The sequence below is a fragment of the Lycium barbarum genome, chromosome 8, assembly GCF_019175385.1.
Source record: "Lycium barbarum isolate Lr01 chromosome 8, ASM1917538v2, whole genome shotgun sequence".
NCBI classification, from domain to species: domain Eukaryota; kingdom Viridiplantae; phylum Streptophyta; class Magnoliopsida; order Solanales; family Solanaceae; genus Lycium; species Lycium barbarum.
This window is the reverse complement of record NC_083344.1, coordinates 93,977,879-94,031,087: the sequence shown is the minus strand read 5'-3', so window position 1 is coordinate 94,031,087 and position 53,209 is coordinate 93,977,879. Positions and strand designations below refer to the sequence as shown.

At 36.9% G+C, this 53,209-nt stretch overlaps 1 protein-coding gene and 1 long non-coding RNA gene across 5 annotated transcripts; one reads left to right on the top strand and one right to left on the bottom strand.

Annotated features, from left to right (window-relative positions):
* Positions 1-27,691: 27,691 nt before the first annotated feature.
* On the bottom strand, positions 27,692-30,330 carry LOC132605147 (uncharacterized). The gene is made up of 3 exons (XR_009569058.1): positions 30,127-30,330; positions 29,293-29,364; positions 27,692-28,070 (listed from the first exon to the last, which is right to left on the bottom strand). It is a non-coding gene; the product is annotated as an uncharacterized LOC132605147 (long non-coding RNA).
* A 5,263-nt stretch (positions 30,331-35,593) lies between these two features.
* Positions 35,594-42,087, top strand: LOC132606321 (glycosyltransferase BC10-like). 4 transcript variants are annotated; one of them, XM_060319760.1, is made up of 9 exons: positions 35,594-35,906; positions 36,784-36,900; positions 37,746-37,846; positions 38,722-38,793; positions 39,045-39,126; positions 40,482-40,562; positions 40,700-40,750; positions 40,919-41,065; positions 41,503-42,087. In XM_060319760.1, exons 1-9 carry the CDS (start codon positions 35,601-35,603, stop codon positions 41,680-41,682), a joined length of 1,137 nt encoding a protein of 378 aa, XP_060175743.1. In that variant the 5' UTR covers positions 35,594-35,600; the 3' UTR covers positions 41,683-42,087. The 4 variants fall into 4 exon arrangements, with proteins under 4 accessions (XP_060175743.1, XP_060175745.1, XP_060175744.1 ...); XM_060319764.1 differs by lacking the exon at positions 35,594-35,906 and adding an exon at positions 36,288-36,679; XM_060319762.1 differs by lacking the exon at positions 36,784-36,900.
* Positions 42,088-53,209: the final 11,122 nt, after the last annotated feature.

The window sequence follows — 53,209 nt, the reverse complement described above, 5'->3', positions numbered from 1 at the left end:
CCCACCTTCTAATGCGGGTATTTTAAATTCCAGTTCAGGCACCCACCTTCTAATGCGGGTATTTTAATTTCAGTTCAGGCGCCCACCTTCTAATGCGGGTATTTTATATTTCAGTTCAGGCACCCACCTCATAATGCGGGTATTTTATATTTCAGTTCAGGTACCCACCTCATAATGCGGGTATTTTAAATTTCAGTGGAAGTGGACGTGGATTTATATTATTTATTTTACACCGTGGAAGTGGATGTGGATTTATATTTTTGGTACAGTTGAAGTGGATGTGAATTTATATTTTATGCTGTGGAAGTGGACGTGGATCTATATTTTACCGTGGTAACGGATGTGGATTTATTTATTTTACACCGTGGAAGTGGGTGTGGATTTATATTTTTGTACAGTGGAAGTGGATGTGGATTTATATCTATATTTCCTCAAAATAAACGTAGATGTGGATTTAGCTCTCGTTAAAGTGGATATCAATGTCGACTTAATTGGAAGCCATAAATTTAATTCATCGTCAAAGTATGTTGTGGATTCAACTTTCGAAACAGGGGTTACAAGTGTAAGCTTCCCCAACCCTGTCTTATTTACACATATTTCTTTATTGCTAACAATTGTTTTTAGCTGGTGGATTTTGACAATATTGAAGTTGGCATCACACATCAATTTGTGGAACTATTTCTTCGGCAGCAAACTGGGGCAATTTGTCGGGAAGGATAATCAGACTTCCCGACACGGGTCAAGGATCTACCTCGAACACTCGTATCTAATCACAAGTATTCTACTTGCGCTCTAGCAATTCAATTTTAAGAATTCTCAAGTTCTATCATAATACCCAGTGTCATCATAATTCAACACTGGGACAATATTTTGCAAGGATTCGTGCCAATCGGGATTCATTGGTCATAAGGTGTCGTAGTTGTCCCAGAACTACAGTCGACCTGATTCTCGTGCAGCCCGAGATATGTAGGCAACTCAGAGACCGGAGTTCGGTCATAATCCTCTCAAGTTTCCTTTAGCCGGGACAAAATAGGCTACTGAGTCAACGTCTTTGCCCGACAACTCTTTTCATCATTACCGGGCAAAGAGGGACAAGTTGTTGACACCCAATTTTGTCCCGCCTCTCCTCCGAAATACCTATTTACGCTTCTAATATTTTTGGAAAATTAAAAAATATATATATTATATCTTACTATAATTACTAGCCTCTTATCAATACCGGCGTTTCACTATTCTATTACCGCACTGATTATTATTATTATTATTATTATTATTATTATTATTATTATTATTATTATTATTATCATTTTCGGCATTTTACCAGCTTACGCACACGCATCGCATTTATCTTTGCATAATTAAATAATAGTGTTTATTTACTGTGGATTTTTGAAATATTATTACACGGCTATTACAACGCCATTTTTTATCTGAGCACTAATAATTGCATATTTTATATTAAGTAATATTTTAACACAAGTTATTTAAATAGGTCTTTTATTTAAATGTAGTAGCCCAATCAACTCATATTATTTTCGGACCAATTCACAAAATCAGTCCACATTTTAATTTACCAGCCCATTTTAATTCAGCCTAACCCATTTTAATGCCCAAACCACACTCAAGTACCAGCCCAATATTTCAAACGGACCAGTCCAACCCAAATTATTACCCGACCCGGACGGCCCATTTCCCATTTAACAAGGGAAACCCTAGGGGTTTCCCTCATTTTTTCCCATCCCTCCGCCGCTTCCCCTCCCCGCCTCATTCTCTCTCTTCTCTCCCCTTTCCCCTTTTGTTTTTGCCCATCACTCACCACCGTGCCCTCTGACACCCCCACTCCCTCTGCCGCCTCCACTCCTCACGCCACTGCCACCCCACTTCGCCTTGTCCCCCACGCGTCTGTTCCCCCCACGTTTCCTCTGTCACCACCACTCCTCGTTGTCCCCGCTCCCTTTCCTCTTTCTTCAACACAAAAGAAAAGCCTAAGAAAACCTATAAATATGTTGTGGAGTGGAATCGGTTAGAGGAGGATTTTTCTGGTTCAGGAAATTACCCCAAGAAATATAAGATTTTTGAAAGTAAAACCCCCTCAAGAAACGGAGGTCTTTTGATTCAGAAAATTCCCCCAAGAACCGAGAGGTTTTCGATTCAAAAATTCCCCAAGGAAACTGAGGTGTTTTCGATTCAGAAACCCCCTAAGAAATACCTTAATACTTCTTGATAGTCATTTCGAAACACAAGTCTTTAATTGTTCCAGTTCCCCTTCAAAATATCGACTTTTAATTTTTCGATATCGTCACAAAATTAAATATTTTTTTTGCTGTGGATGTTCGTTTGAATCCGAGCATACGCAAGTTCGAATTTCTGTAGTGTTCGAGTGGATATCGTAGCCCGTACCCACTTCGCTGCACTCGGAGAAGGTATTTTCTTTCCTTTGAGTTGTTTTAGTATTTGATTGGATGTTTGAAACTGTTTGTGCGATTTGTTTGTTTAGTCATATTTCAGTTTCGTTTGCAGTTATTCTGGTCGTGTTATACAGGTTTAGTCCGGTTCAATTTAGTTTTGTGACTATTTTAGCTCTATATGCTGGTTTAAATTGACCCTTATGCTGCAAGTTTGCCTTTGTTTGCTGGTATGTGATTAGACTAATCACGTGTCGGTGTGGACTAGCTAGTCTGCCCATCCTGTTCGTATGCATTAGCCTTATGATCAGTTAGCTTAAACAAGTTTACTTTGGTTACGCTTTGATTTGGCCTGTTGTCAGTATAACCCATTGTTTCTTGTTTGATATTGGAGTAGTTTGAGAATGCCATGTTGGTTCGGGTGGCTCAGTTGTCAGTATGTTACTTAGTTTGATTTAGTTCAACTGCTATTGGATTAAGTATGGGTTATATTAGCCTAGTCGTTAACTTGCTGGTAGAGTTTTATTGTAGTCATTAGCGTGTCTATAGCATTTCATACTGCTCAAATTGTATAATTGGTCTAGTATCAACATGCTTTTGTGGCTTGAATAGATTATGCTAATAGCTAATTATTGTGCCTATTAAGATTATTATAAGCATGTTCAAGTTATGTTCATGTCCTGTTCAAACATGTTTATCCAGATAGTTTTAGGTTATTAGTATTGTTCATATGTGTTTCTTTGCCTTATTGGGTTTGATTCCTGTTTGTTAGGGCATCAGCATTTGTGTAGTTTGACTGCTGTTTAATGAAGCAGCTTAACTTAATAATCATTTCTGGAACTTCTAACAGACTATAGAGTTTAGTTTGGCTATGTTCCATGTGTAAAAGGTGTTCTTTCCAGCTCAGTACTTAAGATGAGGCGAAATATGTTTTAAAACTAGTTCCTTCTTTTCCTTAAACTAGAACTCTCCTTTTCTCCCTCATGTCCTGGGTGATTTCTTTTCGAGACTTTACCCGAATGTTATAAACCTGCATAAATGCTTTGTGATAACATCATGTTAAAACAAATCATGGAAATAGATAAGCCCCGAGGACTGCTCTATTGATGTATGATCTATTATGATGATTTTACTCTCTTTTAAGTCGATCTGTTATGCATATTTCAGTTTAATCGGTTAATCTTGTCGGAGTGCTTGAATAATGATTAAAGAATAATGTTGAACTTGGTATATATGTTGGTTTGATTTATGGTATATGGTAAAGTGTTTTATTAAAATGACTCATGATTAGGAATTGTTTTGTCTGATGAAAGCGGCTATATCTTAATGAATTAGAAGTCTAGGAGTTTGTGTACAGGGAACTGCTTGTGTATGAATAAGTGTTTGAGTTAGAGTATCCCTGTCTCTAAAGACTCCTAATTTTCTTTAAGTGATCTGTTTGTCTAGTGTATATCGCTAGTTATGTGGGATCTGTGGTGGTTTTTGGTGAACAAATGATATGGCCATTATACCTCTTTACATTTAATAGGCGTTTGTATATTGCAAGTATACTCCACTGATCCATTTTATTTACATTGTGTATGTTTAGCCTTATTTGTCAATTGGGTACTAATCCTTTTCCTTTCATTTTATGCATGATCATCGCATACGAGTCCGAGAGACTCGGTCTTCTCCTGCATTCGTTGTTGGGCTAAAGCCCAACGAAATCTTCTCGAGTCATCTCCAAATCAGCCCCTGTCCGCAGTCAAAATAAGAAGCTAAAAAAATTCTGGGCTCAAGCCCAATAGCAGCTATGGATCGCAGCAATCGAAACTGGGCCTAAGCCCAATCATGTGCACAGTTCCAGCAGTTGGGCCTTAAAATGGGCCAGATCCATTTCATCTTTTTCCTTCTCTCTCTTCTTTATTTTATTGTTGTGTATTTTGTTATTTGCCTTGTACGACTAACCTTATCTTATTTTATTAACTTAGGTGAATCCTAATGAATTGGTAGATTCAGTTTTAGTAATGGGTAGTTAGTTTAAGAGAGACTAACAATCAATTCCATAAATTCCATTTTCTTCTTTTTATATTAAAGTTATTTATAGTATCCATAATATTTACTTCTAGAATAGTTGATAGTATAAAATTCATATTTTTGAATTAAAGGAGTTATATTTTTATTATCTTAATTTCAAAACATCATTAATATGCAAACATAAATTCAAACATATTATAAATAACTCTTCAAGTTTGAATCAATCACATTTATGTTTAGCCGAGTATAATTAAATAGATCAGTAAAAAGAGAGAAATTCATCATCTCTGCATTCTATTTTTTAAAAACAAGTCTAGATTTCTTACGCTATTATACTGATATAATGTCATATTGGCTAGGTTTTCTCTTAAAAGCTGTTATTTATATACAAATCATTATATTTTGTCAGTCTCACTTTTATAATAAAAATTATTATTAACAACATTTATAAATTTTTATTTTTAAGTGGATTACTATGCATTTCTTCAAGTCAGTTTAAATAGCATAATTATGTTTTTCCTTTAAAAGCTCAATAATATTTATAACCTATTTTTCTTAAGAGTTAAGCATTATATTTAATCCGAATTAATTAACCTAAGTTTGGCTGGATAACCGTAAGTTAACGGATTCTAAAGGATGCCTAACCCCTTCCCTTTAGGATAATATAGAGCCCTTACCTAGAATCATACTGGTTAAGCAGACTATTAATTGAGGTTTAGTTTTAACTTTGCCTTAGTTAACCTCTAGGTGTCCTAATTCACCGTTAAATTAATTAGGTGGCGACTCCTTAAAACATAATAAATAGGAATCACCAATATGTTGTACTCCTGATTTAACCCGGTTAAAATGGGGTATGACACGGGTCCCAATGCACTCGGGTGCATTTTGGGACTTGGGTCGGAAAGTTAATTTTGAGGTATCAGGGGTTGACTTGGTCAACGAGACCTGATGGGAATTTCGAGGCCACGAGTGCGTTCGTAGCGCGTTTTTATGTAAAGTTGCATATTTGATATGTGAACAGATAGTCTCGGGTGATAGTTGGGATTTCGGGTTGAGTTTATGAAAGTTGGGAGTATTGCTGGTTCTGGTGTTTCGGCATGGCGACACCAGTACCGCGCGGCAGCGGTACCACTATAGCGGTGGCCCTGCCGCTATAGCGGTGTGTTATGTTTCTTGAGGGATCACAGAAGCGGTCCCAATAGCGCTAAAGTGGGACCGCTATAGAGGTCGAGTGAGCGCGGAAGCGGGTGACGGGTAGTTTCTACATATAATTTCCTATAAAAACCCTTAAGTCCTCCATTCATTTCCCTATTCGACCTAAGAGCATTTTGGGAGCTTTTCTACAGATTCTTGGGAAAAATTCTTTGAGGTAAGTCCATCACCATTCCTTAATCATGATTCACTATTCTACCTAGTTTAACATTAATAACATGCACCATTCCTTAATCATGATTCACTATTCTACCTAGTTTAACATTAATTCATACTAGAATCTCCCTAAAATCATGAGAACTAAGTGGGTTTTAGGGTTTCCTTCTCTGATGGACTTGTGATTATAAAACCTTGATTTATTAGTGGATTTAGCTTGATTAAGCATGGAATTGATAGGTAATGACTATTTTAACTTGAAACCTCTATTTCTAGTGCCTAATTTGTGAAATCAAATTTAGGGTTTATACCCAAAATTGGGGGTTTCTTCTAAAATCCGAACTTCTCTAATCTATGAGTTAAATTGGCTAATTTTTTATGGGAATTGATCACCTAGAGTACGAATTTCATGATTGACCTTCGAATTGCCTTATTTTCCCCATTCCATGAGTTAGGGTTTGGGACTTGATTAGGAATATGGGTATTTGGTTATTTGCTTCTTGATTCTAATCTCATATTCGGATATGGCTAGACTTTCATTACTTTGAGATGCTACGAAAGGGAAAGGCTCATGATTGACACTTTGAGGTTGTTGTTCGGCCTTTCAGGTCGGTTACGCTTTACCTTATGGTGAGACTTCGATTAGCGAAGCATATGTTTAGATGATATTGTTTAAGAATGCATGTAAACCTTCAGGTTTGAAGTTTGGGATGGATATTGCCTTAGGTTGGGCCTTGTTGTATGATTTGGGGGCTAGCCACCCCATTGCGTTTTTGACTTATTTGTTTACTTTGTTGATATTGAGATAACAACTGTGAATCTGTTGTGGCTTATTGTGTAGCCTTATTGATAATATAACTTGTGTGCCTATGTGTAGTACTGTTTGGGATTGATTTGATTTATTGATATTACGCTTGCATTGTATACATACTCATTTTCACGATATATTGATATTGCCTTGATATGGTACTGATGATAGGAAATGAGAAGGAAATACAGATGCATTGAGACATATTGATACGAGTCACCTCTGGGCTGTGTGCAAAGTGACTGATACGGAAACACTTATCTATCTGACCCATATTGAATATTGAGTCATCTCTGGGTTGTGGGCGGAGTGATTGGTATTGGGTGTTGAGTCATCTCTGGGTTGTGTGCGTAGTGACTGATATTGCACATTGAGTCATCTCTTGGCTGTTTGCGGAGTGACCGATACATGGACTTCGCGGGTCCCCCATGGGTTGTGCTGTCAAGACGTGATGTTCCGTCGTCGGAGTATATATGTACGAGTATATGCATTGCATACATATCATATACATCTTGAATTGCATCTTATCATCTCTCTTGGGTGATTAGGATATGGACTTGTGATTGAAATCTCTGAGACTTAGCACAATTGGGTTTGGATGCGTGATATGGTTCTGATTGATGGATTTAGAGTTGATATACTAATACTTGGCATGTATTTCTATTGCATTTTGTTATCTCTCTCTTATGTGCTGAGCGTGATTTGGATTTTTGTTGGATTGGATATGGATTGTGTTGGGATCCTTGTATGTGTTAAAATGGGGACGGGATACTGTAGTCATAGTTTGGTGTTGGTGATTATTCTAAACCCTGGAGCATTTGGGCTTCGGTGCTATAACAGAGGTTGTGATTGGCATTGTGGATACTTGTCTAGTAATGACTTGTACTTACTGTTTACGTGTTATTCTTACTTTATTGTCTTCATATACGTTAGCTAGTCCTAGCCGACCTATGATACCTACCAGTACTTTTTGTTTGTACTGACCTACACTTGCTGCATTCTTTTATGGATGCAGAGTACTTGCCAGGTTTCACTTTATCTCCTCGTGGTTGATTTTCAAGTTTGTTGTTGAGTCCATTCAGGGTGAGCATGATGATGTTCGCTACCCGAAGACTCCTCTTTATTGCTTTGTCTCACTTCCTATTCCGGGACATGAATTGAGACTTTTATGTATTATTCAGACTTATGGTTTAGTAGAGCTCTTGTATGACCAGACCATGATATTGGGGTTGTATTTCACTACTTTCCGCACTTTATATCATTATTCTAAAACTTACATTATTTCTATTTTCTTCCGCTTTACTTATGTTTATGGTTGTTGGGATAAGGGTTCGACTACCGAGGTGGAAAAAGTAGGTGCCCGCACGACTTAGTGAAATTAGGTCGTGACACTCTATCTGAGATGATGGAAATGGGCACTCCATGCAATCGGATGATCTCTCTAATGTAAATCCATGCTAACTTCTCTACATTGTACGTTATCTGAATCGGAATGAAGTACGCAGACTTAGTCAACCTATCCATAATAACCCAAATCGAATCAAACTTGCCCAAGGTCTTTGGAAGACCAACCACAAAATTCATAGCGATCCTCTCCCACTTCCACTTGGGAATGGGCATCCTCTGAAGCACACCACCTGATCTCTAATGCTCATACTTAACCTGCTGGCAATTCAAACACTGAGAAATGAAATCCGCGATGTCCCTCTTCATCCTACCCCATCAATAGTGTTGCCTCAAATCACGATACATCTTTGTTACACCCAGATGAATAGAATATCTGGAACTATGAGCTTCCTCCAATATCAACTGAATCAATCCACCCACACGAGGAACGCAAATGCGCCCTTTAATCCTCAAGACTCCCTCCCTATCAATCATGGCCTCTTTGGCCTTACCACTCAACACCTTATCCCGAATCTTACACAACTTCGCATCATCGAACTGTTGTGCCTTGATCTGCTCCAAAAAATATAACCTCGCCTCAACACAAGCCAGAACCCTGCTAGGTTTGAAAATATCCAATCTCAAAAAGTTATTAGCCATAGTCTGAACCTCCATAGCTAAAGGATGCTCCTCAACAACCAAACGAGCTAAGCTACCCATACTCACCGCCTTTCGACTCAATGCATCAGCTACTATATTTGTCTTGCCCAGATGGTAAAGAATGGTGATATCATAATCCTTAAGCAACTCCATCCCTTTACGCTTCCTCGAATCGAGATCTGTTTTATTGAACACATGTTGAAGGCTGTGGTGATCAATGAACACCTCACAATGAAAACCCCATACAAATAATGCCTCCAAATCTTCAATGCGAAGACTAGCGCCGCCAACTCCAAATCATGAGTGAAGTAGTTCTTCTCATGAACCTTCAATTTCCTCGAAGCATACGTGATTACCTTGCCCTCTTGCATGAACACACAACCCAAACTGATGCGGGACGCATCACAATATATGGTGAAGTCCTTACCCTTCACGGGTAATGCCAAAATCGGGGCCAAAGTCAACAAAGCCTTGAGCTTTTGGAAGCTCTCTTCACACTCGTCGGACCACTAGAAAGAAATATTTTTCTGAGTCAATCGAGTTAAATGCGAAACAATAGATGAAAACCCTTTCACAAACCGACAATAATAACTCGCAAAGCCCACAAAACTACAAATCTCAGTAACTGAAGTATGCCTTTCCCAATCTCTAACAGCCTTGATCTTCTTGGGATCAACCATAATCCTGTCCTTAGACACAACATGGCCCAGAAATGCCACAGAACTAAGCCAAAACTCGCACTTAGAAAACTTGGCATACAAATTCTTTTACTTCAATAGACCAAGCACGATCCTCAAGTGCTTCTCATGCTCTTCCTTACTTCGAGAATAAACCAAGATGTCATCGATGAACACAATCACGAATGAATCCAAGTATGGCTTGAAGATCCCATTCATCAAATCCATAAACACTGGGAGGGCATTGGTAAGCACGAACAACATAACCAGAAATGTCTTAGTGAAATAGCCTTTGGACTGAAATACTTATTCAAAAATATCGTAAGTCTGGACAGTTCCTTGATTGCCAGTATAGTAAAACTCCCCGTCGAAACTTAGCGAATAGCCTAACGAGTTGGGAGGTATGTCGCAAAGGTTTAGTGTGGTCCATAGGAAATGGGAGCACAACCTCCCTTTGGCTAGATAACTTGTTAAATAATGGTAAAATCCTTAGAGAAATGCTTATAGGTCCTCTATCAAAGGAGGATACAAATATGAGAGTTCAAAGTGTTATGGCCAATAATGGAATTGGGACATTGAAAAAATCTCCTTCTACTTACCCGATGATATCAAATATATGATCATCAGGGCATACACATCCCCGGATCACAATACTAATGATAAACCATGTTGGAAGCTCAGCTCTACAGGTTTATTCACAACTAAATCTGCTTACCAATTCCTTACAAAACCAGCTATATCCGATCTTGGTTGGCCTTTCACCCCTAGCCACAAGTCCAATTCTTAGCCTGCAGCCTTCGCTAGCAGAAGTGCCACAGTCATTTGCTGCATAAGGGCAGCAGGAAAAATGAATTCAACTCGATATGGAAACTTAACTGCCCCAATGAACTAAAAAATTCATACGGTTAGTAGGATAGATAGACTACCAACATGTGGATATCTCAGTAAGACATGTATTTAAATGGACGAAAGTCTTACTTCTGCAACCATCCTGGATCAATCACCTATATCTTTCTAGAATGTGGTATATATTGTGCTCAAATTGCGGCAAAATATGGGTGTCATAGATTAAATAAACTTGCTCCATAATTCTAATTTCCATTAGCTAGACTGTGTTAGGAGCTTGAAGTTGACTAAGATACAAAATATAATTAACTGGAAGGATGCGTTCCCTTCTTCCATTTGGAATATTTGGTTAACAAGAAACGACAATTACATAATAAGAGGACCAGTAATATACCTACTAATACTCCTTTCACTCGTTCTATGGAATTCACTGCTTTGATTGGCAAAGGTCAAACTGAGCAATGTCCAATCAAAATATATTTTCATGGAAACCACCAGGCGCAGCAATGGCAAAAATAGGTTGCCGAGGTAAAAGTGGAGTAACCTGAGATCCTAACGGAGGTAGAATTATTGGCTTCATGGAAAGCTTATACTCAACCACCAACACAGATGTGAAACTTATAGCTTTACTAAAAGGATTGTAACTGGCTGTTAAACTAAAATTAATTCCTCTACAAGTTTACACTAATTCAAAGGAGATAATAGAACTCCTACATAAAGATCATCCATATTATTCTAAGACTTTGGATGAATGAAGGGAGTTGATCCGGAGGCTAGGGAACCCTCCAATCAAGCATAGCTTTCATGAAGGAAATCGGATGGCGAAAAGAGATCAATTTTTAAACTTGCGATATCAAATGTGTTGTTAGAGACATTATCAAAAGACATACATAAAACTTTGTTTGTAAGATCATAAAATTTGCAATTTGTAAAATAAAAGCAGATATAAATGCAGCATTATGCCTATAGGCTTCATCTTATTTAAAGGCTAAAATACGTTTTGCATGTTAAATTTATCATTTATTCATTGATAAGTAAATGTTAAATAATCATTTTTCTTAACAACAAGACCAATATCAAAACTCCATAGGGAAGGTATGTCTATAACCAATGTAGATAATACTGATATTGTCCATGAAGAGTGTGTTCGGTTGATCAAAATTTTTGAAAAATATTTTCTCTAGGAAAACAAGTTTCTTAAAAATGAGGAAAATGACTTCCCTAGTGGAAATAGGGAAAACAAGTCCCACAAGTGACATCCACATTGATTATGTCCTCCCCACCCTCCAACACACCTCATCTTCACCCCCACCCCTGTAGTCCTCATCCGCACCACCAAACACCCCTACCCCACCTCCACATCTCATAGTATTTGTCTAGATTTTATACAAATACTTTTAGGATAAGATTTTTTGCTTATGTGCAGAACACAAGAAAGTAAGTAAAAGGCCAACTTGGTTTCAAAGAAAATATTTTCTAAGAAAACATATTCCTTCATACCGAGCACACCCGAAGTCTAAAAATATCAGATCTTCGAGTAATTCTAGGAATACCTTTCCTAAAACTTCACAATCCTTCATTTTATTATGTGATTCTCTTGATTTTCTGGTCTGGGGGTTAAATCTTTGTTGGATGCCAACAGAACCCTAACCTTCTGCTTGATCACCTCTCCAATGTGGGTGTTTTTTTAAATCCAGATGTCAATTTCATTGACCTGTCCTCCCTTTTTTATCTCATGTCTCATGCTTATTATATGTATCATAAGAAAGTTTACATTGAACCCTATCTTTATTTTCTATTGGGTTGAATGTTAAAGTGCAAGAGGGGGAGGGGGGGGGGGGGGGGGGGGTGAATTGTAATTTTTCACTTAGTTGACTGACTTGGATCAGTAGTCGACTATTAACTAAATAAGTGCAAAAAATAAATTTTGAATCCTAATCCAGTCTCCTTGGGTTGCAAGGGTGTTCTTTGCAGCTCTTGTTGAAAGTAGTTTTGGTACAATATTTTGTTTGAATGGAGCTCTTACGTCTACACTCAAATACTCTTAGTTTTGATATAGTGCCTCACCGACTATACTACATATCTCCTTTCTTTTTTTATTACACTATAAGTCACTCAGAATTACAATGCTAATGAAAAGTATAGCAGAGAGCTTGAGAAGTTGAGACGAAAGTATATCTTTCTTCGTCTTGGTGTGAGCCTTTAAATAGAAACGGCTTGAAGTGTTTGGCTTAAAGCAGAGATGGCAACCCAATAGTGTTGATCCTTGGAAAAAGGAATAAGTAATCCTATTTTCCAATAATAAGGTTAGAGATTTTAATGAGATATATCTCCCTTCCTTGATTTCCACACAGTCAATCCCTAACATCTTTGGAGCGGTTGGGATTTAGTACTTGTTTCCTAGTTGGGGCAGATTTGATTGATCCTGAATGTTTTTTAATTGATTGTTGAGTAGTGACTTCCTCCCTTGGACTATTTACTTTCCTTTGATATAAGGAAAGATCTCTTAATGGTACTTGATCGAAATCTTGAATGATTTGACGCTGCTTCCATAAATAAGCATAGCTTATTTTCCTTGTAGCAATCTTTCTTGTTGATTTCTATCACGACCCATTTTATTAGGCCGTACGGGCACGTATCATTCCTGCCGCGATAGGAGAACCCTTAGCCCAACATAATGTTACACCTCGTAGATCCGTATGTTAAAGAATTGTCGTAGGTTAGTCATTCTAGTCTCGGACGGGGATTAACTTTGAGGTTATATGAGACTAAGCATGTTCATGTTATGTATGTGAAGGGTTAAGTTTATGCTTAGTAAGTATTGGAAGGATTAGAGGTTAAAACGAGTCAACGAGAACAAGTTGCCGGAAGGGCACTTTAACGATCCATTTGACCGACCGTAGGATGTTTGATGGCCCATCAAATGGTGGAGCCTCCAACGTGAAATGGTCATAGAGAGGTTTTTTTGGTTGGGCATATTTGACAGTGCATTTGACGGACTGCAGGATGTTTGACGGTTCGTCAAAATGTCCGTCAAGGTTGCCGGCGGGATTTTAAGTGAAGCTTTATATATTTCGTTTTTCCCCATTTGGATTCATTATTTCCCTATTGCAGACCCTAAAGCTCTCCAAAACCCTCTTCCCAAGTTTATGTACTAATCCCTACCAAATCCAAGAGGATCAAGAGATTCAAGTGCTAGAAAGCTTACTAGGGTTTGTGGAGCTCAATAATTCCTTTGGTGTTGAAGTTGGAGGTTTCACTCTAGTGGTGCAATATGATCCAAGGCTTATGATTGTGTGATTAAGGTAAGTTTTTACATCTATTGCATGTATTTAAGGTTGTTTGATTGTCATACAACTTGGTTGAAGGAGGAAAATGAAGAGAGAGTTCAAATATGAATTTGAGGATATCTTGAGCTATAAATTAACTTGAGTTATAATGTTTGGCATGTTATGAGTATAATCTTGTTGTGGGTGGTACTTATGATGATGGGGAAGTGTTGTATACAATTGTATATGGAGTTGTGTTGAAATTATTGTTATGGGTGATTATGAAAGGGAGTTTTGGGGATTGAATGGAGCATAACTTGAATGAAGTCTTTTAATTATGGTATTGTTGATAATGTCATTGTTGATTGAGAATTGTTTTGGAATTTGGTAGAAGTGGATGAAATAGGGGAAATGCTGCCCAATTTTCCCTAGCTCATAAATTATACTAGTTTTAACTTAAGAATGTCTTTGAGACCTAACCTTAGTATGAATCCTCTTGAATGTAGACTTTTTCGGACTTTGGAGGAGAACGTTAAATAGTTAAGAAGACGTAAAGGTATGTAAGGCTAACCCTTCTTTCTTAAGGCATGATTCCATTGTTATGAACCTATACATGAAACTCATAACGTCTTCCATGATAACTCCTGTTGACACCTCATTTCCACCTCATAAAACGCGTATTTTAATTTTCAAATTTCCCGAGTAAAAAACGGAGCAAGGATGCACCTTTAAATTTTAAAATTTAAAATCCCTGAGAAAATTGCAAAAATTGACGTTTAATTATTGTTTTTTTAAAAATTGACAATTACAAGAAATTACGAGTTATTTACTTTCACAAACGTGATTTAAAAAGAAGATACATATCTCGCTTCGTCTAACTCGGAAATATTTTCAATTAAAAATGACATATGAATTACAGCTCATTTTGACTGCATTTTTTCACATTTTTAAATATCGCTCGGAAGTATATCAATATTGGGCTCGTTTCGAAGCTCGTATTATAATTTTATTTCGTCAAAATGCCATTTTTATGCAAGTGATTTAAGTTAATTAACCTAAACTATGTGTTTTATTTTTTTGAAAAAATATTTTGTTATATTTTATTAAAGGGAGGGGGTAATTAATATATTCACACCCCCCCCCCCCAAATCATTTTTTGATGCGTCACTTTTTACCCCTCTTCTACCCTAATTTCGTTTCTTTGGTTTGAGAGGATCTGATGGCGGTGCTAGGGTTTCCACCACCAGCCACCGCCCATCCGTCGTGTTACCACCATTTTTTTTAGCCTCCAACGGGTATTTCCCCATCCCCTTTGTGGTGTGGGATGCCATGGGCGAGCCTTTAAGGCTCTAGCCATCTTGTGCCACCACACCACCACAAAAAGGGGGTGTGTGGTGATTTGCTCGATGGTGGAGATGATTATTGGGGGACGTGTATGCCTGGATGGGGTTTTTAACGACATTATTTTGTTTGTTTGTTGGTCTGTTTTGTTGTTTTGTGTGTGTTGGTGTCTGGTTGTTTAATCCAATTTTCATTATGGTTATTACTCGTACAGTTTGCGAAAAATTAGGAATTCCTAGTAGTACAATGTGTTGTGTTATTTTGTCATTACTCTTTTTTTTTTATTTAAGTCTTTGACGGTTGGGATTTTTATTTTTATTTTAATCCTTGGGTGTACTATTTCGTATGAATTTAGGATTTATTTTGCCATTTTAGTAAGATTAGGATAAGATCCATTTTGTTTTATTTGATTTTGGGGGAAATTCTAATTGGGGCATGTGGGAAATTCATTGAAATATGTCTAGAATCTTCTATTTTGAGGGATGAAATTTTTCCCCCGATATAAATAGATATGAGGGGACAGTGTAAAAAAGTCTTCTTTTCTTCCTTCCCTCTTCCCTGAAAAAAAAAAAAGGGGCTCGAAGGGTTTGAATCATTTTTTGAAATATACATCACATACATAGAAATTACTAATATATATATATATATATATATATATATATATATATATATATATATATATACTACTCTCCTAGAGAAGGGATTACTTTTACAAAAAAAAAAAAATTGGCAAAGGTTTTAAAGTGCTTTGTTGTTGAAGTTGAGATTCAATCCCTCCATTTTGATCTTTAGGTTGCCCTACAAAAAGGTAATATCCTATTCTAGTTTATTCTATCCTATTTTAGCTTGTTTATGTGCTATGATAATTTCATATGGATGCTTAAGGGGAATTTGGAATATTTTGTTATTGCTTGATGTGTATATAACCTGAAACTGTGGAATCTAATCTTTGTGTAATGAACTTGATATGATGTAGTTTAGTTTAAGATCAAGTGCTATTAGATGAATTTATGTTTAAACTTGATAAACAATAAGGATATGAGGTTTGTTTTGATGTTAGTTTACTGTTACATTGGCTATCTGGAGTTTTGTTGATTGAAATGTTGATTATGTTTAAGTTTGAATACTGTTTTAGAGGCTTAGGGGATTGTGTGTGCTGCTTGTGTGATTGTCCTTTCCTCTCCCCACTATTTGGATATTTTGAGACTTGTCTATGTTTTCTTGTCTTCCATGCCTACTGTTAAACCTTGCTTTGCATTACCATGACATATTAGCCTAGGATCTAGTATCATGCACCTTACATCTTGTACCATACCTTCATTTAGAGACCTTGACCAATTCTGTGCATTACCATTTGTTAAGCCTTCCTACATTGTGACCCCTGTCTATTTGTGTTACACTTACACCCTTAGCTTATGTGTATACGTTATGATTTGAACCAGACTTATGACTCAATCACCATCTCTCGAGGTTGTGACTGCCACTTTGATAAAATCTTAACATTATTGAGTCATTTGGAGTTTTTTTTTAGTCGGTAATTGAATGAAATGAATTTTGAACTTGAAACCATATTTATTTCACTTACTGTGACCTGCATTTGCTCCTTGTATCTGCAATCTACTTGTGCCATTGGATTATTTGTATGTCCTGGAAATAACTTAGGATTAGACCATCATTTTGAGGCCATCATTAGGATCTTTTGAGTTTATTCAAGGTGTTTGGAACCTGAGACCATGTTGTATTTATAAAACTCGCACACTGCTTGTCTTTTTTATCTTGTCTAAAGCTAAAAAATACTGAATTTAAAAAAACTTTTCATGTGGGATCATGCCTGTGTTACCTTGCTTTCTCATAGTTGTACAACTTAAAAATGGACTTGAACCTAGCCTAAACCTGCAAAATGACTTAAAGATATACCTAGTTGCACTTGTTTGATCTCTTACCCTGTGTTGCTGGTTAGTAAATTATCCTAAAACTGATACTAATGTGATTCTGGAACTTGGAAAACTAGTTGTGAGGGGTTTTTGCTTTGTTTGCTCCTAATCCTTAGCTTAATACTCTACATTTGGCTATCTCCAAAAATCAATGTGTTGTATTATTTTATCACCTCTTGGTTGTTTAGAGTCTGTGTTATTGTTTGTGTTCTGGTAATTGGAAAGGCTCTATGAGCTTATTTAGTTTCTTGTAAGTTGTTTAGCACTTGGAATAGGTTTAAGACTGGTCTATTGTGGATTGTTTTGTGTCATTCACCTTCTTTATTGCATGTTAAACCTTACTTTGATTCCGTGAGTTTGAGTTGAGAAATTTAAAACTAATTAGATGCCTTAAGTTAGATTAAAAGGAGGGGAAATTGGTTTGATTGGTCTCATTCTAATTTCTGTGTTTCTGGGTTGGAATTTGGCTAAGTATGAGGGGGTATACTTCGATATTCAGAGGATATGCAGTGAGGTTTGGCCTTTTAGAGGGTGTATACTCAGGGTATATCATGTATATTATGGCTTTGGGACTTAGAGTATTTCTGGGGAATTTCTCATTTGGGTTACTGATACTCCGTTTGGGTCTAGCGTTATAATCCTGCACTTGGGTTCCTATATTTGTTTCATCCCAATACTATTCAGCTTCTATTATATATGGGCTTGGCCCAAACCATGTTATAATTCATTTTTGGTTTTGTAATAATTAAATAGCTTTAATTTGTTGTATTTAGTTTAATTATGGTTGTATCCTAATATTGTGTATACCAGTTTGTATCCTTGTCCACCCAAACCCGTTGGTGGGCCCCAACGGGGTTCACTAACGTATCAAGATCGATTCAACCCAACTTGGAGTAAAAAATGGAGCATACATTTTGGACCTAAGGATTTCCCCGAATGCATAACATATTCTTATTGGGCTTGGTCAGCCCAATATCCCTGTCTCTTTATTTACTTATGCATTTAAATTCTATATTTGTGTGTTTACCTATAAATTGGAACCCTTAAGGTTGCCCCCATATTTAAAGTTGCCTAAACCCGATTTCTAAAACTATGTAAAACCAATTTTTTTCGTAAACTTTAATAAGATTTATGACTCCAAACGGATTGATTTAATTTGGACTGAAAATGACCGATTTCATAGATTATGGGACTGATTTGGACATTACGAAACATGTGGACTTGAACGTATGGGCTGATTTGGACTAAAACTTGTGGGACTAATTGTAACTATCTAGACTTAGGTTAAAGAATAAAATTTGGCTAAAGCTTGATCAAAACATGGAATAAAATAGACTATATACATTGTATACCATTAATATGGGTTATAATAGTATGCCTAAAAAATTATTTTTGTTAAAAACTATTTTTCGTACTAAAATATATATTTTCAAAACTATTTTTGGTGGACTTACGTAGGGTCCTACTTACACTAAGAGTCTTCCGGTATTAGCCTAAGTGTTCTAGTCCGACACCCCGAACGCCCGATTTTGGGGAAATTTTACCACTTTTGATTCTTGAAATGCGCTATTTCTTTTGCATAAATGACTAATATTATTTGCGGAAATATTAAACAGAAACTATTTTTATCACAAACCAGTTTATATCTATATGAACATACTATTAGAATCCGTAGGTAAACCGCAATATAACGGATCCTTAATAGTGGGGTGCCTAACACCTTCCTCGAGGGATCACCAGAACTCTTACCTAGACTCTGTGTAGATTAGGTTTCTTTTAAAATAGTCATAAAACAATTGTTTTAAATGACTCTTTTCAAACTGGTTTTCCTAATTTCCTAAAAATTAGGTGGCGACTCTAAAATAAAATCCATTTAAAGTATCATCCATGTAGAAGTATATTTTTTCCTTTTTCCCGGTACGATTGACAACCGTACTTCCCTAGGACACTTTTCTTTTTAAATGAGGCAAGTGCAAATAGGAATCGAAAAAAATAGAACCACTACAACTCCATTCCTAGAAGTGCTAAAGCTCATAGTTCTTTATACTCTTATGATATCATTGATCTCATCCTACAATAGTTGATCCTCTAAGGAAAGATACAAAGATGATGATGATGACGACGTTGCTTTTACTTATGTATTCCTATGTGTAAATATATATATATAAATCTATGTTGTGACACCGAGCCTATATGGCCGGGTATGAACAACACCAAGCCTTGTTATGGCCAGGTATGGAAAACACCGAACCTACATGGTCGGGTATGATATCGTTACATGTATCTGAATATGTATGGAAAGTTTTCTTTAGAAAAAGGTTAAGTAAGCATGATGAACGTCTCAAGAGGTATAAATGGCCCTCATATCTTATGTTATTCTTCATGCTTTTATCATGTTGTTGTTCATGCTTTACATACTCAGTACATTATCCGCACTGACATCCTTTTGTTTGTGGATGTTGTGTTCATGCCCGCAGGTAGACTGGGAGACAGACTCGACCCCTAGGCTGCTTCATTAGAGATTGCATAGCAGTGCTCCATTTGATCCGGAGCTACAGTAGTTGGTATTATTCTTTTGTGTACATACATGGGCATAGCGGGGTCCTGTCTGGTCCTTATGATATTACATACTCTCCGTAGAGGCTCGTAGACAGATGTGTATAGCTAGATATTCCCCAGCCTTGTCGGCTCATGTTTTGTATATCATTTTGTTAGCCTTGTCGGGTTGTGTATATATGGGCACTGTTAGTGATGTTTATAAAAAGGCGCCTACTCCTGATGAAGATTCATGTTATTTGGCGCATGGTAATTATGAGTTAGCTACGTGGCTCACCTAGATGTTATTGTGAAAATATGTTAAGAGGTGCTCGGTGGGTTAGCTCCTGGTGCCCGTCGTGGCCTTCCGGTTGGGTCATGACACATAACCGATTGAAGTAAAGGCGGAAGAAATAAATATAGAATAAGTCTCAAATCATCCACATAAGATAAAGTGCGGAAATACTAACTACAACCCCATAGATCTAGTCTGGTCATACAAGAGCACTAACTACATACTACAAATCTGAAAGATGATAAAGTCTCATAATACAACTGTTTCAAAATAAGAGTAAGACAAGTAAGTAAAGGACAGAACATCCGGGCAGCGGCCGTCATCGTGCTCACCCTAGAATGACTCTACAGCAGCCTCGCCAATCATCCACGAGGGGAAAGAGTGGAGCATGTCTAATACTCTACATCCATAAAAGAATGCAGCAAGTGTAGGTCAGTACAAAACAGCGATAACTAACATAATTCGGACAATAAAGCAGGATAGGCAGATAAATCAACAAGTATAAGTCAAACACAAGCCAGAACCAAGTACACGTCATCACCTAAGTTGAAGCATCTAAACCCCAAATGTGCCAAGACTCAAATTTCAGTCCGAATCCATACGTCACAAGTATATCACAAGAATATCACAACACAAGCCAAGTGCAGTGCAACGCAATAATGTATAATATGTATATGCAATGCAATGTTGTGTACACATGTACTCCAGACAGAAATATCGATGTCTCGGTAGCACAACCTATAGGGGACCCGCGAAATCCATGTACTATGTCCCTCCGTATCACACAACATAGAGACAACCTTTCCGCCATTCACACCTGCCGACAATCTCATATCACACAGCATAGAATGGTCGTGGAATCAGTATAAAAACCTCCCAAGTATTTCAAAAAAATAGGGCACATTGTCACCGCCCTGTCAAATGTGCCTTATATATATGTATATGCAAGATGAGTGCTCAATGTATGATTCAAGTATGCAGATGACAACAACAAGATCTCTTATCAACACTCATTCCGCTCTGGTACATGGCCTTGGATCACGGACTCTTATCTCACTTTCACACAATTCACGATTCCGAGACAACCATCGGACATCGGACTACTCACATCATTCGCACACAATCCACAATGCCGGGACAACCATCGGACATCGGACTACTCACATCACTCTCATGCAAACTGAGCTCAGCTCATCACAATGTTTCATCAAGTATCAACAATGTATCAACAATATATCAAGAGAGATGTGAATGCGTGTGATGTATGAATCAACATGAATAATCAGGTCAATATCACAAGTACCAAGCATGGGTACGTCAACTATATCATGAAAGACTACGCAAGTCATATAGAACACTATCCTCGTAATCAATGCCAACAAGTGAGGCACCACAATATAATGAACAAGATATCTCCATAGTCTTCAATATTTATTATCACTACGCGGCATCAAGCCCACAACAATAGAACAAATCAATCACAACACAACGGGGTGGCTATCCTCAATCACACAACAAGGCCCAACCTAACACAATATCCAACCCAACTTCATACCCGAAGGTTTCCATGCTTTCTTCGACAATATAATCTAAATATATGTTTCGCTATGCGAAGTCTCACCAAGGGTAAGCCATAACCTACCTGGATAGCCGAACAGCAAACATCAACAATCACTTTTTCGCTTTCCCCTTCCGTTGAGCCTCAAGATCAAAGAAGTCTAGGCATATTCGAAATATAGATTAGAAATCATGAAGAACGATACTAATATCGCTATCATTCAATTTAGGTCAAAACCCAACCCTATAATTTGAGAAAACGAGGCCCACAAGGTCAAAACGGGAAACTCGGGGGTAAAATATCAAATTAAGCACTAGGTGATCAAAACCCGACAACTAATTGCTAAAATAACTCAAGTATTCACCTAATTTCGAATTTCAAGTAAAACCCCCAATTTTGAGTATAAACCCTAACTCTTTGATTCAAGAATTCAACATTAATAATGGAAGATATATGATTAACATCTCTAGATACATCATAATCTAGCATAACCCAATCAATTTCATCATTTAAAAGCCTAAGTGGAGTATTCACTAAATCCATTTTTACCTTCCATTACTAAGGAATTAATAAGGAAAGAGGAATCCATGATAATTAGGAACAAGGAATTAGTAAAGAGGTTAGCATACTTACCTCCAAGAGTCTCCTACTAAGAATCCTCTAGAAATGCTCCCAATATGAACCATTTTCGGAATAACAATGAAAGAAAGGCTTGGGGTTTTATATCATTTAAATACCCTAGTCACTGCCCGATCACCGCTTCCGCGGTCACTCAGACCTCTTTAGCGGCGCCGCCCCAACGGTCCCTTGACCGCTATAGTGGTCAAGCCCAAATGGCCAAGACCGCTCCAGCGGCAGGGTGACCGCTTCAGCGGTACCACTGTTGCGGTGTTGGTGCTTGTACCGCCAAAGCGGGCACCAGAAAATTACCAAGTTTCACACTTCAATCTGATTTTCCGACTAATTCCAGAGGCCATTTGCTCACATACCACATACATAGACACGCATAAAAACACGCTACGAACGCGCTCGTGGCCTCGGAATTCCCAACGGAGGTCTCGTTGACCGAGTCAACCCCCGATACCTTAATTCCAATTTCTCAACCCAAGACCCAAAATGCATCCAAGTGCATTGGGAACCGAACCAAAATACACACAAGTTCTAAACGACCATCCGGACCTCTCGGAATCGACGGATTTCCGAAAAAGGTCTGTTTACCCAAAAGTCAACTTTAGTCAACACTTTTCACTTGAAGCCCAAATTTTACAAAAAGTAGCCCAAATCAAATCTAGACACCTCGGGAAGCGCATAAATGGCCCCCTTGGGTCAAAATGAGCTAACCAAGCTCGGAAAAGGGTCAAAAGGGCCGGAAACACAATAATGACCAAACAGATCGTTACAATGTCCTTCATGCAGCCGACTGGGCTTCATAGCTTTATTAGCTATATGCATCCAGTGGGCCCACCCGTGCCTTTGAGTATTGTACCTGCACAACAAACATGTCAACATTAAAATGTTAACACTAACAGAATGTACGTAAACTGTGTCATGGTACATTTTCTTAAAAGTATAGGTCATTAATCCATTTACTAACAGGAGCGAATCAATTAGGGAGTTTTGACTTGCCCCAAAGTTATATTTTTAACACTTTGACCCCAAGCTTTGTTTTTTACACTTTGCCTTAAAGTTTTGTTTTTAACACTTTGACCCAACCCATATAAATCATAAAATACCCCTTGCCCCCCAGGCCCCCCACCCCCTCCCTGCCCCTAGCCCTCTCACCCTGCCCCCTGCCCTTGCCTCCCTCCCCCACCCCCACCAAAAAAAATTAAAAAAAGATTTTGAAAAGCTTTTTTTTTGTACCACCCACCCCGCCCCACCACCCCCCACCCTCCCAAAAGAAAAATATTTTTAAAAAAAGTTTTGAAAAGTTTTTGTTTTTGGTTTTTTGCACCACCCCCCCCCCCCCAAAATGTTTTTTTTAAAAAAGATTTTGAAAAGTTTTTTTGTATCACCCACCCCCCACGCTCCCAAAAAAAAAAATATTTTAAAAAAAGGTTTTGAAAAGTTTTTGTTTTTGATTTTTTGCACCACCCCCACCCCATTCACCTCTCCCCCTGCCCTTTCCCCCAACCCCCAAACCCCACCAAAAAAATAGTTTTTTTAAAAAATATTTTGAAAAGTCTTTTTTTTGCACCCCCCCCCCACCCACACCCCCCTACCCTCCCAAAAAAAATTAATTTTATTTTTAAAAAAAAGTTTTGAAAAGTTTTTGTTTTTGATTTTTTGCACCACCCCCACCCCATCCACCAACCCGCCCCCCTCCCCCGCAAAAAAAAATCTTGAAAATATTTTTTTTTTCTTTTGGTTTCTTACTCCACCCACCCCATAAAAAATAATTTTGTTCAAAAACAAAAGTTTTGAAAGGTTTTTGTTTTTTGTTTTTTGCACCTATCCACCTGTTCAACAACTATGTCACTTGTTGCAACAGATACTATAGTTGTTGCAACAGCTACTACAATTGGTGCAACGGATATTACAGTTGTTGCAACAGATACTACTTGATTCACCCATATTTAGTGATCAACAAAGGGAATCAATGATATTTAGTGATAAACAAAGGAAATCAGCGATATGTAGTGATCAATATATAATACGTAATCAAATTGATGGTATTTTGAGTCAGAAAAGATGATATACTAAGTCAGTATGCACTAAATCGAGTAATCATTAGAGTGAATTGATGTGAACTACTTGATTCACCCATATTTAGTGATAAACAAAGGAAATCAACAATATTTAATGATCAATGTATAATACTTAATCAATTTGATGTATTTTGAGTCAGAAAAAGATGATCTACTGAGTCAGTATGCACTAAATCGAGTGATCATTAGAGTGAATTGATGCGAACTACTTGATTCACCCATATTTACTGATAAACAAAGGAAATCAACGATATTTAGTGATCAATGTATAATACCTAATCAATTTGATGTATTTTGAGTCAAGAGAGATGATCTACTAAGTCAGTATGCACTAAATCGAGTGATCATTAGAGTGATTTGATGCGAACTACTTGATTCACCCATATTTACTGATAAACAAAGGAAATCAACTATATTTAGTGATCAATGTATAATACTTAATCAATTTGATGTATTTTGAGTCAAGAGAGATGATCTACTAAGTCAGTATGCACAAAATCGAGTGATCATTAGAGTGATTTGATGCGAACTACTTGATTCACCCATATTTAGTGTTAAACAAAGGAAATAAATGGTATTTAGTGATGAATATATATATATATATATATATATATATATATATATATATATTAGATAGTAATTTCATGGATTAGATGGGCAATTCTAAGTGTATTCTTCCTAAATCGAGTGATCATTAGAGTGATTTGATGTGAAGTACTTAATTCGACCATATTTAGTGATAAAAAAAATGAATCCAATGTTATTCAGTATAAACAAAGGAGTTCAATGTGATTAATATCGTGAATATGTTGCAACAATGGAGGAGTTGTTGTAACATATGAGATATCTGCTGCAACATATGAGTAAGTTGTTGCAACATATGAGATACCTGCTGCAACATATGAGTAAGTTGTTGCAATAATTCAAACACGGTGATTAATATGTTGCAACAACTACGCAACTTGTTTAAACATCTGATCCATCTGTTGAAATAGATTAGTAACTTGTTGCAACTTCTTCAACAAATGTATGATCTATTGCAACAATTAACTCATCTGTTGCGACATATTTTTTAGTTTTTGCAATAATTTAAGCAATTGTTTGATTTTTTCAAACAAGGTGAGTAATTTGTTGCAACAACTAAGCAACTTGTTTAAAAAGATTAGTAACTTATTGAAACAGATTAGTAACTTGATGAAACAAATTAGTAACTTGTTGCAACTTCTTCAACAAATGTATGCATCTGTTGCAACAATTAGTAAGCAAAATAAATAAGTTCATAAACAAAAATTGTTCAATAGTCACCTTGGCTCCCAAATACCACAACTAATTGTTGACACCTAATTTTGGCTCGCAGTGCTTAAAATTAACATTTTGGGGGCCCTGATCTGTTAAAGAGCACGGAATAACATTTTTACACATTTTTGCATTTTTTGACAATTTATTGATAATTATCCTTATTTTAGGAACTTTATCAATTTATTGTCATTTTTAAAAATCATTATTTTTGCACATGTACAGCTTAATACTACCATTTTTTGCAATTAATAATTGTTTCTTTTATTTTTATAGCAGTACATTTTTATATCTTATACATTAATATTTAAATTTTATACTTACATTATTATTTATACATGTATTAGTTAACTATATTTTAGTAGAGTTCGTCAGTGTAGAGAAAATCGGAGCAATTAATTTTTAAATGCAGAGCAAAAATTCGATCAAGTCGAGGTCTCGTCGCCTTTTAAAAAGTTGACATTTGAGGTAATGGGTTGGGTTCTTGATCCATTGGTTAATACATTTTTAAACATGAGTTAAAAGGGGTAAGGGGACAAGAGGGGGAGTTCTTTTATTTTTTGAACAAAAGAGGGTGTTTATTTACATTATAAGAAAAGGGAGGGGTTAATTTAATAATCATCTTCTACACACACAACTTAATTTTCAGTTTTTTTTTCCCTCTTCTCTCCTAAAAAAGAACCTAAAACACATCTCCTCCTCCTCATTCCTTCACTCTTAACCACTTCGCACTACCTCACATATATATTTTCTTCTCTCTACACTCTTCATATTTTCTCTTCATAGGAAGACTAGCAAGGCTAGCATCTTCTTGCTCTCTTTATATTTTTTTTTCTCTTTTTTTTTTTTTTTCATACATTGTCTTTATATTTTTTATATACATAACATACATTGTCTTTATATTTATTCATGAATTTGTCTTTACATTTATTCATACATTTATCTTTACGTTTATTCTTGCATTTGTCTTTATATTTAGTCATGCATTTGTCTCTACACTTATTCATGTATTGTCTTTACATTTATTCATGCATTTTGTTTATATTTATTCATGCATATCTCTACATTTTCTTCATATATTTTCTCTACATTTTTCATACATCTTTTTTCCACTTTAACCCACATTTTTCCTTTACATCATTTTACATCTCTATATTCTTTTGTATATTTCTATACCATACATATACATGTACATACTTACTTTACCTAACTGCTAATTGAAGAAGCGAGAAACTTTTCGTTAAAGAGAATGCACTTTATTGTCTCTACATTATCCTTATATTTTTCATACATTATCTTTATATTTTTGTTAAGTTATTTCTACAATTTTTATTTTTATTTTTTATACATGTATACATTTTCAAGCATTTTCTTTTACATTTTTTGTACCATCACACTACATGCCTATTTTATTTTTTCTCTACGCATTTTGCTCTTTACATTTTCTCTACATCATATTACATTTACATATATTTTCATTTTTATATTCATATATTTCCTTTATATACATCATTTCCATATACACTTTTACACTACATCCTAAGGCCAAATCAAGTTTCACCCTCACTTTTGTCGAATACCCTCTTTAAATACTTTATGTCAAATCACCTTTTTAGGATTTTATGTCAAATCACCTTTTAAGACTTTTATGTCACATCCTTTACTTCTTCACTTTTTAAATTATTTTAACCAATACATTTTTCTTTCATCTTGCAATTTATTACAAATACTACACTTTTGGCCGATGAAGAAATTTCCGTCGATTTTCAAGGCCTCCCCTGTACAAAAGACGGGTTTTTATGTTAAGTTTATTCATTATTTCTTTAATTCATTCGATAGTTATTTATTCTCTTATTAACACTTTTACTAAGTGTTTATACAGGTATCGGGAGACACATCCCGAAGACTTCATCGAATCCTTGTTTGTATTTACTTTTGTGCGTTATTTAAAATTGTACAAAACATAAACTCGGAGTAGTGAAAACTTCACTTTGATGTTGGGCGGGGATATTTAATTACTTGTCGCTTATATGTTTAATTTAAAGTTCGTTATTCTCTTTAGGCAAGACTTAGGCCGTCTACACTTTCATAAATTGATTAGATTGACTCGATATTAATACTTTGTTAATTAAATTCACACTTTTGGCGTTTAGACAAAAATACTAGTCCATCCTTTATTTTATATTCTTTATACACTTTTAATACAACACACATTTTATATTGTTTCGTATGCACTAATACATATTTTAGTTAAGTTAAATCCACATTTTTTATGGTAGGTAAATACTAGGCCGTCCATTTACAAATCTTTCATTTTTCTAAAGGCATTATATCTTTTTCACTCATTTTTTTTATACATAATTCCTTATACTTATTTTTACCAAAATTTGTTACTATCCTTTTGTTCCTTATTCTTTTGATAGGATATTCATTAAATGAACACTCTTTTTGTCACGACCCAGCCCCGTGGGCCGCGACTGGTGTCCTATTTGGACACCCAAACTGACTTACGTACCAGATCGACATAGCAAAAGTCATTCAAACTTAACATACGTCATTTTAAGCAAAATATTGAAAACAAATATCATCTTAAGCGGCCGCCCGTACAGAAACATCATATCCAAATCCAATAGATTGGCGGAATACACATCGCCAGATATATATGCATAGACAGACAAATGAGCCGTTTTGGCCATAATAGTAAACAGGGCCGCATTAAGACGCAGTTCATAATCACAAACGAACAAACATGACCCATGACCCACATATATGACTACAGGCCTCTACAAAACATAACAGAAACATATGACGGGACAGGGCCCCGCCGTACCCCAGATAGTCTTACATATATACAGAGACATATACAATGAGAGGTCTTTACCAAAAGTATGGGATCCGAGTCAAAGGAGCACTCCAAAGTAGCAGAATGTATCCTACACTGGCGGGTCACCAGAACAAACGTCTGTACCTACGGGCATGAAACGCAGCCCCCGAAGAAAGGGGGGTCAGTACGAAATATGTACTGAGTATGTAAAGCAGGAAGTACAGTAATCCAAATCAGAACTGAAATGAGGAGTATGGAAAGCGGTTACAAAATCAGTATATCAAACCTACTTTACAAACATAAGTAATGAAAATAAAAATCATGCATAAGGCTCAGGAACGTGGTCGCCACTCCGACACTGGCGCCACAACACATCATACTCCAGAAGGTTTCAAATCTCCGTACAATCCCCGAACATATCATATCATCCCATCATGTCAAAACATCAGAACATATCATAAGCCATATCACATCATAACGCCATATATAAGCGGTACCCGGCCCTATGGAGAGGTCTCGGGAACCGCAACACATCATACTGCCGAATATCACATAGTGCGCACGATCACAAAACCGGCCCGGGATCCGGCGAACGATATCATAGTAGTAGGCACGAGCGGAGTAGTGCAGAAACCATATGCACATACATATTTAAATGAATTCCAAGACTCGACGAATAAATACATATACATATTGATATTAGAAGGCTCAAGGTAAGCATCGAGTCCATCGGAATTAGTATACAAAAGTTACGAACTTTCAAATTACAAAACTTTCGAAAACACTTCATAGGTCATTTTCTTGAAAATTAGGTATCATTCATTTTTAAGGAGCTTTCAAATAACATTATAGAGTACTTCCAACGAAGCCTTAAAAATCATCTGCACATATCCAGATTATACATATTCAAACTCGATAGCCAAATATTTTTACAGACATCTGAATGCTCAAAACAAGATTCGGATCGATTGGGATTAGTATGAGAGAATTACAAATTTTCGAAGTACTGAACCTTCTAAAAATATTTCATAAGTCATACTTATAAATTCAAGTATCGTTTATAATAAGGAGCTTCCAAGGAACGTTATGGAGCAAATCAAACGGAGCCTAAGAATCATATCAAAATACATGTATCCAAACTTTGGCCATTTCAAATATTTTTCGGACATCATTCGGAACATACCAACTAGAATCTTCTGGACATCATAATTTCGTAGCAAATCATATGAAATAATTTGGGGAGATCAAAGACATCGGCCATCCTAATGGCTCTAAGAATAGAATTTTCCTTTAGAAGCATACATATATGTCATTTGTTCATTTCATAAAGGTCATGCCAAAAGAAAGAAAGATAGGCTTTACATACCTCGATCGCTCACTACCAAATCTCGATCACTCGCCAAACAAATCCCGACTCAAGTCTCGGGCTCTCCAATATCTACAATAATATTATTAATTTCCAAAAATTAGCTACAAGTACTTAGAATTTTAATTCTAAGTAGTATTTGTCTACCGAAATTTCGGCAGCACCTCTCCTGTAAATTCAACATCCCCGAGAATTAAACTCGGCCAAATTCATCAACAACCATACCAACAATACCAACAACCAAACCAATAACATCAAAACCAATTTAAAACGCATTCCACATTAGTAACCTTCTTTTCCAACGTAATTCACCGACATTCCATTCAACTACGGATTTTTCAAGCCAATATCGACACTTACACATTCATTACCAATTCAAGACCATTTAAGTGCAATTTAAGCGCATTTCATACCATTTTACAAAGTATACAAAAATCCACCAAGACTAGAATTCATCCGAAATCTCCAACCTTTGACACAACATTCACAACACATTTTTCATCTTCCCATTTCATCAACAACAACCACAATTTACACCTTAGCAATCCCATTTCCATAATTACATAAATTTACAATAAAATCACAAAATTTCCTATAACAACTTAACAACAATTTTTCATGCCAACTTAAATTAGAATTCTTCCATTTACATTAAAAGGCCATTACAACACAATTAACATAATAAATAAAATTTTGATCATCCCTCTCCATTTACCCATTTTCGGCCACACACCCACATACCCGTAACACAAAATTCTCATACTTTACATTCACTTCCATATACTACAACATATATATAAACTTCTTCCAAGATAAAAAGAGTAGAATTCTTACCTTTTTCAAGAATTTTCACTTTGTAAAAAAAGTACTCTTTTGCTTCCAAATTTGTATCACATTGAAGAGGGTTTCCAACTTAATAGGAATACTAGAAGATTATGATTTTTGGACCAAGAATTGATGAGCTAATTTTTTTTTTCTTTCTCTTCCTCTCTCTAGCCGAAACCCTCTCTCTTTTGTGCTCAAGTTTTGTGTTCTTGAAATTTCTAAATGAAAAAGATGAATGGCCCTTTATTTAATGGTTAGTCTTGAATTAATTGGCTCATGGGCTTGGGCCTTTTCCCATAGCCATGGCCGGCCACCCCTTTTAATTTGGGCCTCTTGTTTTTTTTTTTTTGAGCCCAATTGGTTATGGTCCATATTTTGTAATCCGCGAAACTAATTTTCGAAATTCCCAATTCTGCCCTTAGCCTTCCTCGATATTTTCACATCAACGTTTTTCATGAGCAACATATATATTAATTAAAGTCAAAATATGGCCTTATTTCTCACAAGTCACAATTGTTTCAAATTTCCCGAATATGCAAAATTACGGGATATAACACTTTTAACTAAACAGTAGAAATAAGTCAAATTAACTTCACTTTTCTTAATAATTTTGTTATATAAACTCTTTACACCAATGAATATTCGTAGATTATTTTTACATTCTTTATGCACTAATATACCTAGTTGTACAATTCTTTAGACATTTTATGTTTGATATACACTCTTTTATACTTGAAATATGTTCTTTATATGTTTAATATACATACATTCTTTTAATATACATAGACACAGCTTCTTTATATACTTGATAAATTTATTTTACATACTCTTGCATTTTTTTATACATTCTTTACACTAACATATATACACTCTTTATACTAACAGATACACATTTATACTTACGAGGTACATTCTCTTTATACTCTTTTATATATTCTTTTTTAATATACATTCTTTATAAATACTTGATACTTGATATAAATACATTTTTATACACTGTATATACTTAGCATATAATCATCTAGTGTAGCTTTTCATGAAATCACAACATTTTGAAAACAGGTAATAATAATAATAATAAACAGATAGATAATCCCCCTCCAGTGTTGAGTTAAACTAAGTTTAAGGACTGTCTTCGGACAGGCTCTGATGGATGCTTAATACCTTCCCCTCGGGGTAAATAAAACCCTTATCTAGAATCTCATATGTTTCGTGGACTAAAAATGGAGTAGACACACAAATACATATAGGTTTCCTGTTTTTCCTAAAAAATAAGGTGGCGACTCTAACCCTTTTTAAAACTAGTTAGAAGAACTGTGAAGTTGCAAACTATCTTGAACCAGTTCAAAATAGGGCGTAGCACTAATCAAAATAAATAAGTTCATAAACATCATTCACAAATAACATAAAGGACAAAAAAAACAGAAATTGTTGAACAGCCACCTTGGCTCCAAATACCACAATTTAAGTAATAATTTGTTTAGCAACTGCCTTCTGGAGTGTAGCAAATTTCCTTGATCTACTCCATCTCCTTCATTTCCATCATTAGTTTCTTCATCTTCTAGTTCTTCTTCACTTTCTTCATTTGTATCTACTGCTTCTTAGCTCTTATTTCTGAGGATTGATTGTCAGTTTGGCTGTCAATTAGACTATATCTTTCCTCAACATTTGTTGATTCATAAATAGATTGTCTACTTGTTGCAACAAGTGTAGAACTTGTTGCACTATGCTTGTTGCAACAACTACAAATCTGTTGGGTATCTTCTACAAATAGAACCAAATAACTGAAACTATTTCCAACAAATTTGTAGTTGTCGCAACAGATTGTTTACTTGTTGCAACAAGTTCTACACTTGTTGTGACAACTACAAATCGATAGCATATCTTCTACAAACATAACCAAATAACTGAAGCTATGTCCAATAGATTTGTAGTTGTTGCAGCAGATTGTCGACTTGTTACAACAAGTGTAGAGCTCGTTGCAATAACTACAAATCTGTTGGATATCTTCTACAAACAGAAGCAAATAACTGAAACTATGTCCAACAGATTAGTGAGTCGTTGCAACAGATTGTCTACTTGATGCAAAAAGTGTAGAACTTGTTGCAACAACTGCAAATCTGTTGGTTATCTTCTACAAACAGAACCAAATAAATTCCACGACAAGAATAAAAAAATTATTTGTTGGATATATTTTTCTAAATCCTGAACCATACCAGGAGAACAACAGAAAAACCATTTATTTCACCACAAACACACAACAACAACCTGAATTTTATCCAAACTTTTCCTAAACCCAAAAAAAAAAAAAAAAAAAAAACTAAAACTTCCTTTCAAGATTTTTTTTTTTTGTTGGAGTGGGTGGGGGGTGCAAAAAACCAAAAATAAAAACTTTTCAAAACTTAAAAAAAAAACAATCTTTTTTTTTTTTGGGTGGATGGGGGAAGTAAAAAAAAAATTCAAAACTTCTTTTTTGGAAGGGTGGTGGGTGCAAAAAAACAAAAAGAAAAACTTTTCTAAATTTTTTTTTGGGGGAGGGGGGCAGGGGTGAGGGGTGGGAGGAGGAGGGGGGCTGTTAAAAAAAATTGGGGGGTGGGGGGGGGGAGGCGGGGTTGGCTGGTGAAAAAACAAATAAAAAAAAAATTAAAACTTTTTTTTAAAAAAAAAAATTGTGGGCGGGGGGGTGCGAGGAGGAGGAGGAAAGGGGGCTAGTGAAAAAGCAAATAAAAAATATTAAAATTTTTAAAAAAAAAATAGGGGGGGGGGGGGGGATGTGTGGGGTGGGAGGGGATGGAAGGAGGTTTTTTGGGATTAAGTTGGATCTTTTTGTATTTTGTAAAAGATTAAGAAGTTTTAAAAATTATAATTCAATCCCATTTAACTTAATCATATTTTTAAGATAAGATTGACCTTGGCTGGTCAAACTTGTCACCATTTCTAATTAGTAGACTTATTTATCACCATAAATTAAATCTTCCAAGTAACAGCTGATTATTGGCACCCCAGTACTATATATAGTCTATTTGTAGAGTGGAATTAATGGTCTTTGAAATAATATAGTTGCAAAGACTGGTTCTTTTAAAGAAATTGACTTGATCTGTTAGTTTGTCAATAATTTCATTTATTTCTTTGTTGAACCATTATATTCATATATCCTAATTTTGAGTTGATACAAGAACATTTCATCGATCATACAAACATTACAGAGCTTTAATAAACATAGTTTCGTTTTGCAAGATTTAGTGTTACTCTTCCTATGAAAACCAGTTGCTTTGTCCCACCTCTGCCTACCCACCATTTCCTATTCTGGCTAGCTAGTCCATTTGAGCATTTGGGATCGTTTAGTAGGAGGTATTAGAGAAAATAATATTAATATTAGTTTTGATATTATTTAATCTCTTGTTTGTTAGTGTTTTCAACCTATATATAACTAATATTTGTGTTAGTTCTATATCTTATTCAGTATTGTTCTTATACATGATAAAACATGGCATTAACAATACAAATAATCCAATACTATCCTATTGTAATACACCATATTAGTACTATTTAAAAAATTTGCAATGCATGTTGCTTCCTACTAGACAGCAAACAGTTGATAAAAACTAATGTCACCATAACTAATTTCACCATTACTAATACACTTTATTCAATACTATTTTTATTCACTCTACCAAACAACCCTGCGCTCGGGTTACATATGCAAAAAATATGAATAACACTAACTATACATTCAAAATCAGCTTTATCTGTCTAAATTTTCAATCTGTCAATGTTGTGGAGAGGATACGTGTAGAGTTTGTAGAGCTTTTTATAAGTAATACTACCATTTTTCCTATTCTAATAATAGATTAATGTTTCATATGATCATTAAACTTTATTTGTTCGTTATATAAGTAAGATTACAAACTATTTTAATTCTCACTAAAACCATCAAACTATATGTTACTTCCTTAGTTCATTTATACTTGGCCCATGTTGATTTGACACTCTCCTTAGGAAAGTATTTGTTAATGGTATAATTTACTAAATTAATCTTATTAATTATGCATTGAAAGTTTGACTAGCAGTACTTTATGTAGTTGTTTAATGATAATAATGATATTAGAAGAAAATAAGAAAACTATCTTGATCAGATAAACTAGATAAGTGAAAAAGGAAAAAATATTTTTAGTATAAAGGATGGAAGTAGGAGTAATATCTAATAAAGTCAATTTTTTAGCACGAGAAAGTAGGGTTGTGTATCGACCAGTTTGGTTCGGTTTTGAAAGTTATTTGTTCGACTTATATCGGTTATCGGTTTATAGACATGTTAAACCGTTCAAGAACTGTTGAGATATTGGGTAATCGGTTATCAATTAATTATTGTTATCAGTTCGGTTATCGATTCAACCGTTAAGATTTCACAGAATGATTTTTCATTGAGAATTACTCAAAGACAAAGTGTAATTGAAAGTGTAAGGATCTCTGGATTAATATTGCAAGTTCATTACATTTGTTTTGTCAAGAGTCTCATTTCATCTTCACGAACAGAGACGAGACTAAGACGAAGAAGCACAAACCATTGCAATCTATAGCCATTCCAAGTTTTCCAGCAGCTTAACGACTTTCGTTCAAGAAATTCGCAAAAGCTGCTGATGTGCCTAAGTTGTTTACAATGCACAAACCATTCTTATCGACAAAATAAACTAAACTAAACCCTAAGTCACTTTATATATTAAAGGGTAAAATTATAATTAAATAAATTACTATCGGGTATTGGTTCATCAGTTTAAAAAAGTAGCTAAAACTAGAACCGAACCAATAACCCAATAACTTGGGACAGTGAACCGATACCCCAATAATTAAACCAATAACCCAAATTATTAACCCAATTATCAGTTCGGTTTATTCGTTTAACTGTTAATTTGCACAGCCCTACAGGGAAAGTGACACGTTATTGGAATGTAACTATAGTTTAGATGCAAATCAGAGTACAGTTGGAACTTGGAAGTTAGAAAGATAGGCCGTTTAATTCTCCCTCCTTCCTACTTTTACGAACCAACAAAAGCACAGTGCAAATCTCTCTGTTTCTCTCAATGCATAATTTCCCTGTTTTATTGATTCCTGTTTTACTGTGTCGCTTGCATTATTTCATTGCAATATCGTTTTAAATCTTTTAACCTTATCTGACCCCCCCCCCCCCCCCCCCCCCCCCTTTTTATGCTTCTATTGAGTCGAGGGTCTCTCGGAAACAGCCATCCTACCTTGGTAGGAGTAAGGTCTGCGTACATTATACCCTCCCCAGACCCCAAGATGTGGGATTTCACTGGGTTGTTGTTGTTGTTGTATTGATTCACTCCCTTCAACTACCAATACCAATGTACACACTCTTATTATTCTTCCCTTCTAATCGACTCTATTCAAACACACACACACACACACACACATATATATATACATATAGACAGACAAAAAAGATGCATTGAGACTTTGTGTAAGCCATGAACAAGAAGGGTTTGGCGCCAGGAAGGATATCGTGGTCGACGTGGAAGCTGTATGTGATTGTGGTGTCCCTCACACTCAGCATTATTGTATGTATGTTGGCTTTTCTTAGCCTCCAGATATTCTCTCCATCATCACACTCCCAAGTTCCTTCTTCTTCATTGCTTTCTCGTAGATCTCTCCATTCTAATTGGGAGAACTCCATCACCCCCGATGATGGTTTTCGAGGCAATCCAAAAGTTGCATTTCTCTTCCTAGCTCGACGTAATTTGCCTCTCGATTTTCTTTGGAAATGTTTCTTCGAGGTCAGCTGATTTTAATTTCTGTTTTTGACAACTTTGTGAGAATTTATAGTCCTACATTAGTTGAAGAAACGAATGATATTGGACAATTCTTATCTCGCGAGCTAACTTTTAGGGTTGAATTATGCCGAAGGTCTATTGTGTTAACACGATATCCATGCAAAGACAGATCTGGGATTTGAAGTTTATGAGTTCCTTTAGCGATCTCAACTTAATCAACAATAAGAACTAGTTCACAGTCACATATTTATATATATTTTATGAATTTCTTAGTAGAAGTACAGAATCTAAGGCAAAAGCTTACGGGTTCCCATGAACCCGTATATAATGCTATATATCTGCCACTGTGTCCATGTTCTTGATTTATGGATTTTGAGCCCTACATTGTTCGCGCTTCAGATGTCCAATTAGATGTGGGAGTGTTAGTGGCGTATATTGGTTGTTGATGTTAAGTGGTCCACATTTGTTAGAGAATAGACAGTTGTTTCTTGATTTGGGAAATTCTCACCTTATGCTAGAGTTGCTTACTCCAACTTCTATTTTAGCTAGGAAGTTGTAAGGGTTGTATATTTCTCATTAAAGTTCTTGTAGTTCCAGTTTGAATTTACTTTTCCTTTTTCTTCAATTCATTTATGGTCTTTGCAGGAATTAGCGAAAATGTTGATATAAAAATTAGATGCTTTCCATCTTCAGAGTAGTTTCTATACCCTTTTTCATCCAAACAAAATATTTAATTTATGTATTTGCGAGAAACATGGAAATGTGAAGAATATCAGGTTTTAAATAAATTCAATACTTCAGAAAATAATATGATGGAACATTAGTGAATTTAAATGTCCTCTCTTACTCTTTGATGTCATGTATCGTTTGATGTTTGCAGAATGCTGACACTGCTAATTATTCGATCTATATACATTCAGAACTTGGTTTTATGTTTAATGAGTCCACCTCAAGGTCATATTTCTTCCATGATCGCCAATTGAAAAATAGCATCAAGGTAGCTGTCCTTACTTGCTGTCGTTTTTGAAAGAGAAGAAGATTTTATGCCTAGCTTTGTTATCATATTTAAAAGAGAAAGAAGAATTTATGCCTAGCCTTTTTATATTCCTTAGTTGGAGCTAAATTATTTCATTTTTCTTGAAGTGAAACGAATATCAGTTTTTTATCTATTTAATTTTTCCTATTTCCCTTTTTCTTGATCTGTCTTACTTTTGGCTCTCGGAGATTATCGACAGCTCTACCAATATATACTTGCATAGTTTAGCTAATTGAAAAAAGCATCAAGGTAAAGTTTACTTGGTGTTACTTTTAAAAGAGAAAAGAAGATTTTATCCCTTTGTTGTATTCCTAATTAGTTGGAACCACAATTATTTCATTTTTCTTGAGATGAAACAAATATGAGCTTTTTTTGCCTTTCTTTTTCTCCCTTTCTCTTGCTATATCTATTACTTTTGGCTCTCGGAGATTATCAGCAGCATTATCCAGATATACATAGATTAGTTAGGTTAACTTGACTTGGTCTATTTCTTTCTTGACTAGTTTCTCCAATATATCCTGTTGATTTTAGATCCATACTGTAAGTTCTTTCTAGTATTCTTTCAAAAAACTGAAAAATATTTCTGTTTAATGGTTTTAGATTTTCTGCTGATAACTGAGCTTTATGTTGTGCACTTTCTTCTCCTTTTCAATTCCTTTCATCTTGATATCTTAGCCACAGATTTATTGATATCAAGTTCGTAAACATAACCAAATTCTTGTTAGCGGTTATTTATGATAAAAATAATCAAATTATAGAAACTCCTTTGTCTTATTTAGACCATTGATATTAAGTGTGATGTGTAGGTAGGTTGGGGAGAAGCAAGTATGATTGAAGCAGAGAGATTGTTACTTGAGGAAGCTCTTAAGGATCCAGCCAATATAAGATTTGTTCTCTTGTCTGAGAGGTCCATCTTAAACTTTCATAAACTTTAGATGCATGATTAACATCTCACATATATGTATTTGTTGGTGACTTGTTTGTTTCACGTGTATTTGCATCACTGGATGATCAACGATCACTTTAGTTTTTGATTACTACCTGCCTTCCTAATTAGGAGTAGTTTCTTAACCGAAGATAATAGGAGAAACTGTTTACTATCTTAGAAACAAAAGAAGACGAAAGAAAATAATGTCTCTTTCTGATTATGTTGATAAACAATTTGTTGGACAATCTACCAAACATTCATTCATTTCAACTATTACTTTCGGGATATATTAAAATAAGTAGTTTTGAACTTTTGATTGCTCATCTCTAACTAATTACCTATTCAAACTTCATTTTCCTTGATTTCCACCTTGATTAAATGAGTGTCATTTAAATCTGAATGGGAATAACAGCCATAAGGTTTTAGGTTCCTATTCAATGGAATGGCACTATATATTTTTTCTTGGACATGCTGGAAAATATGAAGAAATGGTTTCCTATCACGAGTTTGCTGAATAGGCGTGGATGTGATATAACTATGATTTTACAAAAAATAAGGAGATGCAACTAGTATATGACAATGAAAAAGTATAGGAGACCAGTAATATTGAGTTCACAAATGAATTAGTCAAGATTGACACATACTAGATTGGTAAAAGGCGAACTAGATTTGAAATATTTTAAAATTTCACGTTCAGAGTTCTTGTCATGTATAAACAGTATTCGTGCAAAGGATTGCAAATTCTCAATATGCAGTTACACTTTTATCCATGTAATTTTCTCCCGTTTTCTTCATCTATATGGTTTGAACTTTGGGTTAGATATTTATATAATTATGTATTTCTTAATTTGCAGCTGCATCCCGTTGTACAACTTTAGCTATATATACACCTATTTGATGGCTTCTCCTAGGAGTTTTGTAGACAGGTAAAATGTGTAATTTAGCAGTTGATTCATGACTTGGAGGAGTTGGTAGGACGAATAGCTTTACAAAAGTACATTGTATTTTTGAAATTGAGCAAAATATACTAATCTTGTGGTTCCTTTTCTTTCCTTCCATTTCCTTTTTATTCTAACCAATGGGCGTGGGTTCAGAGCTAAAAAATCTGTTTTGATTGCATAAAATTTCAAAGTTTCCACATTACTAGTGAAATAATAAATTGATATCTGCCTTTCAGCTTTCTCGATAAAAAAGAACGACGCTACAACCCAAACATGGCACCATATGTACCAATGAGCAAATGGCGGAAGGGATCTCAGGTAGTTGCTAGACCTTTGGTTTAATGATATTTTTCCATTTATTGTAGGATGTGACTTATATGCACTTATAACAATGTTAGCACTATTAGTATAAAATAACATGTTAAGCAGGTTGTTTGCCTTATTTCCCATATAACTAGTTCCACTTACTTTAGGCAGCTCCCTATAGTTTTCTTTTCGGTGACTTGATAGTATAAAAATTTGTTGGATTTACAAATATAGATGCACCATTGTTATTTAGAGAAGATGAAGAACAAGCTGCTCGATTAATCCAAATGAACAAAGGGAAAGAGGCGGAACAAACAAAATTGTCCTGCACTAGTTTTGGGCCTTGAACTAGTTTTGGGCCTAACTGTTCTATCAGTCTTGGGCCTCATCATACAAGCCCAATAAATTAATATTTAGATATCCAACTGCAAAGCCCAAATGAAAATAAATAGTTCCAGAAATCATTTTTAGATCTGACAGCTGGAGAGATAAAATTTCCTCCAAATTTCATGACATAGCAGTGATCAGAAATAAGTGTACAGCTGTATAGTTTGTTACATTAGGGAACAAAATAGATAGTGGACAAGTGTAGGTTCATAATTGGTTTTCATATTCTTACATTGTTGGAGCATACTCTACATACTTGTATATATACAGATATAGATGAATGAAGAAAGCAAGCAGAAAATTTCCCAAATCTGTCTTCAAATAAAAGTTACGGACATAAAAGTGTTGCAACCTGTCTACAGTCTACTTCAGATGTTATATCGCTTTCAGCAAACTGATTATCTTTTCTTGTGTAAATTATTTAGATTGAATGTGTAATATATCCGCCAATGTGTAATATATCCGCCATAACTCTGCGACAAAACACAGAAAGCGTAATAGAAAAGCGACAAGAAAAAGTTCAAGATATAACTATATTTAGCTTTTGGCATCAGAAGGGATACTAACCAGCTTGGTTGCCTAAGTGAGCTTGTCTGAGTTGATAAGTTGGCCAAAATGTGTGGTTATAATACTAAATATGCTCTACTTGTTAATTCTAGGTTTATTTTTAATAACTTTAACTATCATTATGAATGTCTGTCAATGTGGCTAGAATTGATTGATTGCGTAGTGATAGAAGTGATTTAAGCTCAACTAATTTTGAATAGCAAGTTGTGTTGTCAAATTAAAGATGAATATAAATAGTCTTTTTGAGGCTGATATTTAAAATTACCTAGATATAGTTTACCCTTTAAAAAGTAGGGTTCAGTTTCATCCTTAGAACAAAGTTAGTTTGTTATGTGAATATAAATCTCTTATTCTTTCTTCAATTAAATCAATATTTCTACTCCTACAAATTTTAATTTGACATTTTAGTCCAGTGGATCACTTTAATCAGGAAGCATGCAGAAGTTGTTGCTGATGACAATATTGTTTTTCCAGCTTTCAAGATGTTCTGCGAGGTGCGCATCATGATGCTCTTGCCCTTTCTCAATTTTAACTTTGGATCTACCTAATAAAATTCCAATGCTCGAATTCATCGACTCTTGCCTTTCATTTTCAAGCCATATTCATTCTAACCTTGTAATATCTCATGCAGAGAAGTAGCAACTGCATTCCAGATGAACACTATGTGCAGACATTGTTGGCAGTAAGTAACCAATTATTTACTTAAAGGTGCTTTTCTGTTTTTAGACTTCTCGTATGTTCTTTCTGTTTAATGGAAGAAGTCAAAATAAAACTCCTTTCGTATTGTTTGTGAGAATCATGATGTATTCAATCAACATTAAGTGTTCTGGTTCATTATTTTTGTGAATAGATGCATGATAGTGAAGGAGAACTGGAACGTCGAACTATAACCTATACAGAGTGGAGCCAATCTGCGACAAATATGGACAAAAGTAGTTGGCATCCTATGACGTTTAGCTATGCAGATGCAGGGCCTGAACAGATCAAGAGGATAAAGGTATCTTTAGCAAGCACGTCAAAATATTCCATCGTCTTCCATTTAAACATTTGGCTGCATTCATCTATTTTATGTTTTGACATTGATTATGTATACTGACAGTGTAAAAGAATTTGTACACAAGATACAAGTAACCGTTCAAAATAAGTGGGATTACTAACTGGAAAATAAGGCAGGTAGCCTACTACAATTAGTTAAAATACACGGAGTGTATAACAGTTCTTTTATAGGGCCAGTGTATGCAAGTTAAACCCGTGAGTAGTCGAGTGGTAGATCGTAGTTCTTACTCTTTCTTTGTTGATTCCCTCGCTTAACTTTCGTTTGTCTTTCTTGAATTTTCTAGTTGGTATAATTTCGTCATAGTTGGTTTTGCATCACAACCTTTGGCTTTCACAACTGATTGGTTTATGCAACTTGGATCCTACTAATTTTGACAGGATATCGACAACGTTTACTACGATTCAGAGTACAGAACAGAGTGGTGCCATAATAATTCTACGCAGGTTCCTTGTTTTTTGTTTGCAAGGAAATTCTCACAAGGAGCTGCAATGCGTCTACTGAGTGAAGGAGTTGTTTCTCGGTTTGATGCCTCCGCTATAATGGACCCAACACCATGATTTTCATCGTGCTTTTGTATAGTCTATGATGCTTGGACTCTCCAAAAATATTGTCGCACCTATGTCGAATTCTCCAAAAATGCTCTAATTTTGGTGGTTCCGACATGCACCAGTCGACTTTTTTAAGAGACCGAGCAACATAGGTTACTAATGCTTCATGTTTATGTCTTTCGTGAACCAATTTTGCTTTGTATTATAGGTAAGAAGATGATTAGCCTTTGAGATCTTAAATCTTAAGGGTGATCATAACAAGAAAGAGAAAAAAAATGTTTTGAGTGTGTCGTACAACTGTTCAGTACTTCAGCCGTTTAGATTTAGGGAACATAATGTGGAAGTTGTTTCTTGGTCTGGTCCATGTAAGACATCCTGTTGGTAGATATCAAAAAGTTGCTCTATGCTGTATGATTCAAGCTGCCTAAAATCCAAAGGTTTTTCTTTGGTTGGACTCGGTATAATACTACATGAGTTAAAGTTACACATAAAAAAAGGCTAAAGATTTTTTTTTTTTTTTTTGGGTTGGTATTTGTTTGAGTTTTATACACGGTAAGAACTATCACACATCATTGAAAATCGTTATATCAACTTATTGATACTCCATTTTCTAGGTTACTAAATCAGGATTAACATAGAAAGTTATGTCGTAGGTCCGCTTAATTTGATAGTACGAGTTTCAGAGGCATATTTCATGCATATTGATTTTTGTTTTTACGCACTATATTTTGATCTGCCTCTTCTTCGATCCGAAATTCTTAGCAGATCCTTGACTCTTCGAATACAATGGAATCTCACTGCTGGCCAGTAGGAAGAAATTTTCGATTCAAAAGTAAACTTTATTGTACTAAAGTCATTAAATTAATTATTGTAACGGGAAGATCAATCAACTTTACACAAGTTGAATAAAAGTCACTAAACTATTCTGTGTAACAAAATGATATTCAATTACCAAAAAAAATATTCAACCTTTTCCAAGTATCACAAAAAGTTACTAGAAGGAAACAAATGAGACATTTTCTATGATATTTAGGTAAATTTAAGTGACTTTTTGATTTCAAAATATAATTTAGCAACTTTCTATGATAATTACTCAAAATTAAGCGACCAGTTCGTTACAAAAAAAAAAATTATCATTTCAATGAAAGAAAAAAGTAATTTAGTCTGAAATTACTCTGCAAACTTGGAATAGTCCTAACAATAAGTAGGCGTTTTTTTTTTTTTTTGGTAAGCGGGTACTTCTTATGTATATAAATATATACGCTAATTACACACTAGTTAGGGCCGCATTGCCCATTGCTTATCTTGGGTTAACGCCCATTAATGGATCATTACAAAATGGAATAAGTCTGTAAAAAACAATGCACATTACACCATCAAAATAAGCTTTATAGACGGAAAGGGAGGGAGGGGAGGGACTTGAATAGAGATTGGGTTCCTCAAAAAGTTGTTGCCTTGCTCCTTCCTTTGCCAGCAGGTCCGCCACCCAGTTTAACTTTTAGTATTCATGCTTTGGTACCGGATGGCCAAGCGTCATTAGTAAGGGCCTGCATTCAAAGATAATATTGTTATAAGGGAGATGTCCATTGTTTAACATAGTTATTACCTCTGTCGAATCAGGGTTGATTTCAATTGGTTTAAAATTATGCTCCACAGCTAGTTTAAGCCCTTGCATAACACTAAGTAGGCATTTGGCCTTAGAAATCAAAAAATATTTCACTTTTTTGGAATTTTTGAAGTTGGATTTGTGTTTGGCCATAGTTTTTTAAAATAATATTTGGTAGTTGAAATGTACTTTTTCTAAAAACATGAAGTATAATTTATACACCTAAATTTCTAAAACTAGCAAAATCACCCAAAGCAATTAATAAACATAACTGGTGCGAGAAATATAACAACTATGGAGTGCTCAAAACTGATAGTTTCTTTACATCAAAAGGCTGCAACTGGGAGGCTTACTGGTGTACACAGAAAATATAGCATCTCTAAATATGGCTTTGTTGCAAAATTTCTCCTGCTTCTTTGTCTTTTAGAAGCTTTTCAGCACATGATGTGGAATGTTGTTGGAGTGGAGAGCAACTGAGCAACATAAGTTGCCTCTGACCAGTGAAAAAAGTTGTATGAACTTTTAGGATAAAAATTGAGCAACATAAAAACTTTTACGGTAAAAATTGAAAAATAGAAAAACAAAAGTAATGGCCCAAACGAAAAGTGGAAAAAGTGAAAAACAAGATTTTGGTTGTTTTACAAATTCCAATACAACTTCAAGTTGTATTTGGAATCTTTATGACCAAACACCATAAAGTGAAAAAAGTGAGAAAATTTTCCTGAAAAAAGTAAATAATTCTCCTGGCTAAAATTTCTACAATAGCGAAGAAAATTATTATATACAAAATTCAAGAAAATATGAAAATTAGTCAGTCTTATGTGAAATTTAGAAATTCTGATGAAATATATTTAGATAAAGGAATGTTTTTTGGTAGTAAGATGAGGGAATTGTTGTTATGTAAAGTACTAATGTTAGAACCCGTATTTTTGTACAGTGGAATAATCCGGATTTATTTATGATAAGCTAAGGACAAAATTATTTTGGGATACAAAGTCGGGATTCTTGACCTTCGAATTTATTTTGAGATATAAGTTGTGCATGAATTTATTGGTATGGAACAATTAGGAAAATTTGGGACCAAAAGTGAAAAATTGGAAGAAGAAAATCATCCACAACTTCCATGGTTGGCCCACACAATTTTGTGTCATCTTTTAATTGGGACAACACATTAATGTGGGCCAAGGGATATTGTACACTCTTTATATTATATAAAAGATGACTTCTAGTCATTATTCTTCATTCACCACACTTGGAAAAAAAAGGGGCAAAGCTGAAAACCTCCAAGGAGGCTCACGGCCAGCAGCAACAAAGATCAACTTCCATTTCTTGTCCTCCAAAAATTATTTTGATGATGTAAACCCACTATATTGAGGTCCCTAAGTAGCGTGGAAGCATCGTTGGAGCGATCAACCCATTATTTTCATCTTTTGGAAACCCTAGGCTATTGGAAAGTTGAAGAAGGAAGGTAAGCATTCATTATGTTTTTGTGTTATGAAGGTTATATTCATGTTGTAGTATCTTATAGTGGTTGGAAATCATGAAATATAGTATGATTGGAAGTGGGTTGTGTGATGGGTGTGCTAGCCGTGTAAATGGGTATTGTGATTGGGTTGTTGAATAAATTCCTTGTAGCATGTTAAATTGTTGTAGTGTGTAGGATGGCTAAGAATCATCAACATATGTATATGTGTAGTGTTGGTCGAAATGGGTCATATTATATGACAATGAACGAATGAATATCGCTTAATGTTTTAGTCAACGTCATTGTGAATTCTATGTTGGAAATGAATGTCTAATGACTCAAATTGATGTTGTAGTTGTTGTGAACTGATTTGGAGATCATTGTACATTTAATGTATTTTGTATATTGATGAAAATAGCATTGTTAGAATGTGAATTGTGGGTACAAATCATGATTCGAAAATGAAGGAAAGGTTATAGGGGTGTCTCGGGTTTAGGGGCTGAATTCGGCCAAGTTGGAGAAAAATTTGGATTGTTGGGAATGTTGTATGAATTGCTTAGAACGTCCTTAAATATTGTTGGTATGGGTTCGGGTTAGTATGTGAATGTATAAGCGTCGACGTTGGCTTGAATGCAAGTCATCAAAGTGAATTTATGTAAGTTGTTGAATGATGGAAAAGAAAGCTATTATTGTTGATGTTGCTAGGTTGGTTATTGTTGTTGTTGTTGATTATTTTGGCCGAGTTAAATTCTCGGGGTGGCCTATTTACAGGGGAAATGCTGTCCAAATTTCTGTAGAATTAAGGGCAAATTTGGAATTTAATGCCCAAAAAGTCTTTAGCTAATGTTTGGCATTTTATGGCTTGTTTGTAGACCTTGGGCAGCCCGAATCATAGGTTGGATTTAGCTTGAGTTTGGATCGTATTGGAGAGCGTTTGAGGTATGTAAAGTAATCCTCCTTCTTCGGCATGCCTTAGTTAAAATAGGCTATGATATAAGCCTCGAGGAAACTCTATTCTCACAATCCGAGCATGTTTATGAATCGCATTTGTTCTTGGGCATCCTTTCCTTGTCATGGCAAAACATTGATCCTTATGTTCTTGGAATCCATAATTTGTAAAGATTACATGAAAGCTGATTTTTGTTTTAAAGTTCATTCTTTAGCGATTTCAAAACTTCAAACGCCCATAATTTCCTCAGAAAAGCTCGGATTGCTTTGAAATTTTCGTAGGAGTTTGTATGATATAAAATGAGTATGTTTTTCATAGGCGGGCTCAGTTCGGGTCTATTCTCGTCCGTGGGTCCCGCGACGCCCTTTATGTAAATTCGACAACTTTGAATCAAAAAGCGATAATTATCATTCCGATTTCGAATATGACTATTTTACTTATCCTTCGGATTTATAATAATGATTTTATGCATATGATTCCTCACTACTCCGCTCGTGCCTACTATGATATCGTTCGCCGGTTCCCGGGCCGGTTCTGTTGTCGTGCGCTTTTTGATACATTCCGGTGTTATGCTGTGTTTATGGTTCACCGTGCTCCTCGCTCGAGGGCCGGGTTCCACTTATGTTTGGCGTTATGCTGTGTTTGGCGTTATGCTGTGTTGTGATGTGTGACGGGGATTCGGAGATTTGAAACTTTCTGGTGTTATGCTGTGTTGTGGCGCCATCGACAGGCGGGCGACCACATTTTCCAGTGCCCTATGCATAATTTATACTTTGGAAATAAACATTTTGATATGTATTATTTTCTATATATCTGATTCGATTATTATTCAGATTTATTTCTGTACCTTCTGCTTTGCATACTCAGTACATATTTCGTACTGACCCCCTTCTCCGGGGGCTGCGTTTCATGCCCGCAGGTACAGACGCACAGCCTGGTGATCCACCTGTTTAGGACACCCTTTCTGCTATTCGGAGTGCTCCTCTCTTTCCGGAGCTTATACTTTTGGTATATATATTTATTAGTGCATTTGTAGATATTCGTTCATGGGTACGGCGGGGCCCTGTCCCGTCATATGATTCTGTCGGTCTGTTTAGAGGTCTGTGGACATGTTTGTGGGTTAGGGTCTTTCTGTATGAATGTATGTACATGTCGTTTGGGCGATCCCATACGCCGAGGCGGCCGGTCCGCATATGTTGTTTGGGCGACCCTATACGCCGAGGCGGCCGGTCCGCATATGTTTATATATTGCTTGGTTAGCCCTGTGTGGCTTTCGTTGGTATTTTCTGCGTGCAGGGTATATTGGATAGTCCGTAAAACAAAGGAAACTCTGCCGAAATTTTTCTGGAAATTACCTAAATTTGAAATAAAGCCTTGTCGGCTTCCGCCATATACTAGAATGAGTTGATAGAATTTGAGATAATATTTAATAGATGGGTTCGGGTGCCCAGATCGGGCACTAGTCACGGCCTACGGGGTTGGGTCGTGACAGAAGTGGTATCAGAGCGGTTTGTCCTCGGAGTGTCCACAGATCGTGTCTAGTAGAGTCTTGTTTATCGGTGTGTTGTGCACCACATCTATAAACAGGAGGCAACAGGACATTTAGGATGTTGTTTTTTTCTTCTGATCTTAGATCGTGCGATAGAACTGTGCTATTAGGATGATTCTGTTTTGATCTGTTGTTGTTTTTCTTTCAGTGATGCCTCCGAAAAAGGCGACGGCCGCCCAGAAGAAAAAGGGCGTAGTAGGAGAGACCAGCCGGGCTCAGAAGGGTACTCGGACCCTTGCTCAGATGATGCGTGATATTACGTCCCGGCCAGCCGACTCTGCTACGTCTTCATCGTCAGAGGAGTCTGGAGCAGCTTCACCATTAGCTCCAGGGGCTTCAGCTCCCGCGCCTCCAGCTCCTCAGCAAGGGGCGGAGGACAGGACACTGAGAGAGGCTGTGCAGTTATTGACCACTCTGGTAGCGGGACAGGCTCGCAGACGCGGGCGGAGAGATGATGATGATGACGATAGGCGTGACAGCCTGAGGGTTCGAGAGTTTCTATTATGTGGCCCTCCAGAGTTTTACGGGTCTAAGCCCGACGAGGACCCCCATGACTTTATTCGGGGGATGCGGCGCTCACTAGATTTGGTCAGGGCTTCAGAGACTGAGTCTGTTGAGTTGGCTTCGCATAGACTACGGGATGTTGCTGCTCACTGGTATGAGTCCTGGGAGCTATCCAGGGGTGAGGGTGCTACCCCAGCTACTTGGGACGAGTTCGTGACTGCTTTCACTCACCACTTTTTGCCCCCAGAGTTACGGCGGGCGCGGGTTGACCGATTTTTGCATCTGCAGCAGAGGGGTCGGAGCGTCCGTGAGTATAATATGGAGTTTGATTCTTTGGCCCGGTATGCACCTGCCATAGTAGCAGATATGGCCGATCGGATGCACAGATACGTGATGGGGTTAGACCGCTATTTGATTGATGGCTGTATGGCGGTGGCATTGCAGGCAGACATGGATATTGCCCGACTACAGGCTTATGCCCTGGGTATGGAGGACCGACATAGAGCTGATTATTCTAGCAGAGATCGGGACAGGAGGCCGCCCAAGAGGGCCAGATTCGCAGGTTATTCTGGAGATTCTCGAGGCGGACAGCCTCAGCAGCAGCAGTCAGGCAGACATCCTCCTCCGTCAGGCCGGGGTACACCCCCACAGTTTACCGGCAGGAGATCTGAGGGTGTCGGATATTCAGGGGCAGGCCCGAGCTCCAGGGCTTCAGGTTCACAGTTGAACAGAGGTTCCAGCAGTCAGATGAGGCCACCCAGACCTTTGTGTTCCTACTGTGGGAGACAGCACCCGGGAGAGTGTTTCCGAGCTACGGGTGCATGCTTTGTGTGCGGCCGTCAGGGCCATCAGATGAGAGACTGTCCGGCTAGAGGTGGTACAGGCAGTTCAGCTCAGTCTACCGGGTCAGCCGGTGGTTCATCTTCAGCCTCGGTGGCGATGCGCCCTGCGGGGCGAGGTACTCCAGCACCAGCAGGCCGCGGCAGGGGTCGTGGCGGAGCTTCGGGTTCTAGCGGTCCTTCGAACCGCATTTATGCCTTAGCCAGCAGACAGGACCAGGAGGCTTCGCCTAATGTCGTCACAGGTATATTACTGGTTTTCTCTCGTGATGTGTATGCATTGATTGATCCTGGTTCTACATTATCATTTATATCTCCACTCGTTGCTGATAAAATTGGGATAGAATCCGAACCGATAGAGCCTTTTGAGGTAGCTACACCAGTAGGGGATTCTGTTGTAGCCAGTCAGATTTATAGAGATTGTTCCGTGATTATCTGTGGCCGCTGCACTAAGGCGGATTTGGTAGAGTTAGATATGATCGAGTTTGACGTGATTATGGGTATGGATTGGCTAGCTTCTTGCTATGCTAATGTTGATTGTCAAAAGAAGATAGTCCGATTCCAATTCCCAGGGGAGCCAGTTATAGAGTGGGCAGGTAATACAGTATCGCCGAGGGGTAAGTTTATTTCATACCTCAAGGCTGAGAAAATGATCAGAAAGGGGTATATTTATCATCTGGTCCGTGTTCATGATTTAGAGGCAGAGGCACCGACTTTTCAGTCAGTCCCAGTGGTTAATGAATTTGTAGATGTATTCCCAGATGAGCTTCCGGGTCTACCTCCCGAACGGGAGATAGAGTTTGCTATTGATCTGTTGCCAGACACTCAGCCTATCTCTATTCCTCCGTACAGAATGGCACCTGTAGAATTAAAAGAATTGAAAGAGCAGCTGAGAGATTTATTGGAGAAGGGTTTCATTCGGCCTAGTGCGTCACCCTGGGGAGCTCCAGTATTATTTGTGAGGAAGAAAGACGGCTCGCTGCGGATGTGCATTGATTATCGGCAGTTGAATAAGGTAACCATCAAGAATAAATATCCCCTCCCCAGGATTGATGATTTGTTTGATCAGCTGCAGGGTGCCAGGTACTTCTCGAAGATAGACCTGCGATCGGGTTACCATCAGGTACGGGTACGAGAGGCTGATATTCCCAAGACAGCATTCAGGACCCAATATGGGCACTATGAGTTCAGAGTTATGTCTTTTGGGCTGACAAATGCCCCAGCAGTATTTATGGACCTGATGAATCGGGTATTCAGACCGTTCTTGGATATGTTTGTGATCGTATTTATCGATGATATTCTGGTTTATTCTCGGTCAGAAGCAGAGCATGCGGACCATTTGAGGACGGTACTTGGCACACTTCGGCACCAGGAATTATATGCTAAATTTTCTAAGTGTGAATTCTGGTTATCTTCAGTGGCATTTCTGGGACATATTATTGGGGCTGATGGCGTCCGGGTGGATACCCAGAAGATCGAGGCCGTAAAGAATTGGCCTAGACCTACGACGCCGACAGAGGTGCGTAGCTTTCTGGGATTGGCTGGTTATTATCGGAGATTCGTGGAGAAGTTTGCTTCCATTTCAGCGCCTTTGACAAGGCTGACTCAGAAGGGAGCTAAGTTTCAGTGGTCAGATGCTTGCGAGCGTAGCTTCCAGTTGCTGAAAGAGAAGTTGACTACGGCTCCAGTCCTGACTCTTCCGGAGGGTCCAGATGGGTATGTGATTTATTGTGATGCCTCTGGTATTGGTTTGGGATGTGTGTTGATGCAGCACGGCAGGGTGATAGCTTATGCTTCCCGGCAGCTCAGAAAACATGAAAAGAATTATCCTACTCACGATTTGGAGCTGGCCGCGGTCATTCATGCTTTGAAGATGTGGAGACATTATTTATATGGGGTTCACGTTGACATTTATACAGATCATAAGAGCCTTCAGTACATCTTTAGGCAAAAAGAGCTGAACTTGCGGCAGCGGAGGTGGTTAGAGTTACTGAAAGATTATGATGTTGACATTCTCTACCATCCTGGGAAAGCTAATGTTGTGGCGGATGCACTCAGCCGCAAGTCTATGGGCAGCCTAGCAGACGTGCCATCAGAGAGTAAAGAAATGGTTCGCGATATTCATCAGTTGGCTAGTCTTGGAGTTCGCTTTGCTGATTCTGGAGATGTTGGGGTTTCTGTTCGAGGTATTGCTGAGTCCTCTATTACAGAAGATATTAAGCGGCATCAGTATGAGGATCCTATTCTGGCAAAGTACAGAGACGCAGCGCTGGCACAGGAGAAGACTCCGTTTGAGATTTCACCTAATGGAGTGTTATTTCACAGAGGCAGATTGTGTGTACCTGACGTTGCAGGGTTGCGGCGACAGGTTATGGGCGAGGCACATTACGCCCGATATTCTGTTCACCCAGGGTCGACGAAGATGTACCATGATATCAGATGCCTATATTGGTGGGACGGTATGAAAAGAGATATAGCAGAGTTCGTTGCTCAGTGTCCAAATTGCCAGCAGGTTAAGATTGAGCACCAGAAGCCCGGTGGGCTATTGCAGGAGATGGAGATACCGACGTGGAAGTGGGAGATCATTAATATGGACTTTATTACAGGTCTACCTCGCACTCCACGGAGGTATGATTCTATTTGGGTTATTGTTGATCGGCTGACGAAATCAGCCCATTTTCTTCCGGTTCGGACCACCTATTCAGCTGAGGATTATGCCAGGCTTTATGTCAGGGAGATTGTACGACTTCATGGAGTTCCTGTGTCTGTTATTTCCGATAGAGGTGCCCAGTTTACAGCTAAGTTCTGGAGATCGTTTCAGGAGGGATTGGGGACCCAGGTGAGCCTGAGTACAGCCTTCCATCCCCAGTCCGACGGACAGGCCGAGCGCACTATTCAGACATTGGAAGATATGTTGCGTGCCTGTGCTATTGATTTCAAGGGTAGCTGGGACGATCATTTACCGCTTGTTGAGTTTGCGTATAATAACAGCTACCACTCCAGTATTCAGATGGCACCATATGAGGCTTTGTATGGCAGGAAGTGTAGATCACCGATCGGTTGGTTTGATGTTGGGGAGACTGAGTTGATTGGCCCAGATGTGGTCCAGCAGGCCGTGGATAAGGTGAAACTTATTCGAGAAAGATTGTTGGCAGCCCAGAGCCGACAGAAATCTTATGCCGATAAGCGACGTCGACCGTTAGAGTTTCAGATTGGCGATTGGGTGTTCCTGAAAGTGTCACCGATGAAAGGTGTTATGCGATTTGGCAAGAAAGGAAAGCTCAGTCCGAGATATATTGGGCCCTATCTGATTATTCGCAAAATAGGCAAGGTGGCCTACGAATTGGATTTGCCAGCTGACTTGGGAGCGGTACACCCGGTATTTCATGTTTCTATGCTTCGTAAGTGTATTGGTGACCCTTCCAGAGTCTTTCCTGTAGAGGACATTCAGGTCACAGAGGAGCTATCTTATGAGGAGCAGCCTATAGCCATATTGGATCGCCAGGTAAAAAGGTTGCGGAACAAAGATATGGCTTCTGTTAAAGTGCTGTGGCGGAATAATAACCGAGAGGAAATGACCTGGGAAGCTGAGGAGCATATGAAGAAGAAGTATCCTCATTTATTTTCAGAGCCTACAGGTAATCCAATTCTCTATTTGACTATGTTGTTTGATAAATGAATCGTTGATCAATGATTGTATTGTTGTGATAGTTAGTAAGGAAACTCCCCCAAATTGTTGTATGACCGGTAAGGTTAATCTGACATTCGAGGACGAATGTTCTAAAGGGGGGGAGGATGTTAGAACCCGTATTTTTGTACAGTGGAATAATCCGGATTTATTTATGATAAGCTAAGGACAAAATTATTTTGGGATACAAAGTCGGGATTCTTGACCTTCGAATTTATTTTGAGATATAAGTTGTGCATGAATTTATTGGTATGGAACAATTAGGAAAATTTGGGACCAAAAGTGAAAAATTGGAAGAAGAAAATCATCCACAACTTCCATGGTTGGCCCACACAATTTTGTGTCATCTTTTAATTGGGACAACACATTAATGTGGGCCAAGGGATATTGTACACTCTTTATATTATATAAAAGATGACTTCTAGTCATTATTCTTCATTCACCACACTTGGAAAAAAAAGGGGCAAAGCTGAAAACCTCCAAGGAGGCTCACGGCCAGCAGCAACAAAGATCAACTTCCATTTCTTGTCCTCCAAAAATTATTTTGATGATGTAAACCCACTATATTGAGGTCCCTAAGTAGCGTGGAAGCATCGTTGGAGCGATCAACCCATTATTTTCATCTTTTGGAAACCCTAGGCTATTGGAAAGTTGAAGAAGGAAGGTAAGCATTCATTATGTTTTTGTGTTATGAAGGTTATATTCATGTTGTAGTATCTTATAGTGGTTGGAAATCATGAAATATAGTATGATTGGAAGTGGGTTGTGTGATGGGTGTGCTAGCCGTGTAAATGGGTATTGTGATTGGGTTGTTGAATAAATTCCTTGTAGCATGTTAAATTGTTGTAGTGTGTAGGATGGCTAAGAATCATCAACATATGTATATGTGTAGTGTTGGTCGAAATGGGTCATATTATATGACAATGAACGAATGAA

What these genes read in the sequence shown, in the direction of transcription:
- LOC132606321 (XM_060319760.1), top strand. Translation starts at nt 35,601, where the DNA reads ATGAACAAGAAGGGTTTGGCGCCAGGAAGGATATCGTGGTCGACGTGG. An exon ending in TTTGGAAATGTTTCTTCGAG is followed by an intron (nt 35,907 to 36,783) that starts GTCAGCTGATTT and finishes TGATGTTTGCAG; the next exon opens with AATGCTGACACTGCTAATTA. An exon ending in AACAGATCAAGAGGATAAAG is followed by an intron (nt 41,066 to 41,502) that starts GTATCTTTAGCA and finishes TAATTTTGACAG; the next exon opens with GATATCGACAACGTTTACTA.